This window comes from Anser brachyrhynchus (genome assembly GCF_964034855.1).
Source record: "Anser brachyrhynchus genome assembly, chromosome: 1".
Taxonomy (NCBI): Eukaryota; Metazoa; Chordata; class Aves; order Anseriformes; family Anatidae; genus Anser; species Anser brachyrhynchus.
In genome coordinates this window covers 172,181,345-172,242,292 of record NC_137694.1, presented here as the reverse complement: position 1 = coordinate 172,242,292, position 60,948 = coordinate 172,181,345, and the positions used below count along the sequence as shown (strand labels likewise).

General features: G+C 35.8%; 1 long non-coding RNA gene across 4 annotated transcripts; it reads left to right on the top strand.

Annotated features, from left to right (window-relative positions):
- Positions 1-583: 583 nt before the first annotated feature.
- Positions 584-25,592, top strand: LOC308191644. Of its 4 annotated transcripts, none has more exons than XR_013948180.1 (4): positions 584-11,529; positions 16,347-16,410; positions 17,344-17,446; positions 21,578-25,592. It is a non-coding gene; the product is annotated as an uncharacterized lncRNA (long non-coding RNA). The 4 variants fall into 4 exon arrangements; XR_013948181.1 differs by having other exon boundaries at positions 17,327-17,446; XR_013948182.1 differs by lacking the exon at positions 21,578-25,592 and adding an exon at positions 20,707-21,550 and having other exon boundaries at positions 17,327-17,446.
- Positions 25,593-60,948: the final 35,356 nt, after the last annotated feature.

Genomic DNA, 60,948 nt, shown 5'->3' with positions numbered 1-60,948 from the left:
GTATCCACAAATGAAATCAATGAAATATAAATGAAATATAATCAAATATAAATGAGCCAGACTTTTATAAAAATTGGTCTACTTTTATTTACATCTTAAAATATAGATTTATCAACTTAATCTACACTTGAGAAATGCACATAAATGAATGTGAGAAACTCTATTTATTTATTTATTTATTATTTCTACAGAATATAAACATTTTTAAAGGCCTGTAAACTTTGACATAATGTTGTGGTTTAACCCGGCCGGCAGCTGAACACCACACAGCCGTTCGCTCACCCTCCCCCCTCCCTCTCTGGGATGGGGGAGAGAAACGGGAAAGTGAAGCCTGTGAGTTGAGATAAAGACAGTTTATTAAGACAGGAATATAATAATAGCAATAATAATAATAGTGATAATGATAATAGTATTAATAATAATAATGTGTACGAAACAAGTGATGCACAATGCAATTGCTCACCACCCGCTGACCGATGCCCAGCCTATCCCCGAGCAGCCGGCCCCCCCACCCCGGCTAGCCACCCCTATATATTGTTTAGCATGACGTCAGATGGTATGGAATACCCCTTTGGCCAGTTTGGGTCAGCTGTCCTGGGTCTGTCCCCTCCCAGCTCCTGCTGCACCCCCAGCCTGCTCGCTGGCAGGACAGAGCGAGAAGCCGAAAAGTCCTTGGCCTGGTGTAAACACTGCTCTGCAACAATTAAAACATCAGCATGTTATCAGCGCTCTTCTCATCCTAATCCAAAACATAGCACCCTACCAGCTACTAGGAGGAAAATTAACTCTGTCCTAACTGGAACCAGGACACATAGTTTTACTGGTATATTTTATTTTATTTCAGTGCCATAAACTAATAGAATTTATACAGATCTCTGATGGATGTTTGCCCAAGAGAGGAAATTCAGTGACGCAACAGATCCTTATCTCCCCCATTGCCCTATGGCAGAGTTTATGGGATAGCACTGGTGACCATGTGAATGATACAGGTCATGAGAAAGTGAGCAGGAAAGCGAACAGATAAATCTTGTTGTGGAGGCAACAGCTTTTCATAGTGATAATCCAGGCACAAACTGAGGCTGCCTAATACACTTGCTAGCACCTCACAGGCAGCAGTGATCCTGTGCCACCCAAATTACTGCTGATGAAATGTGTCCACGCTTCTTGAAGAGAAGGTACCCCAGCTCCCCTCACACTACCTCCCCCTTCAGAAAGCTGCTGTCCATCTCTCTTACTGTGTCATCCTTATATTTATGAGCAGTTATCTAGGTGTTGTTACTTACTTCACACATTCTGCAGATGTTAACACTTTCAGACATGAACACTGACCCACATAAAACCACAGTAAGTTATTTTTTCCAACACATAATCACTAGTCTATTTTTAACCAGTTCTTTATCCTTTTTTGTGTCTTAATCTGGATCTCTGAAGCTTGTAGTTTTTAAGCTGAGGCCTGTCATGTAAAACTCGATCAAAGGCTCACTATAAATCCATGTAAAATATATTATATGCACAGTCATTATCGACCTTGCCTGTAAAATGAAGATATAGGTACAAAAATCTCAGGCAATAGCAATGTATTTGCAAGCATTACAATATGATCTGCTGCAGAGGGCTATTCTTTTGATGTTTCATTTGTAGTATATTGTTCCATGAATAAGGTAATCCTTAATAATTTTTACTTTACAAAGTACAGAAAAGAACACCATAGTAAGTAAGCCATATAAAAATCTGAAGTTTCTCTTTAAAGACAATGTTTTTTTTTTTTTTTTTAAACTTGGATATTTAAGATTTTTTTTTTTTCATTTGTTGCTGAGCATTTCAGTTAGAACTCTTATGTAAAATTTTGCATATTTAAAATTCTCTGGTCACTGTTGACAGTAAAAATTTTGGTTGGAATACAGTAGCATACTGTTCTGTGAATCAGGAGACTCATGTTCTTACCAGTGAGAGAGTGTACTGGAGTACCCAGGTCGGCTGGAGTCTTTGCATGAATTCTAAATTATCTATGTAGTTTTTTTTAAAATGTGCCCAACTTGTCAGAGAGACATGAAAGGAGCTGCAGAACAGCACAAGGAGAAACTCAATTCCTCACTGTATTGCTGCTGACCTCCTAGGTCCATTGTTCTGCAAACTGGCTCAAAGCAGAGCTTTTTGTCAGTGACTGAAAAGGGGCATTGATTCTGGCAGTTGCTATTCAGCACAGCAGGGACAAGTGTACTATTGGAGGTGGGACCAGCAAGGAAATTACTATTAGCATATCCAAGTTACTGTACAGATGCAAATTTAGAGTCATTCAGTTCCTTTAAAGTTCGACCTTTTGGGAAAGGTTTTATTCGCCTTCATTTCTTTATTCTCCTTTATACCCCTATTCCCCTTCATTCCCCTCTGGATAGCTCTGTACAATTCCAGAACTTGTAGGCTAGATCTCTGCATTGAGCCCCCTATTTCCTGATGTGATATATGGAGTAATAATTCGTGTCAAGAAAATGGTTGATGTTAATAAAGAAGGGGGAGATGTGGGAGTGTGGCCACGGGGGTCGACAAGCCCCATGGTTGGTGACAACATCAGACTCTCAACCATGAGGCCATCAGGAATGTAAAGAGTTTAGAGGGAACAAAGAAGGGTGATTCAGGAGACGCCATGTTGTCTCGGGTTGCTTGTTCTCCCGCCGTGAAGGCATGGAAGTTGCTGGGGGGTTGCTGGTTGCCGGGCAAAGTTGTTCGACCAGTGAAGAGTTAGTGGAAAAGGACTGCTGTGGGGCGAATGGTATAAAAAGGGAGCCTGTCCTCGATGATGAAAACAGGAACAGGGAGATGAACAGGAACAGGGACAAGCTAACAGAACAGGGACCAGGACAGGAACAGGGACGTTGATCGCCTAACGAAGATGGGTTCGGCCGAACTCAGCAAACAGCTCTAAGAAGCTCGTATAGAAAGTCACTGGAAATAGGCGCACTGGAGCTAGAAGGAAGCTCAAGCTGAGAGAAGCAGACCTGGGCACGCAACTGCCGCTCGCTTGGCGAAGGTAAGCAGTTGCGTGCTATGGGGAATAGAAACGTCCTTAGAAACAAAGACTGTCCTGGTAACCTTACAGCTTATTCCTTTTATTAACAATCAGTTTATGATCCTGAAACATGGGACCAAACCGAGGTCAAGGTGTGGGACCCTGCTACTAAAAACGACAAGGTTGCGGTGGGATTGCTCGGCACCTGGCGAGCAGTCTCTGAGGCCTTGAAGAGCCATGTGCGACCACAATCAGAAACGTGTAGTTTGTCACATAATCAGGGAGCTGCAGCCTCGTCCACCGATCCTTCTGCTACACCATCGCCCCCTAAGCCGCTACCGCCATCGCAGGCCTTTGCTGTTACGCCCCTTGGTGACCTGGACGTTCCTTTTGATCCAGGCCCTAAAGGCCCTGAAAAGGACCCGGATCTGTTTCCCTTCGATCCGGGAGGAACAGGATACATAGACCCGAAGGCCGGGTTGCTTAACAACTGAAAGCGAGACATATTGTTCCCACGACTGGCCCTGGAACTCTCTGGTGTTTGTAATCAAGAAAAAGAGTGGAAAATGGAGACTGTTACATGATCTGAGAAAAAATAATGAAAACATGGAAGATGTGGGAGAACTTCAACCAGGATTACCATCTCCAACTACGCTCCCCCAGTCATGGACATTAATAGTAATAGACTTAAAGGATTGTTTGTTAAACACTTAGAATTCGGAAAACTTTGCCATGTTTATTTTTCAATTGATACCTTTTCTGATTGTACATATGTATAGGCGTACTCGGGTTTCTTATGAACATGTAAAAGCAATGTTCTATATATTTAGTTCGACGGGTGTGTGCGTGTTGGTAGAGCGTAGACTGCCCGCGCACCCAGCGCTGTTTACTTGCCTTTTATAAACATTACTAAATTCAGATTGAGTTGTATCTTCATTTATAACACTGATGATAATATTAATGTGACAGACATAGCAGAGCTTGACATCTGTGAAATCTTTCACACTGATGTTAGTAGTTGATGGTGAATGGCAAAGCTTTCCTTGGCAAAACAAATCTGATTTATTGATTTCACTGGAGGGTCAGAGTATATAAAACCAAAAATAAAATATAAGGTTAATATCCATGATGCTAGCTACAGTTTAACTACCTTTCCTGAAATTTCTAAAATTTCCCCATCAACATTAACCCTTCAACTATCTAGAAACAGGATTGCTTTCTCTGTGTTTTTATGTCTCTTCTCCAATGTGCTATGAATTACAGACTTGCATCAGCAGCTTCAGGCCTCTGGCTGCTTAGTTTATGGTTGAGAACATCTTTATCTACCTCGGGAGTTTTTTCCCATGAAAAGTTATCCATTATTACTGCACTAATAATCTGCTCTCCTTTATCTTGTTACTATTCTGTATGATAGAACCTTATCACATCTTACTTAACATTCTTTTCAGTTTCTGTCTAATAATCAACTTTGATTAATTCAATATATACATGCAGATACAATGAAGTTCTTGTTTTTAGCAATATTAATGGAAACAAATTCCTGAGTTCTCATGTTGTGTGAACTGATCCACCATGCAGAAAGAAACTTAGGATTTTATTGTCTCCAAAGGGTAAGACAGCATATGTTGTAAAAACAGTTGGAAAAAAAATGTAGGAAAAGCTATGATAATTGCAAAGGAAGGGAAGGGGAAATACCAAACTTAGAAACATTACAGAAGCAGCATGGGCAGCTAGTGAAGAATAACACTGCTACCATCTTTCTCTTCTGAAAATTGAGCTAAAGCAAAACAACAACATTGCAAATACTAAAATTCTTTTCTTGTATTAACCGTAAAATATTTCATTATTGCACTGGAGCAGATAATTAGGAAATTATAGCTACTGTGATTTGATGAAGTAACAGAATTCTGAAGCATACCTGCTTGACAACCCTTAACTTCAAAGTTCAGCAAGATTTTTGAAGGATTCCTTCTGCTTTTTACCTTTTTGCAATTCCTTCTCTCTCCACTGCATATTTAGCTCTTGATCAGGGATGCTTTGTCTTACTAAGGAGTTATGAATAAAATTTAGAGTTCATAAAAAAGGCAGCTGGGGAGTAGTGTAGTCAGAAGCCAGAGTGAGAAACGTGAAAAACAATACTAGTAAATATAATGAGACTTATGAATGACAGCATTCTACCACATGGTTTTGCTTCCCCCAAGGACATACATACCTTGAAGAAACATGATTTAAAGAAACTGATAGGATTCTAAAGGAAAGGTTGTTCTCCTTTGTATCATCCATTAACTCCATGAGGAACTTGTGGCAAGCATCCAGTCCTGGTCATCGTCAGCAATGGAGTTATGCTATGGAGTTGCTTTGAAGGCATATGCATGTGCTGACAAACTTTCTGATGGTTAGAACAGGATTCAGTTCCAATAGTGATAAATATCTTTTATTTTGGAACTGGAAAACAGTGTTCTGCCTCTAAATTGTGTTTAGGTACCTATACAGAGAGTGTCTGTGAATCTGGAGTTAGGATTAATTACACAAATGTAATTCTGTATCACCTTGTTCTGTACTGGATTATTTCTTAAGAATGCACTGACACACAATATTATGCTGTCACAGGGGAACTTATGGCAGAATGGCTGCAAGAACAAATCACATCACTCAATAACATAGAATCTAAAATTTATTTTCTAAGTGGGATAGATATAGCAGATGTATAGTAATATCTATTCTAAGATTTTTAGGACATATATACACCCTGTATAACTACTTATGCTAGCCAAAGCTCCTGCTTCTTTGGTCCATTCATGCTTGGCACTAATTTTCAAATGTTAAGGTATATAAAAAAGATATGTTTAATCTTAGCGGTAACTTAACCAAAATGAATTCAGAATTCCTTTGGGAATATAAAACAGTTCATCAGGTCTACAAAGAATTATTTTTTCAGGGAAGAATCTTGATGATTTATTTATAATATTCAAAACCAATTAAAAAGTTCTCTAATAATTAGAACTACTTAATCTTCTCTAAGGCAACATGAAAGTGAAAATAATTAAAATAACAGCAGTGAAATTGATTAGGAAAAATAACTATACTGATTGTAAGACATTCTGAGAAAAAACTTCTGGGAAATTTACCCAAGTATTTGATGTCCTCTGGTTGCTAAAATTATCTGTATTTTCTATTTACAAACATATAGAAAGAAAATTATAAACTTAGAAGCTCTTCTCATGTAGTACAGATGAGAATTTGGGAGGTGAAAACATGCATACTTTCTCCTTTATACTTATATAAACTCCATGAGAAATGCCACCTACACGGTAGCTATACTACAACATAGTTTAAAGCTGTTGTGTAAGAACCTAGTTATTTGAATGAAAAAATAGTGGTTACAAACTGTTTTGTAATCTCCACAATGTAATTATCCTGCATGTTATGAAAGTCTGGCAATGTTTTCCTGTGTTCCTTTGGAATCAATTTATTAATTAAAAAATTAGGTCAGCTCCACTGACCTAATTAACTCTAATAAAACCAGCTAGATCACAATTAAGATTCTCCTTTCACAGAGGTATTTTTTGTCTCTTTAGTGTCATTTGTAATTTAAGTCTGGAGAGCTAGTACAATTCTTTTGTGCTCTTTGTATTTTACTCATTGCTACTTGATCTGCTTATTTAAAACAATACGAGTCCCACAGCTAACAAAAGCCAGGGACAAACTTTGAATGCCAAATTTAGTATATGTATTATTCATGTAATTTGTGGTCTCTATGAAAATATAAGTGAGAACAAAGTCTGTGCTAGAAGGAGGAAAGTTTTATAATCCTAACTGTATTGTCACTGCATCTTCCAAGGAACCAACAAGGTTACTGACTTATGTGGGCTGAGCTTCATGAATTATCAACTTAGGAAGCACTGACTAAACCTGTGTTACTGGGTTGGGTTTGTTCCACTGAGGAACCGTATTGCTAAAAGACAACTTTCTGCACTGCAGAAAATAAATAGTAAGTTACTTTTTGATTAAATTAAAGCAATATCTCTATCCATCTATACCATTTTTTTGAACAATACCAGGGTAATTTCCTGTTTTAGGTTTATAATTACAAGAAGCTTTTTGGAACAGGATGCTGAGATGTATAAACAAAACTCTGTAGAAAGCTCCAAAGTATATAGTCTAAGCTATTTGTCTTAGTTTCCACTGCAGTTGGTTAATGGCGAAACATAGTCCACCTAGATGGTGTATTATCTAGCTTAGGCACCTATAGCAGAGATACACTACTTTCTTTACAATTATTTCTCTCTGCTTCCTAAAAGAATTAAAATATCTTAGATGAGAAGTGTAATCTTTCAGCTAGTTATAGTAAGTTAAAATTAATTATGCTTGTTACAGTATGACTATTAGACAATCCGTAGGCCGGATTGTCTGATCATTCCTTACACAGGAGGAATCCACAATAAACGGAATGAATACCATAACAAAACTCCTAAGTAGCCCCTGAAGAGACAACCGCAGGGGAAAATGAGCAATCCTGAAAGACTACATACACTAGAAAGTTTCTTAGCTGTGGGAAGAAATTTTAAGAGTGAGAAACTCCCACAGCTGCCAGAGTTCATAAATGTGTCAAAAAAAACCGTCAAATAGTTAGATGACTCAATTCATTCAAAATAACAAAATAGTGATCATCCAGAGATAATATCTAGTGTGGAATTAAAAATACCAGCTGAAAGATGACCTAATGTCCCCATAGGCCCATTTTACATAGGCCCTAAATTCTGCTGTTCCCAAAAGTTTTGCTAGAAGAAAGTGGAACATTATGGGAACTGATTCCACTCAAGAGCCATTGTTGGTAACAATCAATTTCAAAAAACGCCTCACTTGGCAAAAGATGACGACTGTAGCATTGCATCCGTCATGCTCATCTTGTTATATAATGCACGTTGCAAATTGCTTTCATCTTCTAAGAATCACAAGGAGGGCTGTGGTGTAAACACTACAACCTTTTTCTTTTGAGGGTACTCAATATAATTAAAACCTCCAGTATATGATTTGAATATAATTCAGTTAGACTCTGCTTCAAATTGTTTCAGTATTCTTATCTACGAATTTACATTATAACAGACTTTACTTCTGGAAGGGATATTATTGGGTTAAAAAATGGCTGGATGGCCAGGCCCAGATTGTAGTGGTGAATGGAGTGAAATCCCACTGGCGACTAGTCACCAGTGGTGTTCCCCAGGGGTCGGTGTTGGGGCCCATTCTCTTTAATATCCTTATGGATGATTTGGATGAGGGAATTGAGTGCACCATCAGTAAGTTTGCAGGCGACACCAAGTTGGCGGGAAGTGTTGATCTGCCAGAGGGTAGGAAGGCCCTGCAGAGGGACCTGGACAGGTTGGATCAATGGGCAGAGGCCAATGGGATGATGTTCAACATGGCCAAGTGCCAGGTCATGCACCTTGGTCACAACAACCCCATGCAGCGCTGCAGACTTGCGTGACTAGAAAGCTGTGCAGAGGAAAAGGATCTGGGGGTGTTGGTTGATGCTCACCTGAACATGAGCTGGCGCTGTGCCCAGGTGGACAAAAAGGCCAATGGCATCCTGGCTTGTATCGGGAATAGTGTAGCCAACAGGACCAGGGAGGTGATCATCCCCTTGTACTTTGTTCTGGTGAGGCCGCACCTTGAGTACTGTGTTCAGTTTTGGTCCCCTCAGTACAAGAAGGACATCGATGCCCTGGAGCATATCCAGAGAAGGGCTACAAAGCTGGTGAAGGGCCTGAAACACAAGTCTTATGAGGAGCATCTGAGGGATCTGGAGTTGTTTACCTGGGAGAAGAGAAGGCTCAGGGGAGACCTTATTGCTCTCTACAACTACCTGAAAGGAAGGTGTGGGGAGCTGTGGTTTGGCCTCTTCTCACAGATAACTAGTGATAGGACAAGAGGGAATGGCCTCAAGTTGCGCCAGGGGAGGTTCAGGTTGGAAATTAGGAGACATTTCTTCTCAGGAAGAGTAGTCAGGCATTAGAATGGGTTGACCAGAGAGGTGGTGGTGTCACCTTCCATGGGGGTGTTTAAGAAAAAGTTGGATGTGGCGCTTAGGGACATAGTTTAGTGTGTGATATTGGTGGTAGGGGGATGATTGGACCAGATGATCTTGGAGGTCTTTTCCAACCTTAATGATTCTATGATTCTATGATTATAATAATATATGACGTAACAGTAGTTATTCACCAAATGGCAAATAACTCAAAAAAAAAAAAAAAAAGAACTATTTCTTGGAATTCCAATAAAACATTGATAATTCATCATTCCACGATGAACTGCAGTTATGTGAAGAGAACCTTAGACAGTTCCTGTACCTTTTGGTTGCCTGTTAAACGATAGGTAAAGAATGGTCACTGTCATTTAGATGGAAATTTATTTTCTGTATATGTAATGCCATCCTGTGACTATTTATCCTTCATCCTATTTACCTGTCAGTACATCAGTGTATTACAGTTCAGGTACAGCAAGTTGCGAGTGATTGTGTATAAATCATAATAAAATATGTCACATAATATCTAGCTTTCCGTGTAGTATCTGAGTTATCTGGTGAGAGTATCTGGACATTTAAATTGTATGTGGTTTTCCATTAAACAAAAAACAGCCTGGCTCTCCAGACAGCAACTTGATATATTTGTAAACACAAAAACACACACAAAAACACCATGGAAGAAACTTTTGTTTTACAAAATTCTTTAATTCCTTATGAGAAATTCAAGAAGAGTATTTTCTAAGCATAAAACTTTCTAAAAGGCCGATCAGTAGAAAAAATGGTGTAATGATCTTAAGTGAAACAACACAAGTTACATCAACTACAGTTATCTATATATATCTCTTTCTAAAAATGTTATTCTTGTTGCTGGGGAAATTAAATGATTTTTTATTTTAGCACTTCTGTGTGTGCCCATAACTCTATAAAATGAGAAGCTGCTGTGTTGAAGTGAGTTTAGCTTGAGTTTACTGGATGTACCTAATATAGCACATTTTCAACCTTCATAAACATAATAAAGCAAAACATTGAGATATTATGGAACTTACTGGAACTCTAGTCAGCAAACAGAACGTTTACTTTTCTTGTCCCTTTGGCTATATTTTTCTTTGTTTTCTTTATCATAGAAGAAACTGTTTCTATTTTATACAATAAAAATAAAAATTGGACTTGGAGAAAGGTAAAGAAAAAAAAATGTATAACCAGCCAGTACAGTTACAATGCTAGTGGATTTGAGATTTTTTTTTTTTTTAACCAAACTGTTAGGAATCAGGTTAGCATTCTTGAACAAACCACTTACAAAAATCTGGAAAGAAATCTACCTATGTTATGCGGGGGCATCTTCTGGAAATAGAGAATGTAATAACCATCTCCTCATTTCAGGGAAAAAGCACAGCTTGGAAATTTGATGGGTTTATAAATACTCTTGAAATTTTCCTTTTAATGAGATGGATGGATTTGTAAGCCTTTATGTGCTAAAACTCAAATATTCTGGGTGGTTAACTCTTATAGAAAAACTGCAGAGATGAGCAATTGCATATCCAGATGACTAAGAACTATCTTAATTAAGACGTAAGGAGCTGATGTTTCCACGATTTGTCATCTATGTTGATGAAAATTGAATTTGAAACATGCGCATTGTTGTGTGTGGGAACACTAGCTGTAGAATAGAAATTATGACATCTTTGGCACCATTTTGACAATATCATAGATGTAAAATGTATGGACATTTTCTGCTCAAAAAGTGTGTTTTACCTAGTATGAACAGGGATACATAAATATATCCTTCACTTCAAGCAACAAAATCTTGAATCCTGCCCCTGCCCCTGTCCCTGCCCCTGCCCTTGCCCTTGCCCCTCCTCCTAGTGTTTCATGAAGGGTGAATAAAGACTTTGAAAGAAAGGATAACGTGATAGTACTCTTGCTTGATTGTATTGATTTGGCACTTTATCATGGTATACTTCCAACAGATGTGTGAAATGTGAGCAGCAACAGTTCTGCATAAACAGGGTCACTAAGCTTAAGCTTTTGTTTTTTGTTTTTTCTTCCCTATTGCTACTGTTGCTACTCTACTCATACAACTGAACCTAGGAGGTGAGTTGACTCATTACTATCTCTTTCGGAAAACAAACAAGAACCTCCCTTATTCTGTTACTAAGAGCCCTAGTTCTCAGGTTAAAATGCATAAGATAGCATGAAGTCAGTGCTGGGGTTTAAATCTGTTTCAGTTTGATTTTCTTTTAGCATGCTTTTGAATTCATATTTAATATTTTCATATTTCATATTTCAACTGCTTAATATTAATTTCATTTTATATTTCCAGTGGGAATCTGGTTCTCAAAGGATTTTCTGCAGCACTGTCCAAAACAACATCACGGGGGAATGGAGATAATTGAGCTTGTATTATGGTTGGGCTCATTTTTCTCTCTCTACAATTTTTTTTTCCTCAGCATGACAGTTGCGATCTCCAAGGAGAGAATTAGAGAATTCTTTTAAAAAACTGGTAAGAAGTATCGGCCCTTTAGAATGATTCTATTGTATCAGGTCAACAGGATAATTAATTATTGAATTTAAAATATTCTGCTGATCTTTCTGCTTCTTCGGATGTGCTGGGCCTTACACTAACAGTTTTTCTTTTCCTATAAGAGTAGTGAACTGAGTAGCTGAATACTACAGTTAGACGACATGTTGTAGTGTGTCTAAAGAATTAAACTTCACTAGAACCTTTTAGCTTATGTTTTCTGTAGCCATAATCTTATCTATGGTAAACATTACTTTTAGTTACTGACCTGAGTCTAAGGAAGAACATTTTGGATTGTTGAGTAACTGGGTTGATATATATATATATATATATATATGTACATATATATTTAAATTATTTTTGGACTCTCTATTTAAGAAAACATAGTGTAGCTTTCTGAAGAGCAGACTACATTGATTTCAGTCCTCCATATGCCAAAGGAAACACTTGTGCTTCTTCATTCTGTATTAAAGAGTTAATATTGTTCAGGTAGAAGTCGTCATCTGACTAGGTATAGACTGCCACAGTGAAGACTGAATAGTATATGCTCACTTTGCAGTCAGTGAAGAGAAATAGGCACTTGTAGGACATGGGTGTATCTAGACATATATCATCAGTAGAGATTAGATAACTGAAGGTTTTATCTCTCTTTATAGATAAGTGTCATTTTCTTGTTTTGAAATAAACTGAGCACAACGTGTAAATTTCCTGTAGAGGTTCAAAGGAGAACGAAGTGCAACAGAAATTAATTGTTCCTGGCAACAGAATGATTTTCCTCTTTAAGGGTTTGGGATCAGTTTTCTTAAAGGGATATGGCTGGTCCCTAAGAAACTAGTAGTATGAAATAGTAATAGTAATCTATAGCATAGCGGTATGTTTCTATGGGTACAGTGGTTCTCAAAGTTTTTAAAAAAGAAATCCACTTTTGCAGGGCCACGTGTCTTTATGTTCCACCTTTTGCATATAATCCAAACTAATTTTTTTTTTTTAACCTTTATTTTTTATTAACCTGTCACTTAAATTTAAAATGAGTAGTTTTATATCTAGGAAAGATCTTTCATTCACTTTTCCTCTCATATTGAAATCTTAGTAACTACCACTGTTTTTATTGGTTCTCAGCAGAGATGGCAGCAGATTGGTTCCTGCAGGTTGGCATACTAATAGGACGCTGCAGTTACGCAAGAATGCAAATTAAGTACCAGACCAAAGGATCGTACAGTTTCATACTTCGTTGACAGCAAACAGCAGATGTTTTAGAGAAGTGTTAGAACACAATACTGCTGAGTAGGAAGCACAAAACAGTACTTCCGCTAACACAGCTAAATTTTCAGAGAAATAGTTTATATGCTTCCCAAACCACAAATTATATCTCTATTCTTGATACATATTACATTTGTATTTTTTGAACTTTTGCGATGATCTTTGTATTCGTAATAGTTTTTTGCCATCTGTTACATTCTGTAGCAATCAGCTCTATACTTTACCAATGTGTGGTTGATAAGAATGCACCTCCCCCCCCTTTTTTTTTCTGTTTTGAAAAACTGTCTGCAAGTGTTAATGTTGGAAGACTGGCTGCTAACTATCTTTAATTGGCAGTAGCATTCATTCCTGGGCAGAGGAGTGAATACTGCACTGCTCCTCTGGAGCTGTTGGATGAAATAAAATGTAATAGTTCCTCTACTAGTATATATTTCTTGTTATACTTTCAGATGTTTCTCTATTATTATAAAATATTACCATGAACATTAGAAAATAGGTGTATTTGAATGAAATTCCCATGAAAATATTTGTGATTTCAGAAAAAAAAAAACTTTAAAAATAGGACAGATAATAGAACGATTTATGGATGGTTGATGAAGGAAACTTGGAGAGAAAGACGGATGAAAGAAAATACAGTATTTTTCTATATATAGTGAGAAATTACATCTAAAGGAATCTGAAAACCCCAGTGTAAATGTGTAGAATTAAATAATACCATTTGGGCTCATGCACAGTTTTTTAAATGTATCCAGTGTGTAAACAATGCAGCTCACTCATGCCATCAGTTTTATATATATATATATATATATATATTTCACACACACAAAAGAAATATTTGTTGAAAGATTAACATAAAAAGATGTATAATTTAATAGTTTTGATCCTCAGTAGTGCAGAAAGAAAACATTTTGGGATGCTGATTTGTCACTTTGGTTGAAGCACTGGCTAAGAGCTTTGCTGTAGCAAATGCTTTTAATAAATTAGTGGCTTTATTATAGTGAAGTGAGAACAATGTTCATGCTTTTACCCCTGTTCATCCACCTTACCATTGAGAAGCAGTAATTTTTTCTTCTTATGTTGGGGTAGCTTTCCCTATAGAGGAACTCTAAATCTTTGCTGTCCCATAAATATATGAACATAAACAGCGATTTATTGCAATTTAGCTCCTGTTTTGGTGGAGGAGGTTTATGGTGCTGAGAGAACTCATTAATCTAATTCACAGCTCATAGTATAAACATAACCTTTACAATATATAACAGCAGAAATTATGCATGGTTATGATTTACTGTTTGTGTTTTGTAAGGAGAAAGAAGTGTGAACTTGTCTTGTGACTTCCAGTTTTAATGCTCACTGATTAAGTTGAAAAATTAATATGAAACTGCTATAAATAACAATCTATGTATATTTACATTTTGATGTTTTTTTTTAATAAAATATTAAAATTAAGATGCTGTGAGAACAGCATATGAGTCAGACAAGCAACCTTAAAAGGCATATACCAGAGCTGCTATTAACCTGAGCAATTATTACAACAGAAAATCTGCTTAAAAGATAAGATTTCTGACATTTTCTCTCTTTTTAACATTATATAACACAGAAAAATAAGACATTACTGTGTTGTGGAAGTGTTAAATTGCTCTTTAGGTCTTACATGCTTAAGTATGCATATTTTATTAGGATTCATATTCTCACTGAAGTGGAGAACTCCAATTTTGAATTGAGTGGATGTTAATATAATAATTGTAATATATTCATAACTTGTAATGCTTTTATGAGTTTACCTATACTCAGACTGAATTTTAAGAGAAACCTAAGATGCTTAAAAAATAGGCTTTTTTTTCTTTTTTCTTTTCTTTTTTTTTTTTTTTTTAAAGTAATCAAAAGAGTGATCATATTTTGGTGTTTCCATTTTTGGTCACTGTGCAGCAAATTTTGAATTTCTATCGAAATAGCTCTTATAATTATGAATTCTCATTATTTTTAATATATTTTAAGAACATTCTAGAATGTGTATATCATACTCTAATATTTTTCAGAGTATTTTGCCAACATCTGCAAGTGATGTCATTGGAATATTGCATGGTTAAATACATTTAGCTGACACTTTTTTGAATATTTTACAATTTATACATGAGAGTTAAAAATATTTTATTGAGATACCTTACTAATCAAATCATAGCTCTTCTTATAGAGCCATATTCTACCTATAATCACTATTTCAGTAGAGAACGTTCAATTCATAAAAGTAAACCTTAAATAATATTTTTGTTTTTAAAATAGTATGGATAGACTATTATCAAAAACAACAACAACAAGAAGCAATCTTAAAAATAATGCGAACTTCTGTTCAGGAATCATGAAAAAGTTAGGAAACGTTAGTGATAAACTGTATTGTAAAATTTGTCTTTTTGCTCTCATATTGAAAGCAAACCTGCAATTTAAATTCACTAAAATTATGATTTAAAGTTCTATGAGAAGATTTTATTATTGAAAGTCTTAGCAAATAAACACTGTAATTCCTTTAAAATGTAATAAAAATAGCTTAGTAGAGAATATTTTACAAAGAATGGTGATTATTTTTAGTTTTTACAAATCATTTTAATTATTTGTTGTTCATTTTCAATTTGAGCCATATATTAATTGGTGATCTCATAAGCACCTGTGACCAACATTTAGTCATAAGATGCATATATTATTTTAATCTATAAGATATACGGAGGAAAAAAGCTATATCCTTGTACATTTCCTCACAGTTTTTCCCAAATCCTTTGTTTTGTAATGTGACAGTTTCTGTACAATACAAGAAACTCATCTGAAAGTTTCTACCAATATAGTAGATATTACAGCAGTGCAACTGTATGAATGCTATATAAATTTTAAATACATATATTTATTCTCAGTTAGATGGTGTTAATTATTCAACTTTTCCTTCCAAGCTTTGAAAGGAAGAAAGAAATAAGATCCATCTCTCTAAGAGTTATTAAGAAGAAAATACAATGATATCTATAGAGACATTGCAAGAACATAGGGACAAAGATCTTCCTTAAAATGAATGTTTTTTTTTTTTTTTTAAAGGGGGGGGGAAGGAAAAAAAAAAAGCAAGAGATAGAAAACTTTTAAAATGTTAGTGACTTAGAAAGTTAAAATACCATAGTACACATTGATGTTTTTACGTGTATAGAGCAATATATTATTCCCAATGTTAAGTAGAAGATGTTTGGATGACTCTGGTTAAAGTTTCTATGCAACGGGAAGACACTGAGGACACATCGCTGTTTGTAAAAAGTTTTAAGTAATAGATTGATTTAACTCTCCAGTAGAATTTAGCAGGTAATTTCCTTAGAATCTATTTTATATTTCAATCTTAAAGGGAAGCAGTAGAGTTCATAAACAGTTTTCCTTATATTTTGACAATGTACTTGTCTTTTAGAGATGATTAAATATTAAAATAAACCTTTTATAATGTAGTGACAGATGTTTTCAGCTATAAAATATTCTCAAATCTATTTATTAAGCTCATAATTATCTATTTCTTCAAGCAAAGGGAGAAGAACCCATTATCAATTCTGAAGAAAAATATATATGCGGTTCTGGTGGACTCAGGTAATACAAAGCAGTTGACCACATTGCAGAGGTCTGAATCATAACAGCGAAATATTTGGCAATGTATTCTGAAGATTTAAAACATAAGAGCCATATACTGACCCTAAATTGTGTGATCAATAATAATGTATGAACAATAATGCATGAACAAAGTATTGAGAGTTCTGCTATGGTACTACAATATGGAATTACAATACTCTAAGTGAATCAGTCTAGCTGATAAGAAAAGATTTGTTTGAATGCTAACTACTGAGTGGACAGTCAAAAACTGACACTGGCATATTTCGGAGAAGGGCTTTATGTAAAGCAAGCCAGCCTAAATCTAAAAAGCTTAATTATTTAAATTATTTATCTAATTATTTAAATATTGTAATAACCATAAATACCTATAGTGTTACACAAATCTGCAGCTACATTTTACTAATACTCGAAAGCCAAATAAGGACAATTGGCTTATAGCTTTGGTAAATCAAGTTTAATCATTCAAACCAGAAGATAAATGATTTTGATCAAATGGAAGACCTTTGTATGACAAGGTTGTTTCCCCTCTAGACTAAAGTTAATCACAGCAAGTAAGATTTCTCATAATCCTACCCCAATCTATTCCCATCATGCACTAATTCCTTCTGAAAATACTCAAGATGAAGAAAATAAAGAACATATATTCCAATAATACATTTCAACGTTATATTCATCAATGTCACATGTACACTTTCCTACTGACTACCAAAATAATCTGGTTGATAGAATTTAAAATGTTATTTTGAATTCTATTGATGAACATTTATAATTATGCTTTGTAATTAATTTAATAATTGCATTTTATTTACAATTTAATAATAACATAGCATTAATTATTATTTTGAAAAGAATATCTAATATCTAATTTTAATAAATTTTATTTTTTTTCTTGTAGTTGTCTTCCTAAATCAGATAAACTACCAAAGTAATGTATGAAAAGCTTCAAAGAAGTGGTGGGAGAGTTTGTGAAGGCAGATATTACATGATATGGAAATATCTGAAACTAGCCATCAAGGTGATTTTTTTTTTCATTAATACAAATGTGTCTAATGGAATAAGAATGTTTAATAAAATGAACATCAAATTGGTAAGAAGTGAACAGTAGTGAACAAAGAAGTGAACAATTATATTCATTCTTTAGTCTAAGAACAATTTGAAAACTCTCTGCAAATAAACCACATTACTTACTTCTCTGTAGGAACTAACTTATTGTCCCCATTCCTTTTTCATCAAGTTGAGATACCTTTTTCTAAAGAACATTTGAAAAAAGAAGCTTCTACCTTTTTAGATTATTTTCCTATAAGAAAAAAAGAGTAAAGTGAACAGTCATACCATATGAAGGATGCTGATTTACTTGTTTTTAGCATTGCACTGATTATCACTTAGAATCTGTCCTTAGAAATATTTTCTATGTGAAACAACATTATGGATGTGTGACACACGCTGTTTCCACCCCCCCCCCCCCCAAAAAAATAAATCATCATCAGCTTGCTTTTTTTGAATCATGATCTTCATGTATCCTAAGAAAGGCATATTGTGGGCTTAATTGAACAGCAGCTAGGAGTAATTCGGAGACATCACTGTGTCTTCACAACTCTAGCTCTAGGTGGGAACATCATGTAGGAGTACAGATTCATCTTTTAAAGGCACTGAAGTTCAAAGTGCCTTCACTAAATAAAGACCCTAGCTATCTCTAGCTCTGAGTATACTGCTAGAAATGGATACACCTGGAGAGTTATTTTAGACCAGCATGAACTGGTAGTTGGTTGACGTCAGGACTTTCAAATTATTTAATTCAGATCTTCTACAAAGAGATAAGAGATAAGAATCAATATTAGAATCATAGAATATCCGGAGCTGAAAGGAACCCACAAGGATCATCAAGTCCAACTCCTAGCTCCACACAGAACCACCACAAAAAAAAACAAAACAGACTGCGTGTCTGAGAGCATTGTTCAAATGCTTCTTGAACTCTAACAGGCTCGGTGCAGTGACCATTTCCCTGGGGAGCCTGTCCCAGTGCCCAACCACTCCTACCAATGAAGAACCTTTTCCTAACACTGAGCCTGACCCTCCCCTGTCACAGCACCATGCTGTTCCCTTGGGTCCTGTCGCTGTCACTAGAGATGAGATCAGTGCCTGCCCCCCTGCATCCCCTCATAAGGAAGCTGCAGGCTGCCATAAGGTCTACCCTCAGTCTCCTCTAGGCTGAACAAACCAAGTGATCTCAGCTGCTCCTCTTACATCTTGTATATTTTGCATACATCCTGCATATTGGGTATGTATGGTTGCACTTCTGTACTTTCAGTATCTGAAGGCCACATTTTGTGCATTTTTCTCCTACCGCAGATTAATTCTTATATTATCTTTTAACAACTTGCCTGGGGTGACATTCATTTCACATACTTCTAGATAGGTAAACATCAGTCTAAGCTAGTTGTAAAAGCCTCTCCAAGGACAGTGATAAATACCTCCAAAAGAGCAGTCATCCTAACTGAAGACAGATGTGTAAACCAAAGCAGATGACTTTCTGTTTCTACATCTCTGGCACACAATCCCAACCTCAGGATATATGTCTGATGCTGTTTCAATGATCCAGCCTCCATATGCTTCAAATTAATTGCTTTACACTTCCTGAGCTCTCCCATTACTTTCTCTCCCAAGCCACAGACAATGGTTATATCCTCTCAAATTCCTGCTAGACAATTTGGCAGGAAAAACACAAAGGAGAAAATAATTTCATATTATTTCTACTTCATTATTATTAAAGCAAACGAAAATTTACAGGCAAGCTGTCAGCTTCTCCTCCTTCCTCTTGTCAGACTCCTTAACTGCAATGGAAGGTGCTGAAAATGGTATGTTCTGAAACAGAGGAATCCTCCTTCCCATGCTATGTACTCACACAGAAGATACAAATCCACCACACCACATTTACTAATACCTTGGAAAATTAATACGGATGGGACAATTTCTTCCATTAGAAATAGACCAGTAGATAATAGATAATGCTCAAGCAACTCTCAGGCATTCTTCCACAAGATCTTGTGGATGCTTCCAATTGGCTGACAGGCAGGTCTCAAAGGGTTGTGGTAAATGTGGCTAAAAGGGCTGCGGTAAATGGGGCGACATCTGGCTGGCGGATGGTCACTAGTGGGGTCCCTCAAGGCTCCATTTTAGGGCCAGTTGTCTTCAATGTTTTTATAAATGATTTGGATGTAGGACTAGAAGGTGTTTTGAGCAAATTTGCCGACGACATTAAACTTGGAGGAGTTGTGGACTCGGATGAGGGTGGAAAGGCCTTGCAGAGAGATCTGGACAGATTGGAGAGCTGGGCGATCACCAACCACATGAAGTTTAACAAAAGCAAGTGCCGGGTCCTGCACCTGGGACGGGGCAACCCTGGCTATACATACAGACTGGGCGACGAGACACTGGAGAGCAGCCCCGCAGAGAGGGATCTGGGGGTTGTGGTTGACAGCAAGTTGAATATGAGCCAGCAGTGTGCCCTGGCAGCCAGGAGGGCCAACCGTATCCTGGGATGCATCAAGCACGGCATTGCTAGTCGGTCGAGGGAAGGGATTGTCCCCCTCTACTCTGCGCTGGTGCGGCCTCACCTCGAGTACTGTGTGCAGTTCTGGGCACCACAGTACAAAAAGGACATTAAACTGTTGGAGAGTGTCCAGGGGAGGGCAATGAAGATGGTGAAGGGCCTAGAGGGGAAGACGTATGAGGAGCGGCTGAGGTCACTGGGCCTGTTCAGCCTGGAGAAGAGGAGGCTGAGGGGGGGACCTCATCGTGGTCTACAACTTCCTCGCGAGGGGGAGTGGAGAGGCAGGTGACCTATTCTCCATTATCACCAGTGACAGGACCTGCGGGAACGGTGTTAAGCTGAGGCAGGGGAAGTTTAGGCTAGACATCAGGAAGAGTTTCTTCACCGAAAGTGTGGTCGCACGCTGGAACAGGCTCCCCAGAGAAGTAGTCACTGCACCAAGCCTGTCTGAATTTAAGAAGAGATTGGACTGTGCACTTAGTCACATGGTCTAAACTTTTGGGCAGACCTGTGTGGTGCCAGGAGTTGGACTTGACTTATGGGTCCCTTCCAACTTGGGGTATTCTATGATTCTATGATCTTCCTTGGATAAGACATGAGAATACATTACAAGAGGGTATGCTTGTACAGTGCTTGTGCACCATTTCCACAGATTTTCTGAAAGAGTTCACAATGTGAATTTTAAACTTTTTTTTTCTTTCTTTTTTTTTTTTTTTAATACTGAGGACAAGAAAATCCCGTGTAAAGATTCTCCTTTTTGAAGCAAGATCCAAGTACTACCTTCTTGATCTTTCTTCCATGAGTCCAAAAGCAGATGCAGCCTTGATCTAGATAGTGGCTGGTACAGCAATAAGAACTGCAAAATCATCTCATGATGCAAAATTGTTCACCAGCTCTGGTGCTGGTAATCTGTTGGGAATAGTAATGATGAGGCACACAAATCTGAGTTGTCTGTTCCTGCAAATTCTGCGATGCAATGCACTCCTTTGCATGCTGGCGAAGAAGTATTGCTGGCTACTACTGTGGGAACGTGAGTTTCCAGATAACACAGACACATCTCTGGAGTGTAAGAATAGTTTTGTAGCTTCTCTCCTGCTCCTGTTTCTTGATTAAGATAAGATCGTATCACTGTCTTTTTGCTTGAGACCAAAGATCTGTAATGGACAATAATAGTCTGTTTCCAAGATCCTGGATGTCACCCTTGAAGAGAAAGTTGAGGTTTAACAATAAACTCCCAGTTTATTCTCAAATTCATTTTCTACTTCAGAAGAAAAGTCGGTAGCACTACTGGGACATACATAACTAGTTGTTTACTCTTGACATTGTAGCCCTATATATTCATTGTTCATGGTAGCAAATTGTGCCTTGCATGTCAGCATATTTCTTCACCTGCCTACCTTGTTCCCTCTCTCGTCCATTATCTTTGTTTCTCCTCTTTTCACCCTTGGATAGCACATCTCCATGAAGAGAGAAGCCCATATATCTCATTATTTCACACTTTCCTCTTCACAGATGGTAACCCCACCTGCAGATCTGCCCTTTTCTTGCCATTACTAACTTCATGCCCTGTTTAAACTCTGTTATGTTTGCAACCAGGTCACCTACTGAGGGAATGGCTACTTCTGACAAGACCCAATCTCCTATTAAGTAAATGAGCTACAGACACAGAGGCCCAATTATTATTAAGTGTTAGCATAATTGTAATTATAAGTAGAGTGTTTCGTTACAATACAGCTGTTGAGGCTTTAATGCAACCCTGCAATGTGCTTTATTAATAAGCTGTATAGAATTGCTGACTTCACAATTTTCTGGATCACATTTATGATAACAAAAGAGGTTATGAAAATGAATTCACTACAGGAGCCCTACTGTGTTAGTTACTATGATTCACAAGTTTATTATGGTAATAAAGCAACATGAGACAATAATGTTGGGAACTGAAATACACTAATGATGCTTCATATTGTTCCAAAAACATTATGCAGAAGTGGTAAAAAGTGTTATGACTTGCAGATAGTCAAATGTAGCAGATGTCACACTACTGAATAAAGCAAGAGAGATGCTACTGTTAGCCCATGCACCATTTGTTGCTTTCTTCCATGGTCTTCCTAAGTGAAGAGAATGTTTAAGTTGGTTAGTTGGCAGAAAAAAATATGATTTTTATTAATTCTTATCAAATTATAAACTAATATTTGAGAGACAAACTGTGATCTTATCTTCACTAGATGTTTTCTACTTAACTTTATTGATACTTGGTAAACAGATTTCTGAAGCAAAAGATTAAGTGTTTGAAGGCAATGCTTCCACTATTCTTAAATGTATGTTGAAGCTGTTTGCTAGTTAAAGCTGTTCAGTGTAAACCTATTTCAAGTGGCTTTGAGGAAATAAGAACATGACAGATCAGAACAACAAGGGAAATTTATGATGCTCCTTCCAATTTCTAAATAATGGCAGAGTCAACTGTCCCAGATAAACATTTTAATATGAAATTATCACATACTGTGTTTAATTTACTGTAAGCAAGGTTACAGCAAGATTCACTCCAGTTAGGATTATTCAAAAATAGGTGGCACTTTTTGAACATAAATTTTGATTAATCTGGGTATAACTGCATTGCAAATGAGAGTTCCAAGAAACCACTGTACCCTGATTGACTATGCTGTTTAATAGCTAACTGTATCTGTGATTTTTGCTTTCAGCCTTTTCAATTAGCTTATGCCAAGACAAATCTTCTCTAAAGGGTGTGATACACATCATGAAGACCAGGTTTTGGTCTGTTTTTCTTTTGTTTAGCATTGTAGAACTATGCACATATATTCACAGGTCTTTTTATAGATATATAGTCTATATCCAAAAACACTGTTTTGCATTAAGAGATTCCATATGTTAGTTTTAGTGCTATATACCTGTATATAGTGTACAGAGGAAAAGTAATAAATTACTCTTGCAGCAAAGCTGTTCTGCGACTCTCATAAAATATGTCACATTAGTGAAGACTGGAGAGTACAGTATCCATTAAATACATTGCAGTATGATAAAAAGAATGATCATGATCATGGAAAAATTCTCATTTAAAGAAAGATTAAAGTAATGAATAGCAAAGTTATAAAAATATGTTGTCTCTGTCAGAGCACATGAACAATGAGGACATTTAATGAAATTAAAGATGATATATAAAAAATGATAACACTTTCTCAAAAACTGTATGGAACTCATTGCTATAGGAAATCTGCAAGGCCAAGAAAATAAAAGAAATTCAAATGGAGCATTTAGATTTTAGATAGAGCTAAACTGTAAGACAGAATCTGGTCTTCCTAAAAGCCACTAATATTAGTTCACGTATCTTAGTGGATTGCTTAATCCACTAAGTACTTTCATTCGTTAGACATCTGTTTGAGTTTTCATTATTCTGAAAATGACTTGTGTGTTTCATTTTGTTTGTCAACACATGCTTCAAATGTGTTTTCTGCTGAGAAGGATAATTTTTGTCCAATAGTAAAATTTAATTTCAAAGTGCAATTACATGGTTTTAAACAAACAAACAAACAAAAATAAATAGCTTCTGAGAGCAAATTTGAAATCACCAATCATTTTTGTATCCCAGCTGTATGTACTATTCATCAGAATCTCTCTTCTCTGGTTTGGTTTTATTATGCTGGCATGCAGGGCTTCCCAGTGACCTGGACAGAAGAAGAGCAATACTTCATGTACTTGTGGTTGCAAGCCACTTCTGTCTTAATGGAAAAAAGTCCTCTCCTAAGTCCTCTCAAAACAATCTCTTTGAATGAATGGTAAAAAGACTACATTATTCACCACCTCCCTCCTACAAAGCTTTTCCACTCTTTTTTACGCACTTTTACTAAGGAGGTGTAGATGTACTATGAAACAAGATTCTCAAGGTGGTAATTTCCTATGGTTTCTCTCTAGTAGGAAGAGACAGACACTTTATCTAAGTAATTACATTTCTTTCTGAAACAACTCATTTGAAGGCTCCTTATACATTTAGTGGAAAATAGCAGGTAGCTTATCTGGAAGAACTATACATCTTTTTGCTTGCATTTAGAATCCCTCCCTTGATTCAAACAGAAAACTTAGACCTTAGATAGACTGAATTGACTTCATGGACCCAAACACGTAAAATTTCGGTAAGGTAGTAGTTAAAGCAGATGTCTAAACTAAGCTTCCATGCAAAAATATTCTGTCTTGAATTCATTGCCACTGAATGTTTTAAAACGCAATAGCCGGTGCTTCATAACACTGATCACTTAGAAATCTGGTATGGCTCAAGGTACCCCACTATTCTTTGACACTTCACTTTTCAGTGATTACTGAGAAATGAGAATTGCAAAAGAAGACTGGTGCCATGAAAAATTTAGCTAGACTTTAAAGTATTTGGAATGTGGAAGATTTAAACTTCACTTGAAATGTGTAAGAAATGGATGACAGCAGAAAAGAAGACATTTAGTGGTATTCTTATTTCTAAAGCAGCTATTTCTGAAGCATTACCTGCTTTCAAAACTGCTCAGTTAATTCAAGCAGAGGAGGCTAACTATATGACTATTACAGAAATGAGAAATACTTCATGTAAAATAGATTGAAAGATGCTTTTAATAGATTTTGTTAAAATAAAAGCAGAGAGAAATTTGCAATTGATCATCTATGGATGAGATTTTATCTTGCAATTTAGGGGAATAATTGGAATCCCCTACTATGAAATAATTATAATAATAAAACGGATTAAAAAATGGATGAAAATAAGTTGTAGTTAGCAAAATAAACAGATTTTTTTCAGCAAAGGAAATTACTCAAACAAGACTGAATGTGAGGGAGAATGGATAGGATTCTTGAATTGTTGGAGAATGTACAGTAAAGAGTGATATTGAAAGAAAAAGATACTGGAAATTCAAAGCTGGAGTCTATCCAAAACTCTGCATTATAGAGGATCAAGACAACATTTAACATTTGTGAAAACACAGAGAAAATGATCATGACTAAGAAACTGCAAGTATCAGAACAGAATGTGCGTTATTAAGAAAGCGGATAAAGTACCATTCGTTCAGAAGAATTATCTATAACACAAAATAGTAATGAAGAAATAGCTAGAAAGCATATGGGAATTGTACTAATTTTAAATTGATACAAAAGGCAATATGGTGCTAGAAACAATGTCATTAGTAATGTTAAATAAATCCGTAGGTAACAAAAATGAGGCAGGATAATCATTTGGGTAGGAATTAGACGGTAGTATTGTCCACAAACATAAGTATATCAGATAAATAGATGCATAAATATATAGAAGTATTTGCAATTTTGAATTTCTACCAGCTGCTATGCCTATAAATAATTAGGTTATACATGGTCAATCACCTAACTTCAACAAGAATGAAAAACAAAAACAAAATCAAAACAAAACAAAACAAAAAAACCACAATCACCAAATAATGCAGAGTATGCAGATATCACAGACTAAGATTCTGGGAAAGTTCTCTGCACGCTGAAGAAGAGATTAAAGGGGACTTTTTTACTTCATACACTTTGCTGTTATTGAACCATAGGAAAAATGCAAAATCAGGGAGAAACCAATAAGAAAGCAAAGTACTTGTGCTTATAGATAGGCTCAAAGAAGCAAGTACTTAGAAAATCAAGTAAGTTCTGCACAGATTATTTTGATATGAGAAGTGATTGTACAAGAGCATGTCTGGAGACTCCAGGTAGTTCTGTAGAAAGCCATAGCTTCTGGACTAAGGATAAACAGAACAAATTTAAGCTCTTTTTATTCAAAATACACATGGGACAAAATTAAGGTGTAGGAGAAGATAGTAAAACTGTTTCAATACCTAGTATGCCTACCACAACAGAGAATAAAGGATACTTCGTGGTAAAAATAAACACTGGAATTCTATGGATATATCAGTAACCCCAGAATACCACTGTGCAAAATTGTCCAATACAGCTGAGATGAAAAAAGACTTGAAATGCTTTGATTTTTTAATGTTTTTAGTATTGCATAGTACTACATAATTGTTCAAAAAGTTTACTGAACCATAGCCCTTTAGAACTGTTGTGATAAGCAAAAAAACCTTAAGGATATATGCCTACTGTAACATAGAAAATATATCTCCATCATGGTAGGCTAGCTACCTGGAATTTAAAACAACAACAACAACAACAAAACCTGACTTTCCTGCTCTGACTGCACTACAGACATACTTTAACTTATTCATAGTAACTTATGAAAGTTAAGAAAACGTTTCATCATAGCTGTGTATGAAGGTCATGGATTATCAAAACAACTATGTTATATGGTGTACAAGTAAAGAAAAGAAATCTGTTCTTAGTGTTTAGGTATGAAAAGCCTACTTTATTTCTAGAGGGGAATTGGTAGTTGAAACCATCCATAAGCTGCTTCTGGGATTCACTCCTGAATTTCAAATTGTCTTGGCAAGTCTCTTCTACGATACATGTACAGATTCCACAGTAAATATACAGATTTGGTAGATTCTAGACTTCCAGATACAATATCAAGACCAGTATTTAACTATTTTTGAAAAATGAGTGATCATATAACCCTTATGAAACATCTCCAAAATATCTTGTATAGTGCTTTCATTATTTTTCATGATTTTTGTTCACAGGTACATAAAAATCCACTTAGGCTTTTAAACATTCATTTTAAAATTTTTATTTAAATTCAGTTTTCAGGTAAATAGTTGCATATTTTTCATTGTTTTAAGATCACCTCTATATATGTTATTGACTTAAAAAATTGAATCCATTAATTAGGAACAAGTCAAGGTACTATCTTAGGCAGAAGTCATCACCTGTACGAATAGAGCCTAAGTAAAATCTAGAAGTTTCTGCAAAAGATTAAGTTATTCATGTTGCACTACAGTCTACAATGTCCTGCTAGCCCAGACCTTGTGTGCAGTTAAGTAAACATAAGAATATTATGTATGTCTTCCAACCTAATCCATTAGTCCTGTAGAACACCAGTAGGGCTTATATCAGGTAGAATTTATCTCACTTAACTTTGGAAAGAGTTCAGATGAAGATAACCCTGAAATTTGCAGAAAGGAAGAATACAGTAAAAATGAGTCTTTTTATTATTATTTTTTTTTCCAGATTCAAAGACATGAAGTAAGTATTCTGCAATGTAAAGTTCTGTAGTACAACAAATGGAAGTATTCTGCCTATGTAAAATCTCAGAAGCAAAAGGGTGTTTCAAGAAAGAGATAGGGCTCAACTGGAGATTGTCCAGAGGAGAATCATTCCATCTCTATAAACCATCAGGAAAATTACAAGAACTGAAGATCTTTCATTCATTCTTCAGTTTTGACAAGAAAATCCCTCTCAAGATCACAAATAGTGGAGCCACTAGTACAAAGTTACTTTATTATTATTATTATTATTATACATTTTAGGAAAGATCCTTAGACACAGTACTGAACCACTGAAAAAATGATTTAACATTCCTAGCTAATTTTATGTTACAGATTGACAAGACATCTTTTAAAGGAAAATATTTCTGAAATTTTAATGATGTGGATTACTAGTTTATATTGTGTGCCTAAAAAGGGTGTTGTGACAGAATATAGCTGGTCTAATATATATCAGGTGGACCATGATCCAGAGGCTCATGTTGAACAGTGACAATCAATTAGAGCTCAGATACTAAGTGAAGAGGTATGCTGACAGACCTACTTTTACTGATTTCCGACCAACATAATTCACTATTTTTAAGTAAGACTAAATAGGAAGTTTACAAAGGTTTATTTTTAAAGTTATTTGGGATTCAAACAGTCTTCAACTTTAACAGCAAAAGACCTAACTCTAAATCTTGTTTTTGTGTGAAAACAGGAGATACAGGATGTATGAGAAAGCTTATCAAAGTCTCCATAGGTAAGTAATTAAACAGCTTTGTGAAAGTTGTACACAGGCTGTGAGAGATAACTTGCCTTCCCTTGACTGGCAAAAAAAGTAGAAATAGAGACTTGTCCGAGATTTTCATTATAGCCAAATGTACAGTGGTAAGCAAAAGCTACATCATTTTGTAAAATCCTGGATACACTAGGTGCAGTCAGGTTTACTAGGCAAACAAAATAATATAATAAAAAGCCTTCTCGTGTGGTGTGTGCTCCTCAAAGAGGGACTAAGATCTCTAAGTCTTGTTTATATATCAGACCTATGACTGACTTCTGTGTCATGCAAGTGTCACTGTCTTATGGTATCCTACCATATGCCAAGCTTCTTATGTTGAACTATAATGATATGAATGATCAGTCCCAGAGTTCAGTTGAGATGACTAGTGAAAGCACGTTATAGTGGCAATATCTGTCAACTTTTATTTCATTACAGTCTGTACAACAAAAATGAAGTAAATCTTTCACATTTTTAGAGGAAATATATTTGAAGCACTGCAAAAAATTACACAGATTGAGAAACTATTCGTGTGTGTGGTTGTTGTTTTTGTAAAAGAATGGAAAATCACTTAAATGCAAAAGGGAAGAATTCAAATATTTGTATTTTTAAATGCTATGATGCTGTGGTTTAAACTGACAGGCAGCTAAATACCACACAGCTGTTCACTCACTTCCCACCCCCATGGGATGGAGGAGAAAATCAAAAAGTGCAAGAATTCATGGGTTGAGATAAGGACAGTTTAGAAAGAAAGAAAAAAAAAAGAGGGAAAAAAATAACAACAAACAGAATAAACAAAGGAAGTGATACACAATGCAGTAACTCACCACCAGCTGACCAATGTCCAGCCAGTCCCCAAGCAACAGCAGTCCGTCCCCTTGTTCAACTCCCCCCCAGTTTTATTGTTCAGCATGACATCAAATGGTTATGGAATATCCCTTTGGCCAGTTTGGGTCAGCTGTCCTGGTTCTGTACCCTTCCAGACTCTTGCACATGCCCAGCCTCCTCGCTGGCTGGGATATGAGAACCAGAAGAGTTCTTGACTTAGTGTAAGAACTGCTCAGCAACAGATAAAAACATTGTCTGTTATCACCACTATTTTCATCAAAAATCCAAAGCACAGCATCATATGAGCCTTTAACAAAGAAAATTAACCTAGCTGAAACCAGGACATATGGCCTGAATTTTTTAGTTCCAGGATCTATCTATATATTTCAGATAACAGTCCTTACAGAAAATGTCTTCCTATTCTATACATAAAAAGTCAAAACAGTTGCTTTCAATATAGATAACTTCTGTGTTTGATCAAGAACAACAAAATCAGTAAGATCCGTCAGCTTTAAATTCTTGTCAGAAAAGCAGTTCAGTGGAAGCATTTAAGGTATACTGCCTTAAAAGAAGTAGCCTAGCTGTATTCCCACAATTGCGTACAAAAGACACGGCTAAAAATTCCCTGATCTAAAGAAACAAACAAACAAACAAACAAACAAAAAATATTAGTATATGAAAATACGTCAACATAATAGAGAATAGCTAAATTAAATACAAATCTACTTTGTGTTGTCACAAAATTGCTTTTTTTTTTTTTCAAATAAAGGTTTACATTATATAGACACTTTTTCTGTAGTAGATGATTGTACATGTAGTAGAAATATACGTGTATTTAATTTCTGATCTCCAAAATCAGCAACTTTTATATTTTGGAGAACAGCTTTCTTATATAAACTTAATGATTCAGAAAGAAAGATGTCTGACTCTCAGTAGCATTTATGTCCAGCTTAAAATCACATACAATCATAGTAGTTAAGATGCAATTGCTGTTTAATTATGAGTATTCTGGGTGTGTTAAATACGAGGGTTAATGTGTCTGAGAAAAACAGCACTGGATGTATAGTAAGGCCCAGCATCCATACCATTTTATTCCTTGCTGTTCAACATGTCACCATCACTATGGTGTAGCAATTGAAGTCCTAAAATTTTGATCTCTCAAGAATTACTGCAAAGATTTTAGTTTTTCTAATTTGCTCAGCTATTTGCACATCACACTAACCTCTGAAAAAGTGCCATATAAAACAAAGAGACTTTATCCTTTTTTCTCTGTTTGGGACACCCTGTACAAACTCCCAGACCTCTTCTGCTTATGCAAACACAACACTAGAGAAGTGCCATGTAGTGACCTTGCAATTCAGTTGATTTGAGGCATCTGTAAAACTTTGATCCACTCGAATTTATGAAAATCACATTCATTGGCTTTGTTATGTTATGCAAACTTCTTTTGGAGCACCAGTTGGATCCCAGAAGTGCTCTTTTAAGCATGTGATTTTATTTATTATCTCAGTTAATGGTATTGAAATGTTATAGTGAGAAGATCCAGGTCAATAATTACTGCAGATCTTTGAGGGTCTCTCTTAATTGTCACAATCAAAAAAATAAACAGATGGATTAAATGTTTGCTTAGTCATTCTCATTCAATGTAGTTTAAAAATGGTAGCAATATGCAGCTGGAAGCTCTGATGCTCAGGAGACAACCTTCTCAAGACTGGACCTTCAAAAAAAATTATGGAGTATATGACAAGCCTATTTACTGCATTTAATGTAAGATTCATTTTCATTTGATTGAGTAGGTGTGAAGAGAGAACAATGTCACCCTCTCTTTGCCTTCATGTATTCTAGAGTAGTTCTTAATTATGTCTAAGTCTGCATGCAAATAAACCTATATTTTAAAATATATTTGCATATAAATGGTAATATGGATATAATTTTTTTTTTCAAGAATCAGAGAATCAGACTTTGATCATTAATCAAAAATTACAATACACACATAATTTTATTTCTGACATTAAACATCCATTGTATTGTAATAGTTTATTGCTATTATTTGGTCAAACTTGTTTAAATGGGTGGTCAAAAGGTCATTGTCTTCAAAACCCGTAATAATCCTCTTAGCACTTAACTGAGCTTTCGTTTATTTTGTGATAAGATAATTTAGAGTTCTAGAGGTGAAAAGGCCTGTAGTAACCTCTTGGCATTGCTAAAGACCATGAGTTAGGAATATACGGCTTTACAATATTAGTGAATGTACTCCCTTGTGCCCCATTTTTGTTTCATTTAGCATAAAATCTGTAAAATTATCTGTCTGCAAATAAAAATAATAATAAAGTAATACTTTGTATCCTGCTTTAACTTCTGTGATTCAATTGTAGTCTTCATTATTAGTATAAGGACAAGTACAATGTAGCTTTTTTTTTTTTTTCAAAGCTTCAAGCTACACAAAAGGAAGGCTGAAAAACTCATTTTCTGTTTCTCCACCAATGCAACAAATGGCCTATGTGTTTTCTAAATGGTTCCTTCCTCTCTGTCGTCTTCTTTCCTTCTCTCTCTTTTTTTTTTTTTTTTGTATAGTGTTTATGCTTATGGAGTTGAGAAAACAGAGCTGCAAAACCTATCCTAACCTTGTGAGAATACAAAATCAGAGCACTGTGAATTTGTGACTTCTCTATGTACCCATAAGATATTCACTAACTTTAATCAGGCCAAGTGTCATACAAAGAAGGATCAAGCTTTTCTGACATCTACCTGCCTTTTTCACTCTTTACTCACCTCTGAGACTTACAGCTCACTTTGGAGGAGAGTGTTTAGCTGTCGGAAGTATGCTCCTCATGAATCAGATACTATTCAAGACTTGGATGTTGAACATTCTGAGATCATCTCAAGCTGCCTCAACTGGTCTCAAGAGGGCTGTTAGTGTTAGAGTTATCAGTGTTATAATGCCAGACTTGATCTAGGGAGGCACAGTGAGGTCAGAACACCAGAGCAATGGCATGAGTCATTACTGAAATGATGCCTGCATGACTGCTATGGCTTTAATATCCTTTTTTTTTTTTTTTTTTTTAAAGCAGTGTGTAGTGATTATCAACAGTGCAAAATCCCACCTATGTAAAAATAACTATTTAATAAATAGTGCAGCTGCTAATTTTAAAGAAAATACATTTAGCAGTAATAAATTAGATTATGAAGACATTCTTAAAACACATGATAAGCTAACAGAGCTAAAACTGTAAGGGTGGGAAATATGGTTGCATACACATTATATTGAGAACTGGAAATGAGATACATGGTCAGCTTGTTCTAGCCTATATAAGTGTGCTTGTCATAGCTGTCTCATCTCTGAATTCTTCACTAATATATATTTTCTCTTTCACTCAGGAATATTTATGGATATTACATTATATAAACACATCTAGAAAAACGTTCATAGCTTTATATATTTCTGTTAGAGAAAACAAGATACATATACCTACATCTTTTACTTCAAGGAGGCATGCAATTGTCAGCTCTTAGAAGAGCTGATTCTTCAGCCTTTAAGCCTTCAGAAGAGTTACTAATCATCCCTTCTTCTCACCAGTTAGCCAAATTAACTGAAGTGACTTGAGACTTAACGAGTTTCTTATTCTAATTCAGTCATTAACTTGGTGTATCAATTACCCGATAATTTTTAGCAGGTATCTAAAATGTTCTCTTAAATACCAAGATGTAGCATGAAAACAAACAATTAAGGAATGAGCGCATCTACATGGTCAGTTTATTTCCCAGTTTTGCTCCAGGGCATTGGTCCATTGACTGTGCAAATTACACTCTTAGTTTGTTCCTGTGCTTTCTTTGTTCTCAAAGAGTCAACTAGCTGTCTCCAGAGTAAAATTTGGACTTGACTGAAATTATGGCTTCCAATAGTCTCAGCTCCTCTTAGTCCTCAGCTATGTCTAGATAGATATCAGATATACTAAGTAGGTACTGAGTTTTTCACCTTGGCTTGGGTAGTCCACAACTATTTCAGGAGGCCACAAAAGTTTTGTAAACATATCTACTATCTTGCTACTTTTCACCTGGTAACAAGGATGATAACAAGATGGCTTACCCCATCTTTTTGCTTTAAGGTATACTAAAAAGAACAAATTAAACATTATTATTATTAATTTCTTATTGCTATGGCTGAGATGAGATATGATGGGCTGGAAAGAACATTGAAGTGAATACTGTTAAAACCAAGAAGACAGCTGCAGTATCAAGAGGAGAAAAAAATCCAGGTATGGACAAGTGTTTTGACTGTGGGAGCAGGCTTTTAAACACACTGTACTGTAGCAGGTGCTTCAAATACTGCATTGAAACACTTTTCTTATTATGGATTTACTTGAATGGTGAAGGCTAATCTACATAAAATAAGAACAGGTATGAATAACACTGGTAATCCAAGACAATTGGAAGATGACAAACATTTGCATCTGCAACCCTTTCTCCTACTTTTGCAACATATTTATTTGCAAGACAAAACAACTGGAGAGAGGAATTTATAATTGAAGATTTTTTTCAAGACCATTTGATCTGTATTAATGTGACCCTATGCTGCTATCATGGCCGGTGAGACCTATGATGACATTCTGGGTAAATGCTACTTGTTAATCTTACAACTACCTGGGAGCAGCATTAATTATAGCAAGCAGTTTAAATCCAGAAAAGACAATAATCAATTGTTGAAGTCTGAATGAAAGCCACATTACTTCTTTTAAATTCATATTAGAAAAAACAGAATTTGTCTTCCTGGACCTGACTGCTAACTGTATGCTCTTAAAAGATGCAACTCCTTTTCTATTCCTAAACTACTACTGGTATGTTCATGGATGTACTGGAAAGAGTCCAGCAGAGGGCCACCAAGATGACCAAGGAACTGGAGCACTTCTATGAGGAAAGGCTGAGAGCGTTGGGACCGTTTAGCCTGAAGAGGAAGCTCAGAGGGATCTTATCAATGTGTATGATTTCCCTGAAGGGAAATAAGGAGACAGGCTCTTTTCAGTGGTGCTCAGTGACAGGAAAAGAGGCAATGGGCACAACCTGGAACACAGGAGATTCCATCTAAACACCAGGAAATACTTTACTGTGCAGGCGACAGCACTGGCAGAGGTTGCCCTGAGAGGCTGTAGAGTGTCCCTCCTTGGATATCTTCAAAAGACACCAGGACGTTGTCCCAGACAATTTGCTCTAGGTGACCCAGCTTGAGCAGGGTGGTTGGACTTGATGACCTCCAGAGGTCCCTTCCAACCTCATCCCTTCTGTGATTCTGTGATCTTGCACTTAATGGTGTAATTGTTAGTTTTGGATGAAACTCTTGCTTCAGTTTTTGGACTCTACTGCAGTCAGGATCAGAGTGTTAGTTTAATTATCATGTACTTCCTTGTACAAAGATCACAACAATATCAAGAGTGGAGACAAATAATAGATTGGTATTATTTTGTTTTACTCTGTGCATTTATTTAGTGCTAGGAACCAGCCATTTCAAGCAGAGACATAGTCCTGCTAAAATGCCTTTATATTTGCTTAGTAAGAATTTCAGGTATATTTCAATACCTGAAAGATAGCATTAATAAATAAATAGCCTCAGTTAACTGTATGGAGAGTGAAGCTGATAAAGGAATCTATCAGCTGATGATGAAAAGATATTAATATGAACCCTGTTTTACCTTGTGATCATAAATATTAATCAAACTACTGGCTCTTGATGGGTTAAAGTCTAATTCCACTCCTTGAGTGAAAATAGACATTGGCACTTCTAAAGAAAGGTTTTGATATAGATGGGAAGAGAATTCTTCAAACTCTTCAAAACATTTTTACTTTAGTTTTGAAACACTTTTTATCATTCTGGTTTAGAAAGAGTTATATGCAATCTCTATGCTAATGGTCTATGAATTTCATAGAATCACAGGATGGTTTGGGTTCACAAAGATCTTAAAGACCATCCAGTTCCAACCTCCCCTGCCCTTTTTGATGTTTACAGATCACATGTAAATTGTATGGTCTAATCTTTTACTAGATATTGATAAAAAAAAAATATGAACCAAAAGCTCTGCAGAACTATTCACCATTCCCAAGAATGTAAAATGGATTTGTTTGATATTTTCCATGACAGTATTTTTCATGGTCCTCCATTTGTTTCTTAGTCCTGCCATTGCATAGCTGTTGGTAAGAACTGACATTACAGATGTAATATCTTTCATTTACTTCCCGTTGTATGAATGCATTAAGCTTCATGAGGATAACTTATATCACACCTAATTGAGTTTTCTAACATATTACTTCCTTTTTGTAGAGGTGTTACTGTGATTATTTCAAGCAAAATACAAAGGATTCTTTGTCTTCCTTGTTGAAATTAAACAGTATTTCACAAATACACATTTGGGCTGTTTCCAACAGCACTGAAGTTTTCTTCAATTAGTCCAGATTGAACAGTCTCTGATAACCGTACTGTGAAATTACAGAAAGAACAGGCCAGATATTCAGCTTTATTTTGAATCTCATCCTTTCTAGTTGCAAAGAAATGCCATTTATCATATCCTAAATTAAACAGCTGGAGAGCTGCTATAATTTTTCAGTGGACTGTGTGTTGTCATTTGCAAGGTTATTTGGAAATCCTTTGGTAAATGAGCCACATGTGTACATGCTGCAACTCTGTTTCCCTACAAAAACACATATTATTCAAACGCTGTTTCCTAGTTGATCTACCATTTATATATTGTACAAGACGTGCAAAACTTATCACCCCCTGAAATAATTGTTCACTATTACTACTGTTGTCCTACTATGCAATCTTCTATGTATATTTTAGGATCAAACCCATCACAGTATGTACTTATTTTTGCTTAATTTTATGGAGTAATTCATGGCCAGTTTACCATTTAACTCAGAGATGAGACTCTAAGACTGAGATGATATTTCTCTATTAATTTTATTAATTCAGCAAAATATTAAGAAATTTTTTAATTTTTCTTCTTCATCTGTTTACAAAACCAGAAGCACACTCCAGTGGCTGTAAAAATGGAAAATCCTGTAGGATTCCAAGTTTACCTGTGAATTTAGTGGAATGTGATGAGTCTATTCAACGGTAATATTATTATTAAACATAGGAAAAACACTTTTATTGGCCTTCTCTTTTGTTCCGTTAATAATATCCTTAGATTAAATTGAATTATTAAATGAATTTATTTTCCACATATTACCTAATATTTTTAAACCATACCTGGCGTAAGTGATTTTATGTTTTCATTTGTTGTTGTTGGTGGTGGTTTGTTTTGTGTGTGTTTGTTTTTCATTTCCAAGTCCCACATCATTTCTCTCTAGGTTTCTTATATTTGTGTCTTTGTTCTTCATTTGTCTTTATTCTTGGATTAGAATTCCAGCCTTGTCATATTCATGTCTTTTCTTCTTTACACACTGACCAGTGAAACCATCAACATTCTAGTGCTCACAGATTTAATCTTTCATATCTATAATAGACTATGGAGTTTTGCAATTTTTAAAATTGGAAAGCATTATTTTATATTCCTTTTTTATTTGTTTGTTTGTTTCCCCCAAAAAAATTCCTCATGGAAATTCTTAGATTTGCTTGTACTTCCTTCCATTACATCCTTAATAACTTTGATTTATATGCCCCCTTTGATCACAGATTCAAGTCCTGTCAGGGCTGACTCATATAGCAGATGAACTGAGGATAACCAGCTTGCTATTCATTTTTTGTAGGCGGTATTGGAAATCCTGTTCACCTTCCCTTGACATTGAGATTCTGTTCCAGTCAGCACGAAAGTTGCACTTTTGCATAACTCTAATACTGGAGCCTAGAAAACGGACTTAAACTTTATGTGATAGTGACACTAATGAACTTTTCTCATTTGTTTTTTAATTTCCTCTTTCTCAAAAGTTTGCTTCCAACTCATCTGTTCTGTATTTCTTTTGAGACAAAAACAAGCAATGCCTCAAATTTATCAATACTATCACATGATGATTTAGTTGCTAGAGGATCACTGTAAGTACATAGATACCTAGTTATTAGGAAGTGTTTGTAAGCTACCACTGTTTCTGAGATCATTCTCTTGTATGGATGCTGTGCAAAGTACTGTACATTAAGGAGGAAACTTTCAACTTCAGCATGGAGTTTCATTTATTAAGTCTACGTGTTCTGAGAAATTCTCTCTTATTGGTTGGGAATTAAGTCTCTTTCTTAGAGACTTTTATCTATAGCAAAAGCATTGAACATAAAAAATCTTGTTATAGATGCATTACAGAAGTGACCTCTCATGGCTGAAACAGCAGAAAATTTGGAAAGCTAAACACCTTGTTTCAGAGGCTTGATTTAGTCTGAAAAACTTGAAAATGAATCTTCGTATAGATGCCTTAGATACAAGCATTTTTCTGATCCTGCAGAAGAAAGTCCTTCAGAATTTATTTCTCAGTTATATTCAGTTGCACTCCATTATTTACAGTACCATTAATTTAATTCTCCTCTCACAAAGAAGTTCAATTACAAATATTTATTCCAGATGCCTCCAGATGCCTACGTCTACTAGGTAAATGCAATTTTGTTGTTGTTGTTGAATAAGTGGTTTGTAGACGCCTATTTGCAAACAGATAGAATAACTAGTTCTAGAATGCAAACTTTTTCTTCAGCCAACTATCTCAATTCCAGATGCACATCAGCCCTTTATAATGCTCATATTCTTGGCAACACTGAACTAAAGAGCTTCTTTCCCCAGCATGACAACTTATATTTTAACAAACATTTGATACAAAGAGTTCTCTTGTCATGACTAAACCTATCAAAATAAATTAATGAAGTTTTATGAGCTTGCAGATAGTCCGTTCCAACTACATAGGATTTATATAAGATTTAATAAAACTTTGCTTGGAATGACAGCTCAACACCCGCTTCAAACTAAGTTCAATATATTAGCATTCCAACACAGGATATTATTTTCATGGTGCATAGAGTAATTATAGGCTGATATTTGCATATATTGAAATCCACAAGGGGAATGAAGCATATAGAAAAAGGAATAAGCAGTAACAAATTAATTTATTAGAAGAACAGTCTAGAAAATATAATGCAAACTAAAATAATTTTTATAAATGTTTCCAGTGAAAAATACATCAACACATTACTGAAAAATCAAAAATTGACTTCCTGTATCATCCTCTATCTTTTACTCTACGTTTCTTAGGCTATTAATTTCCTGGTTTAAAACAAAACAAACAAAACAAACAAAAAAAAAACAGGAGATACAACAAAATAAAGCTTTCAAATAATCAGGATACTTCTTGCAATTACTTCCATTCAGTTTTTAGTGAAGAGGAGTGAAGCTAGAAGGTGTTTAATGTATTGCATAATGTGTTCAAAGTTTTAAAGTGGGATTTGTCTCAATAAGCATATACCGTACATGTTTGTATCTGAGCTTTCTGAAGTCAATAAAATCTGATTACAGTCAGTGAGGTTTAGGGCACAATTCATCTCATTGTAAAGCAGGCATTCAAATTGTTCAGAATCCCTGCTCCAGAAAAACTGTTCCATTCTTTTTATTCACTAATATTAACATATTAATAAATCATGTGACTAAACTATTTGGTGACTTCTGTAAGATTTATTTTCTAGGATGGGACTTGGAGATCTCGGTTTATCTCAGCAACCACTGTTGCTTGTTTCCATTTTTTGTATGCCTACCTATTCTTATTTGTGAAAAGTATTTCTTATAATGACACCTATTAAATTCTCTAAGGATGATTTATGCAAAGCGCTACAGAATAATTAGGTAATATTGAACTCTTTTTATCTATTTTATTTATATATATATATATATTTATTTATTTTACAATTACCATTATATGAAGAATATTGGCTGCACTGTACAAATTAAGCACTAATTATGACTTGTGTCATAATTACTGAGGTAGAAAATCATCATTACTCATCTTTACATCATATAAGTTAAAGAATAAACAAACTTCTTTTAAAATGTGGTCCCTACCATATTTTTAAACATGATTAAAAGAAAATGATCATTTATATAATTAAAATGTTACTACTGCTGATGATTTTTAGCCACCTAATATTGACATTTAGCATTTTTGTAGCTCTTCACATGTCCTTAGTGTTTTTTTTTTTTTTAACCACAAACAATAGAGCAATCAGTAGGTAAAAAATGGCTACGCGTAACTCAAAAACATTATTCTTATATTCGTAATTCTGTCCTTTTACATTTACATTTAATTAGAAGTTGGGTTCATCTCCTTATGCAAAAACCTTTTCATTGTTCAGATAGATAAATCCATAAATTGTCTTTAAACAAAAATCTTACTACATATATCCTGGTCAGTGCATTGCATACTGAAACAAAGAGAGGTGTTGTAGTTCAGAGAGTTTTAAATGTGAACATGCATGCCTCATTACAACAAAATGTTTTTTTCTTTTTTATATGATACTTTTTGATAATAATTGATATGAGTCTAGCCATAAATGGTGGTGTTGGTGGTGAAATCATCTAATCTTTGACAGTTCTAGCTTTGAATTCCAATTCCTTTTGGGGATAAATACGAGGAGGCTTGTGAGAAAGTCATGAAACAAAATGTTAATTTAAACTTTGAATTTCTCCCTTTTTACTGTTGAAACTTTCACCTGGTTTTAAAAGAATACATAAGAGCTAAGACTGTAAGATTTAATATTATACGATTATAGAAAACTGAAGTAATCAACACTTATTTCCCCATAGAGAACAAATAGAATTTTTAATTCCAATTCTTTAGTTTACTTCTCAAAAGTTGATATTCATTCCCCTCCTACCTTTTTTCATCCTGTCTGTGTCCATATAAACCAGGCTCAAACCAAGTCACACAGTTTATATGGCCTAAGCAAAGGCAATTTTATCTCATTGTGAAGAATATGACTTAATACAAGATTCCTTTAAAGTTGTATTTATTGGGTACAGGTGTCCAGGTGCTGGCAGTGGGGTTCCGCAGGGCTCCTCTGTGAGGTGAGGCCGGGGCTGTCCCATGACAGGCACGGCCGGTTCCATCTGGCTCCAATGGCCCCACCGTAAGGCGCAGCAGCCATGGTAGTAGTGTCTCTGAACAACTTGGTTGAGTTTCTGGTGTTTCTGTGAAAACATATTTGATTCCTAAAATGAATGAAGAATATAGATAGCAATTTCTTCAGTGTATGTAATACGTGCATTTTGTTATTGTATGCCATTAGTTGCTTATTTTTGCTCTTACAGCACCTTGTAAGGTAAAATTTCACAACAGGACAAGTGTTCCTATAGACTTTAAGGTAGTATTGGTGAAGTTTTTTGATTGTCAGTATTTGCGATCAATGTAGTTGCACAGTAAAATTATTTGTTGTTTATTTTGGCTAAGCTTTTATTATTTATACCGAGGTAAAATAAGTCTATTTATTATCTTTATAACGTAGTAGCACTTGTTCGTGGATTCTACTGTTAATATTTCCCATTCCTCTGGGAATGAGCTGAAGCACCTCTCCTGTGAAGAAACACTGAGGGAGTTGGGGTTGTTCGGCCTGGAGAAGGGAAAGCTCCTTAGCAGTTTTCTAGTACCTAAAGGGGGCCTACAAGAAATCTGGAGAGGGACTGTTTTTCAGTGTAGCGACAGGATAAAGGGCAATGGCTTTAAACTAAAACCGTAGATTTAGATCAGATGTAAGGAAGAAATTCTTTTCTCTGAGGGTGGTGAGGCACTGGAACAGGTTGCCCAAATAAGTTGTGGATGCCCTATTCCTGGAGGTGTTCAAGGCCAGATTAGATGGGTCTTTGAGCAACCGTGGTGTAGTGGAAGGTGGCCCTGCCCATGCCAAGGTGGTTGGAATCATATGATCATTAAGGTCTTGTCCTACTCAGACTATTCTATGATTCTATGTTTCTGTATTTAAGAAAGGGAAGAAAATGCCAACAGCATTACGTTGATACTCCATGGCAGAGCAAGTTCACCTCAAAAGTGATTGCAGCCCTTGGGTAAGCAATGCCAGAGCAGAGCAAATGAATAGGAAGGAAGGAGCAAGGGAAGGAAAAAGTAAGGAGCATAGAGTAGTAGAAGAAAACCTCCATGCCTTGACCTCAACCTCCTGATCTGCCTGCTGTCTCATAGAATGGACTGAGTGTAACCTGCAGAGGTAACTGGGGGGCAGGCACAAATGTCTGGAGTGAAGCAGAGCTAGTGAAAGGGGAAGGAAGGGTGTTTTCCCTAAGTATTTAAATGTTTGTATTTTTTTCTCAATGTTTGAATTTGTAATTAAATGTCTTAAATTAAATTCCCCAAGTCAAATCCATTTTGCCCGTGACAGTAATCGTGGAAGGATTTCCCTGTCCTTATTCTGACCTAGGATTTTTCTTGGTCTTCCTCTTTGTATTTTCTTCCTTGGCCTGCTGGGCAGTGTGGGGACAAGAAGGGAATGAGAAGCGGCTGTGTGGGTACTCAGCTGCTAGCAATGGCCACTCCACTATGAAATTGCACTTAAATGAATCTGAACCTGAGATCATTTACATCCTTTGGAAATGTATCTGTGAGGAGTAGCTGGCCATGCAATTCAAAAGTGCCTGGGCTGAAATAGTGCTATAGATATTCCTACAGTCAAGAAATCAGATTGAATCAGACTGAAAACTAACTACAAATCAGACTACATTATCAAGAGACAGAATATAAAATTTATTTTTTTACTTGTTTTTTTATTTGTTTACTTCACTTTCCCAGAATAGGCCTCAGAGCTTGCATTTTTGACAGCAAATCATCTTCTTGGTCAATCAGATGCAAGAAATGGATAGTTTCTGTTAACTGACTATTATCAAAACGTATCTTTTAATATTTTGAATAACTATTCTTTTCTGTAAGTAAAGGATTTTATTTTGTACTGTCCTAACCACTCTAGCAACCACCTTGGCTTATTATCTTTTTCCTTCTTTCTTTCCTTCTTTTTCCCTATCTTTGTTACTAAAAGGACAGATTGGTTTATGAATAAAATCACAGTGGAGCTATTGACATCCTGACCAGCAGTGTACTTCATCAATGTATATGCACCATAAGGAAGAAGATCAACTTGGCATCTTAAATTGCAGTGACAGGTAGTAGTTTTGACGATGATCTTTAAGTATTCTATTATGAGACTGCTGAAAGAAATTATCAAATCCCTATTCAACTTCTTACTATTAGAGGTGAAGTTTTGAGTTTATAAAGCTTGTGGATTGATACAGGTTAAAGTTTGTCTTCATCTGGGAACCATTAAAATGAAAGTTTTGAATTAATCTGTGATATTAGTCCTCATTCCCAGAGAGGCTTCACAGTATATTCGAAGATATCATCTCAAAGACAGTTTTGATTTAAAAAAATTTGGAAACGGAATGGTCTACATTATGAACTAGACAAATTTCATATTTCTACAGGAAACTGAAATAGCTGCTGATGAGTACATTTTGGAAATGTGCAACATGACAAGATAACCTAATAAATTCTCAGTATTCTTAGGATACCTCAGATATATGCAATAGTTTTGCCATGGTGTGAAAATGTTGCAGTTCTCATTTATACTTGTTCCTTATGATATTGAAAATCTTGGGGTGCTTTTTATCATCCGTGGATAGTTTAATCCTATTTTTGTACTGAAAAATGGAAGTGAGCAATGATAGAGACACTATTCCTTTCTTTCACATAATTTGTGCTACATTGAACCCAAAGATGATGCCACTGAAGGGAGAAATAGAACCTAAGATTCTAAAAGCTAAAAATAATCCATTGTAAGAGGAACATAAGGTCACAAAACAATTTTATGAACTAACGTACAAATATGACAAAGAGGACAACATAAGTGTATGGACATATCCTGAACAGTATTTACAAGAAATAGTGATCTATTTGCTTGTGTCTAAAAGCATCACTTAAGTGTCTAAGCTCCTGAAGGAATTTTAGATTTTAAATCCCTGTCTGAAAGGCATAAAAAATGCATCTCTTGGTGAGCTGTGAAAGTTGGCATTAGAGGGATCTGCTGAATCTTTTTCTGGGCTCTTCCTGTTTTCTGCTGGGGATCTATTCGGGGTTACCAGTCTGGCTGCTGTGAATTCTGGTTCTCATTCAGTATAAACGGAAAAGCAGTATATAATTCAATACTGGGATTTTCATTACCTGCTGGGCACGTAACATTTTAGGTATTATATTGCTAGTGGTTTAGAGCTTACATCCTCTTCTTAATGAGAATCAAATGCCTGTGCAACAGTCTGAGAGGCTTCCAGAGATTATCATAATCATAGAATTGGCTCACGTTTAAAGATCATCTAGTTCAAACCCCCATGCCACAGGCAGGAATGCCACCCACTAGATCAGGTTGCCTGGGGCCTTGTCCAACCTGGTTTTGAACACCTCTAGGGATAGGGCATCCACAGCTTCTCTGGGAACCTGTTCAAGGGCTTCACCACCCTCTGAATGAGGAATTTCCTCCTAAAATCTAATCTAATTCTCCTCTCTTTTAGTTTAAAACCATTCCCCCTTGTACTGTTATTATCTGACTGAGTGAAAAGTTGCTGAGATGTCATGTTACATTTTTGGCCTTCAGCTGCAGTGAAAAATAACAGTATTTATTTGACTAGTTAGAAACATGAAAAAAAATATTCTACTCTGAAGTAATGTGGCTTAGCCCATTACACTGCTGCAGTCTAACCTTAGTTTTATGATTGGGTTTATAAAAAAATAACTACATGGTTAGTTTTGAAATGTTTCAACTGCCCTCAGTAATAACATCACTTTACTCCAGTAGATGTATTGTTGTATAGCTTATAATTAAATAAAATGTTTTGGATGAACCTTGTGTTGCTAAACCAGAAACTAATACATTTCTGATTAAAATATCAGAAAAGTTATTGGCATAGGTAGCCAACCTGTTTTGATACCAATAAAGAAAATTTACTGGAGAATATCTTTGACACCACATTAGAAGAACTTTCATTCAAAATGCTACCAAAATTAATTTCCACATCTGAGAATATGACAGTGAACTACTGTAATTACACATATAACCATGGAGAAAGTTCAGAAGGTACATCTCTTGGCTGTAATTTCTTGGCTGTAGTTTCGGGTTGCTTTGAAATTTTTTTTTTCTAGTCAGATAAGTAAAAAATTGGAGTTTTTTGCTGTTTGGTGGGTTTTCCTTTTTATTTATTTGTTTGTTTCTTTATTTCATTTTTTATTTTTTTATTTTTTAAATAGAGACTTAAAATACAATCATTGGTTTTAGATATTCCAAATCCGTGCTTCTGGCACTGACAATAAGAGAGGTTTTTTCATTGTTGGGGTTGGATTTTAAATTTTTTTTTCTGTTGTAACTTTACAAATCCTGTAATGATGGAGAAGGAAAATATAGTAGCAGCCACTGGAAAATGGGTAAAATGCATCAGGTTTTACTTTTTATTTTACCAATTGAGTTAAATGGCATAAAATGTGAAAAAAGATAGAAATTTCATTATTTTCATGAAAGCTACTAAACTACTTCTTTAAAGATTTTAATCAGATTTTTCATAAATGACTTTTTATATGCATTTTAAATTTAATCAGAATATTCATTAGTGCTAGTCTTAGCAACTTCTAGTCTACATGTAAACAAATGCTTTTCTAAAGAATATAAAAGTTGAGGCTGGTAGTATTTGTGGACTGATATCAAAGAAATGACTTCTGCTCACTCAGACTCGTTGCAAACAACATTAGATAGCTGTTTCCACTTTGGAATAAAGAAATTAAAAATTGCATTGAGGCCAAAGACATTATAGTCCTCTTCCCCAACTTTCATGACTTGAAGTAGACACAGTCTTGGTGAACTGCAGAGAACAGCTATATTCTCATTTGGAAAGAAAATTGGGAGCTCAGGAAAGGTAAGATGGCTTGAATCAGAATTGCTGCCTGCATTGCTGAGCAAATATACTCTGTTGTGCACCTGCTTTTCAAATCATCCAGACTGGAACACACTGTGGTTCTTCCTCTGTGTGCCCATTTTCTACTAAAGGAAACCTTATTGTAAAGAGACACATACTCAGGTGTCTTTCTGGTATGCATGTGGGATGTTTCCAAATCATACACTTGTGGATCTAAGGCTGCAGAGCACACCTACCCTGTGGTGTTGATGTGATCGCTATTTATTCATTTAAAGCAGTTTGGATCAGGTTAGTTTTTAACCCTCATTTAATTTTCACTCTTGAACGGTTTTGAGAAATTCAGAAGCAGTAGTAAATAAAGGGCATTGCTTGATTATTTCTTCAGTGCTAAACAGCTTAATGATACTTTCCTTCTCTCATTTTCCTTTCAGCTCAGGCACTAAGCAAGATTTTGCATATTTGTGAAGCGCCAAGAAAATAAAAAAAATCTCTAAAAAAGATGTAAAAAAAGAAGGAAGTCAAAATAGGAAGAATATTGAAAGTGCCTCATGGAAGAACAAGCAAACAAACAAAAGCCATCACATCAGAATTATCATACCTGGACATGTAGATGGAGCAACGCTTTCCATGTATTCAAATTGTGTGATTCATTAATAGAGATCTATCGTTAGTCACATATATCTCAGGTATACTTAAGTGACAGTATGATTATGCTTTAATCTTTACTTATTTTGATGACTGACTTCATTAAAAAGAAAAATGAAGGGAATATTGATTTTGGGGTTGTTTATATTTGCTTGTAATGCTGGTTTGCATGTCATAAAATTGCTAGATAAGATTTATGAGAGAAATTTTAGATTTGTCTGTGTGTAACACAGTACACATGCCAGTGAAAATCAAGAAGGGATGAGATCAATCTACTTAATGTGACAGAATCTAGACAAGATCCAAACTGTGGGAAAGCAAAGACCCAGCAAGAAGAAGAAACAAGGAGATCAAAAAGGTAAATTTTGAGTGGATCCCAAATTCTTGCTACTCATACATCTGAGATCTGACATTGTAACTTAAATGTCAGCATTGGTCTGTTTAGACCAACAGACAGATTAAAGGCAGCTGGCAAGGGCATAATGTGCCAGCTTTAATAGTGGCACAGAAATAGTGGCAATGAACTAGGGAAATGACTTTAGATGATCACCAATAATTTTAATTGATGAAGAAAACTCATCCATTGGAAAAACGTAATTGGCAAACTAGTGAGTAAAAGTGATTTAATGTGTTCTATGGATCAGAAAATAAGACCTGGCATGGAGTATTGGCTATTAGTGCAGCTGTTGTGAAGATGATCTGCATTGGAAAATTGAACTGAAAAAAGCCATCAGTGAGCCGAAGCTTTGGGAAAATAACTGGCATTTAGTAGTATTTTCTGCAAGAAGTTGAGGATTTTTGTTCTCTTGAAGTTACTACTAATCCCACAGCAAATCATCATAAAGATAGTGTAAGAGTCAATAACAACATACAGGGATTTGTGAGGTTTCAAAATATTAAATCACACACACACATGCACAAAACCAAACCAAACCAAACCAAACCAAACCAAACCAAAAAAAACACAAGAAGGTAGAAGCCATACTGCATGATACTCAGTAAAGACTCACACATTCTCCAGTTGTTTTAAGGCAATAACCAGACAAAATAATCGAAAAGGAGTATTCATACAGATAAATGAATATAGATGAGTAGAAAATGAATTTAATAATTTATATTATAGAAATCAACATCTAGCTGAAAAATAGAAAGGTACGTGTCACAAAGTGCCTGTGAATGTGATAGACCTATAAGACTAAGAGAATTTAAAGCAGCACTTTTTTGAATGTTTTGAATTGAGATGTTTGTGAAGAGTTGTAAAAGTTTTGAATGAGGTGTGACCTTCCAGTGAGCTGGAGGTAAATGCCTCCTAAATCCATTGAAATAAGTAGCAGATGAAAATGTTTGTCCTTTCAAAGTGGTCAATGAACTCTGAGGGATAGAATCATAGAACATCTGAGTTGGGAGGGACCCACAAGGATCATCGAGTCCAACTGCTGGGTCCCCAAAGGACCCCCCCCCAAGAAAAAATAAAAGTCAGATCATGTATCTGAGAGTGTTGTCCACACGCTTCTTGAACTCCATCAGGCTCAGTGCCATGACCACTTCCCTGGGGAGCCTGTTCCCATGCCCAACTGACCACCCTCTCAGCGAAGAACCTTTTCCTGATATCCAGCCTGAAACTCCCCTGTCACAGCTCCATGCCGTTCCCTCAGGTCCTGCTGCTTGTCATCAGAGAGCAGAGCTCAGCGCCTGTCCCTCTGCTCCCCCTCGTGAAGAGGCTGTAGACTGTGATGAGGTCTCCCCTCAGTCTCCTCTTCTCTAGGCTGAACAATCCAAGTGACTTCAGTGGCTCCTCATACATCTTCCCCTGTAGACCCTTTGCCATCTTTGTTGCCCTCCTTTGCATAGGATTCTTCTTACATGTGTTACAATAAGTGAAAATCAGGTGTTAAAATCTAATTTCCCTTTCTTCATTGTTGTGGAAGAGTACCAAGCATACAGTGGATGACGAGCTCAATCTTACATGCATGATGTTTATGCTATTAAAGATAGCTGAGTTGAATCTCACCTTCTGTGTTAAATTTTTTTTTTTTTTTGACTAAAGGTGTCCAGATATTTTTTGTTGTTTGACAGCATTTAGGAAGGCCAGTAAATTCACTTGGAACATTGTCGTAGCAAGAATATGATACTGAAATGTGATCTTACCTTATCTTTTTCCTCTTTTGAGGTAAACCCTGATCACAATCATTTAAAAAATTAAACTACGCAAGTCAGGTTACAAACTATAAACTATCATTAGAGAGCTGGAACTTAATATCTGGTTACTATGTTACTAGTTATGTGCTAACAGTGTCAGAAGCAGCTTAAAAAGAAATTTATTGTCTTTCAGCTATGCTGATTACTTTATAATTTATCACTGAAATCATAATGTAGATGTGCTAGTTTCCGTGCAAAAGTAGTCAGGCTTATCTGGCAACTAAAACAAAGACTGTGAGTGTATGCAGAATGTCAGCATGCTATCTTATGTGTCAAGCTCTACACTGAGCAGAGCACTTGGATGAAAGGGAAATGGATGGCTAACGACTAGCTTGGCATTTTAGCTGAGATTTAGAGAGCCCAGAACAAGAATCAATTTATAAGTGCCAGAATCACTTACAACATAGGAACAAATGTACAAGTTCAAGTCAAATATTTTTCCTCCTACTGCTGACTCTGTGCTATAAACCTTTCCCCCCACTAGGACTGATGAACAGATATAGTGTTTAATGAGTCATACTATTTTATAGAATTATCTAGCACAAATTTTGTGCAAAAGGAAGTAGTTAAGGGCTGCATATTTTGAAACGGCTTACTGAATTTCAGTTTAGACATTCTAATATTTCATTGGGATGTTAAGTATATTTATTGACTTTCTATGCTTGGCAGTTAATCAAGGGAATATATCTGACTGATGAGATCAGTCTTCCATCTTATATAAAATAGCATCTTATTTTAAATCTAGTCTCACTGAAATCAGAAGGGCATCCTGTAGAATAAGTAGCTGCTAATCTTGAATAACAGGTGGCATAAGGTAATTCAATGTCTTTTTATTTGTTTATAACATCTGGCTGGAGAGGGTACAACCCTTTATTACTGGCTCTATATTCATCTGATTTGTACCTATGGATGACTATCAAGTAAGCCAAGTCACTGTTTGGCTTTAAAATCCTCTGTTAAAGCTGGCTTGATTTGATTTAATCTTGATTTATTTGAAAGATCATTGATTTTTCTTTACTGTGGAACTTTTGTTTTGTTTCCAAACTCTGCAGTGCTTTGAAATGGGTTTGCTGCTAAAAAGCCCTTTTGTGAAATAAAGTTGTGGTAAAAAAAACATTGTGTGGAGGTTACCTGGAGACATCACAACGTGACATTTTCTCTTTAAAAGTACTGTGTGAGAAGTAAACAGCAATACCAAGAAGAAAAATGTCCTTTTAAAAAGCACAAGCCTGCTGCATAAGATAAGCAGAGGGGATAATGAATGTTATAAACCCTGAAAATTACTGCTTATTTTAGAAAAGTTTATATGTCAGAGGGAAAAAAAAAAGTTGATTAAAAGAACAGAGTAATTTGTGTACATGAAACTGTAGTTCTTCCCAGAATTAAGGAAAACTAACTCAAATTTTGTCACGACTTTTGTTCCTTTACAAAGAGGACCATTCTGGTATTGTTATTCAGGCTACCAATTGTCATGTATTGTCAGCTTTTGTGGCATGTAACTTTGTTACTTTGGTACAATCTAGATTTACTGGAATTGTCAACTGATCTGTAAGTAACACTGAGTTAACTGGTTTTATTTAGATTACCAGAATACATTTAAAAACAACAACGACAACACGGGAATTACAGTAGAACTGGAATAAAAATATGGCTGTGAATACCAAAAGGACCAAAAGGAGGTGGTTTAGAGAATAAGAACATTAGTCCAGCTGCCATATGCATTCAGTCCGTAACATCTCTCTTACCAGTGCCATTTTTATTTTTTTTTTAAGTGGTGTGGGCACTTGTCTGCTAAGGATTGGAGAACATTCCCTGACCCATTTCCAAGAGTTGTCAGACCCCAGTGAACCACATTTTCCAGTCCTTCATCAAACAAACTTCCTTAGGCTTCTTCCAAAATCTTTTTAGTCAAGAGCTAAGGAATTTGGCCTAATTGCCATAAGTACTGGTCAACTCAATCAGTATATTATTCTTTAATTATTCATTAAAAAACCTCTATATTCATGGGGCACTATTAACACTGAACTGTGATCCTACCAGATTTATTCAGTCTGTACACATGTATATATAATTTCAAAGACACAGAAACTACACATACACTGAAAAGCTCTGATTTTGTGGGCATGGAGAATTGAATTGTACAGCTGCTCTTTCATCTCCACAAGCAGTCTGTTTGTATGTGCAAATAGAAAAGGCATTGTAAAAAACAAAGTCTTTTAAACCTTGAATCCTTTTTCTGAAAGTGACCTATTTTAAAAGCTTGTCCTGGAGTTCCAGTTCTCCCTGCCACCAGAGAGAAACACTGCTGCTCTCTATCACCAGTATCTCTATCAGAGAGACACTCCTCTCAATATGGATGGTCATTCACCATATCTGGTTAGGTACAAAGATAGCTGGAAGTGCCAGTTCTTTTCAGTTGACTGTTCAAATGATAAATGGTTAGATTACATATTTAACCTTAAGGAAATTAAAATTAGGCCAGATGAATCTTATATGGGTCAAAGAATAAACATTGTGAAACTCTCCTTGTGTTTTATATTTCAGCTAAAAGACAACTTTTTTTTTTTTCTTTTTTTTTTTTTCCCTCCATTGCCTGGACATTTTCCTCAGACAGATGAACCTAGATTAAGATAAAATAAAATACACAGACCCATGATGGCTTCACCTATGGCAGAAGTGTCATACCTGACTGAAAACTAAACTTCTTCCACAGAAAATAAGGATAAAATAAGCAGATGAACTCAACAATAGAGTTGATCAACAAGACATATGATAGGCAGCTGTGGGACTTAAAGGTCATCCCTAGATATGAAGCACATTTACCCTTTTAGTTACAGTGGTACGGTGTTGTTCAAGCAACAAACCCCTGAGATTTAACTGTTACCCATCTATGTTGAGTTACGTTGATAATATGAATGCCTAGGGATTATGCTGTGTTATGATATCAATTGAAAGGTCCATGAATTCAGGAAATTACTTTCTTATAGCTTATATGACAGTCTTTTTGTGATCTTCAACAAAAATTGGATAGTTGATTACTTTTCATATTACATAAGACAACAATCAGGGAATAGAATGATAACACACAGATATGATGTACTTGCTGTGGGTTTTAAAAACTAAAATTAATGAATGAATAAAAAGCAAGCAAAGCTCCCTAGTAGAAAACATTAGCTCTATTTCATATACTGAATAAGCCAAATATGAAAACTATAATTTAAAATTTGGTTTAAAAACTGCATGTTTTATTTTCTATGCATTTAAAAAAGTATAAGAGGGAAAAATATGCAAATAGATATAGAGAAATATATTAAAACAATGTTTACAGATGTTTCTTTAAATTCTGGATGTATGCTTGCTTTAACAGCATTCAAACTGCCTTTACTTTCAAACTGCAAATATTTTCAGGAACAAGTTCTTGCTTGTAGGCATGCTTGGGGGAATGCCATTTTTTATGTAGATACTTCCTCCTTTGAAGAAAGGTATTTATATATACATATATATATATATTTATTATTTGCTGTTTTCTATTATCTGCTGTTCTCTTTTCAGTCAACTGTATCAGGACCAGAAAGAGTAACATAAGATGTCGATGGCTAATTATGTATAAGAAATATTGAGTAGCTAAGGGAAGGAATCCACAGGCTGCTATTGTTCACATTTATTGTTCATTGAACAGTTAAAAATAACAAATTTATAGAAAACTAAATTATGAAAAATCCATTAGTAATCAATAGCAAAAATGGGCTGTATTTTTTCAAGTGATTTATTACTTATAAGGAACTTGTTGCAACTTGTTTCTTTCATACAGAGCTCTTCTGATTCAATCTTCTTAGACCACTGGCTTTGGCAACACTGTGAAAAAATGTGAAATTGTGAGTTCAAATCATGTATTGGATGAAAGTCTGGTGTAAAATTATTTTTATATAGAAGGTGAACAATCTGTAATTTACTCTTCTAGTTCATTTTGGGACATTAAAATATACTTGCATGTGAACAGCTCCACTCTTAAGTTACAGTTCTTTGCTCAGAATTCCCATATGAACACATGAAATAATTTGTACCATGCAAGAACTTGAACTTAAAAGAAGCTAAACTTTCAAGATCAGATCTAACTAAGGTTTTGAAGTATGTCCTTCATTTAAATGTGAAGTCACTTATCATCATGGTGCTAGACTGAACTGTGAAACCTTTGTCTTGCCTTTCTTTTTTTTTTTTTTTTTCCCTAGGAACACAATTTTAAACTTGTGAGTTTTTGTATGTGATATTATTTAAGGCTGTGGTTCTGCTTTTTGACCACTGTTGTCAGTATAGACATGCATAATGTTTTCTGTTGCTATTTTTCTTTGTAAAACAAATATTATTGCACTGAACTTAATAAAACTGTGTGTGTGTGTGTCTTTGTGTGTGTGTGTGTGTGTGCTGGTTTTGTTTTCCATACAGTATCCATTTATCAGAAAGTGAAAAGAAGCATAAAAAATGAATGCACCTTCCACAAGGGCCAAACAAACATACTCAGAAAATAAGGAATCATAAAAATAAATTACATGAATTTCTGACCTAACTTAAGTCACTTTTTATATTGTTTTGGTTTGTCTCAGATGTGAGCCTCTTATTTTCTCTCTTTTGATGCATCCACTTATCTACTTATATATTGGTATATATTACTGTATTATATTACTACATTATATTAACATTATTATATATCACTTTATTATTTGAGTTGAAATCTATTGAAATCTACAATGTTACATACCCCTTTTAAAACTGAAGGGATTTGATGAGGCTGATTGCATCATCCAATGAATTTCACCTTCTAGTTGTTAAAATTGGACAGCAAAGACATCAAGAAGCGGAGGGAGGTCCCTCCCTCAAGAAAGTATTATTTTTTTTAATATTTTAATTAATTTAATTAAATTTAATTTAAATTTAAATTTAATTAAATTTAATATTTAATATTTAATTTTTTTAATATTTTGTCAACAAACAGGTCTTTAAAGCTGCAATGTAAAACATACCTTCCAATAGCACGAATGAGATGTGAATGAGGTATATATGTCGTAGAAGAAATGAACACTTGTGACCAGTACCCCTGCCCCCTGGAAATATGTTTAGCATAAATAACTCTATCTTATAAGGCAAATGGCCATTCTCTGTGACCATGGTGGTCACATATCCGTCCCTCCTCATCAGGCCTTGAAGGTTCTGCATACTAAGTAGACTTCTCCCCCTTCCTACCAGTCTCAAGGTTCCTGGGCACCAGGCCAACTTTCCTGGTCTTGAAGGTCCTAGGCACACAGCCATCAAGGTTCTTGTGATGACTCCATCACAGAACAGGGAAGCATAACAGCACATGGCACTGTCTATAAAATCAAGCAGCTGCAAGTCCTAACTGGGACTTATATCGGAAATGCTGATGGATGGCAAAACCTGTTACCCTGGTGGCCAGAGCTGCCCCAGCTGTTATCTGCTTCCTCCACAGACTGACTGAGTGACTTGTATTCCTTTACATGTCTTGAGTATAGATTATGATTGTTATATTGATACTGCAATCCAGGTATTAAGATTTGACCTGATCTGCAGAGGCCCCAGATTATTAGGAACCATAAACTAAACCGTGCTATAAAATTCTGTGCTACGCTACTTATAAGTTGTGCTACACTGATTGTGATAAAAATTCCATGCTACTCTGATCATAAAATTCTATGCTACACCGATCATAAAATGTTGTTAAAAAAATGAAAGCTTTGTACTACAGCTTAGTGCCATCATCATTCTGCCCCAGATCCCCAACAGACCCTCTTTGTAGCATCGAATTACAACACTCCAACATAAAGATCTATTTCTAAGTCTTTCTGTCTGTCTTTCTCCAAGCTTTCAGTTTGGACTTTAATTTCTCAGTAGGCTGATAAAATGCTTTAAGGAGAAAAGAGGATTTTGCAAAGGAGGTGTAAACCTTCATGCCACCAGCATATGTATTAAAAGGCTAGTATAAACCATACACTTCTAGATAAAAATATAACACTAGAAGACTGAGCAATTCTGACTGACATGTATGAAACATTTCAATTTTTTTTTCTGGTTTATGCTAGCAATAATCAATATTAATTAATAATCGACTGAAATGACCCATCACTTGAAAGTGTGAAATATTTGTGGTGTATGTTTACAGCATCAAAATCAATTTGCTTTACAATACTGATTCATTTCAGTTGAAATATATATCGGGTAAACTATCTGTTGAAGACTGACATTTGAATTGCAAACAAATGCTGCGCCAGCACAACTTTTATAAATATTTTTCTGTAAGAAGAGACATTGCTAGTACTTATGTACTTTCCTCCCGTCATTTAATGTTATAGTATCTCAGCATTTTCAATGCCAAACATAACAGTCAATATAAAAATGAGTAAATGTCATAGTTATGTCAAAGCATATCTATCATTTTTGAAGGTCCAGTCTGGAATTTTTCAAAACTTTTGGAAGAAGTGGGGGAAGTTTCAAATACAGTTACTAGTGTACCTGACAATTTTCATATATAGCTACTAGTGTACCTCGCAATTAAGCTGAGCATTCATTTTTGATTCTTTTTCAAGGTGAAACAGAATGTCAGTGTTACAGAAGAAATACTTACTGTGTACTTCTCAAAAATGTGATTAATGAAGCAACACTGAATTCTGTGGTTATACAAGGTAGAGAATACAGAAGCAAAGTGGTTTCCCTGAACTTCCCTAGGTTTGTCTAGATGGTTTGCAACTAAAATCATCCTATTCGTTTGCAATACATGATGATCAAAAACACAGAACCTTTTTAATTTTTTTTTTTTTTTAAATCTGGGCAATACAAATTGTCCATCAGCTTTCCTCAGGAATATAATAAAAAAAAAAAAAAAAAGAGAGAGATGCCTGTCTGCATCAGAGAAATTATGATCGCAAAATACACACAAATGTATTTGACCTGCACTGAGCCTCATCAAACAAATTAGTCATCCGTCAGCCTTCTCTGACCCTTGCTTTGAGCATCACTTTCATGGAGTAACTATGTTTTCTGAGGGCAGAATTTTTCACCCTCACAGAAATCATTTATATAATGATCTGTGTTTTTCGAGGTCTAGGCATCCAGAATATTTGGGGTGCTAGAATGTGATGAAATAAAAATACTATGAATTTCTTATGAGAGAAAATGGTAATGACTTCTGTCTAGAATATGGAACAGTCGAGCTTTAGTGACATTTAGGTTCTTAATGCCTTCTTTGCATCTGCCTCTACTAGCCAGACCACTTATCCTTGGAGTACTCAGCCTCCTGAACTGGAAGTCTGGGCTGGGGAGCAGAAGAAACCCCTCAAAGTTCACGTGGAAGCAATTAGAGACCTGCTGCTCCACCTGGACTGTCACAAGTCCATGGGGCCACAGGGGATCCACACGAAACTGCTGAGGGAGTTGCTGGCTGTTATTGATGGGCCGCTTTCCATCACCTATCAGTGGTCATGGTCATCAGAGGTCCTGAATGACTGGAGACTTGCTAATGTGACACCCATCTATAAGAAGGGTTGTAAGGAGGACTCAGGGAGCTACAGGCGTGTCAGCTTGATCTTGGTGCCAGGAAAGGTGATAGAACAGGTCATCTTGAATGCAATCACGCATCATATGTGGGACAACCGAGGGATCAGGCCCAGTCAGAATGGGTTTGTGAAAGGCAAGTCCTGCCTGACCAACCTCATTGCCTTCTATGACTGGGTGACCCACCTGGTGGATGAGGGAAACGCTGTTGATGTAGTTTACCTAGACATCAGCAAGGCCTTTGACATGGTCTCCCATAGTATTCTCCTGGGGAAGCTGGCACCCCATGGCTTGGACAGGCACACTCTTTGCCAGGTTAAAAGCTGTCTGGATGGCTGGGCCCAGAGGGTACTGGTGAACGGAGTTAAGTCCAGCTGGCCACCAGTCACCAGTGGTGTTCCCCAGGATTCGGTGTTGGGGCCCATCCTCTTTAACATCTTTATTGATTACTAGGATGAGGGAATTGAGTGCACCATCAGTAAGTTTGCAGGCGACACCAAGCTGGGGGGAAGCGTCAGTCTGCTGGAGGGTAGGAAGGCCCTGCAGAGGGACCTGGACAGGATGGGTCGGTGGGCAGAGGCCAATGGAATGATGTTCAACATGGTTAAGTGCCAGGTCATGCACATTGGTCACAACAACCCCATGCAGAGCTACAGGCTTGGGGCAGAGTGGCTGGAAAGCTGTTCAGAGGAAAAGGATCTGGGGGTGTTGGTTGATGCTCACGTAAACATGAGCCGGCAGTGTGCCCAGGTGGTCAAGAAGGCCAAAGGCATCCTGGCTTGTATCGGGAATAGTGTAGCCAACAGGACCAGGGAGGTGATCATCCCCTTGTACTCAGCTCTGGTGAGGCTGCACCTTGAGTATTGTGTTCAGTGTTGGGCCCCTCAGTACAAGAAGGACAATGATGCCCTGGAGCATGTCCAGAGAAGGGCTATGAAGGTGGTAAAGGGCCTGGGACTCAAGTCTTATGAGAAGCGTCTGAGGGATCTGGGGTTGTATACTCTGGAGAAGAGGAGGCTCAGGGCAGACCTTATTGCTCTCTACAAATACCTGAAAGGAAGGTGTGGGGAGCTGGGTGTCAGCCTCTTCTAGCAGATAACTAGTGACAGGACAAGAGAGAACAGCCTCTAGTTGTGCCAGGGGAGGTTTAGGTTGGAAATTAGGAGAAAATCCTTCTCAGAAGGAGTAGTCAGGCATTGGAACACTCTGCCCAGGGTGTTCCCAATGGGTGTTTCAGGAAAGGTTGGGCGTGGTGCTTAGGGACATAATTTAGTGGGTGAAAAAAAAACAAAAAACAAAAAACATTAAAATGTGAATGCTAACATGGCTGATAATTGAGGGTGTGTCATAACTTTAATAAAACTTGGACTGAACAAAAGTGACATGCTCCGAATCCTTCAGTTTACAAATAACTAAGACAGAACTACCAGTTAGGAGGCTGATTATGTATTGTGCTTCTGCATGTTGACTCTCTAGATTTTGGAAGACGCTGTCTCTGAAAGAAGAAGGTGAAGATCCTGGATGAACATCCAGGAGTGGGGGGTCTGAGGTGTGAGAGAAGATCCCAGAAATCAGAGAGCTGTGTGGAGGCAAATGATGGGGAATGTCTCAGAACTTTGTCTAGTAATACCTGAGACTGCTGATTGTGGGCAGCAGCATGTCAAGAACCAATATGACTTTCTATCCAACCCTCCTGGACCAGCAGTGACGTCTCTGCAGGGAAGTAATAATGAGACCTAGAAAACACTGCTGGAGAGGAGTGAGTGGGTGTGTCAACGAGTAAAAGTGGAGTTCAAGCTCTAATCTGTTTGGTTCTTAAATAAACACCCTGGGATCTATATCCGCTGTGGCTTGCCACTTACTCTGTCTTCACCCATGACATAGCCTTGGAGTGTAACTCATCTCACCTAGCTGCATATCTACATCATAGTTATCACCAGCAGGTGAGACTGCTGTGCCCAAATTTCCTTCTATTTAGAATAAGAGGTTCAGATATATCTGACTGAAGACAGGTTAGTTACACCCTTGGTGATACCTGCTCATTCAAATATATGGAATTGCTGAGCTTTCTAACATTGAAAATTAAAACAGGTTTGAAAGCTTGGTCTTCTGCCCTCTTGGGTGAAATTTTCAGTTGTAGAGAAAATGAAGAACTTTTTAGATACTTAGCGTAGAGAAGAGTTTTCTGAAAAATCAGTGCCTGCCAGAAATGTGAAATAAGATGTTCACTGTAATTTCAAAAATGATGAGATATATAATACCTGGACCTTGGGGTTTTGGTGGACAACAAATTGTCCATGATCCAGCAATATGCCCTTGTGTCAAAGAAGCCCATAAATGTCCTGTGCTGTAATTCATAAAAGTGTAATCTGCAGGCCCGGGGAGTGATCCTTCCCTTCTGTTCAGCACTGGTAAGACCAGTTCAGGGTATTGTGTCCAGTTTAGGCTCCCTGGTACAAGAAATATATTGACACCTTCTCAGAGAATTCAGAAAACTGAGGGCCACCAAGCTTGTCAGTAGAGCGGAGCAAAACGTGTTCAAAAAGAGTGTGAGAACTGAGCCTGTTCAGCTTTTAATTCCACTCTTTGATAGTGGAATAAGATGAAATTGTCTTGTATCATAAGACTTGTTTGTACTCAGTCTGCTGGATGTTTAAGGGGTGGTACTTATACGAACTATTTCCAGTAATTCTACTCTTTTCTTGTAGAGGAGACATCAGTGTTGAACACAGTATATTAAGAATACTCCTACAATACCAAAAGCAGAGATTTCTAACTTCTAAATATTTTCCTTTTTATACCTTCAAGTACTTAATTAGCTCTTTCTGCTACAGCATTGCTCCGAGATCAAGTGCAGAGAAGTATTAATGTGAACATTATGGGAATTCTTGTTCATCCATTATTTCCCCCCTCCCCCCCAAAAATAAAGGAATTGTTAGAACTGCACAGAAAAAGAAGTTATTTCAAGTGATTTTTTTTTTTGTTTAATGACATAACTGTTACAATGTGCATAAAGTCATTTTTAGACATTCAAAAACATGTTTTTGAACTTCTAACCTAAAAAAAAATAGTGAAAAGAGATGGTAATCGGACTTGCAGTGATATATAGAAGTGATTTTTCTGAGAAATGATGCATATGAGTATCTAGCTGAGATTACATTCTGTCTTTGCTGTTTGTGTACTGGAAATGTCAATGAAATAATTGTTAGAAAATTATTGAGCACAGTGATGAGTCAAAATAATTCATTTTATGAAATCAAAATGATAAAAGTCAATCATCATAATAATGACAACAGTAAAATAGCTTTTCTTCGGGAGCAAGGGTCTGATTCTGGGGCTTTTATTTATATAAAATAGTATTTTACTGGTTCAGAGTTTTCACTGAAGCTTAGGAACTAACTGCTGCATGAAGAACCACTTGTTTGTAAAAGGGGAGAAAACTACGTTTTTTGGATGTGATCCAAAAATACTCCTGAAATTAACAGTATTTTTTTCTGTTCATTTCAGTGGTTTAACATTAGACTCTCAAGCAGTGTGCATTTTAATTCAGTGTCCTTTTTGGTTCAGGAAATGTTTTTATATTGAAACAAGGATTCAGATTTGGTTTAGGGTCTCAAAGGAGTCATGAGCATGTCAAGGGTTTTGCCTAACTGAACTTTTTTGACATTGAAAGAATCCTTTTTTTTTTTTTTCCTAAACTTTTGTTTTCTAAGCAGTTGCTGCCCTTTCTGTAAACGTACAATATGATCCTCTAGGTATAGTGGAGCAATTTGTAAGGAAGCAGGGTGTTTGTTTCACTGGTCCTGTCACATGTACAGGAATGAAATAATTTAAATATAATATTATTCAAAAAATGAAGAATATGCTTACTTATTAAATAAAGTTAAAAAGAGAGAAAAAAGCAGAAATTTGTTGTTAATTATGCTGATGTAGCTCCATAGTTTATTCTTCTCAATTGAGCTAAGATTCATCTCTACTACCTTTAGATTACAGTTTTATTACTGTGCTACTATATCTGTTGATGAGTCTGTATCTCTACCCAGAAGAGAGAAAGAACACAGAGAAAATGTTATGTATTTTCATATTCCTTAATTTTTCTACTGTATGATTATCAAAGATTCTTTCCTGTTTCTTATAGCTGACTTCTGGGAGACCACACAGTACGGTGTGAAAATTTTTTCCTACTTTTCCTACTTTTATATTTTCATGAACTTTATATACTGAATATTATAGTATAATACATATTATATATCGACATATTATATATATTACATATTATAATCATATAATTATATAATAATATATCAATATAATGTATATATAATATAATGAATATTACAGTATATATAATGCATATATACTATGCTTGATTCTTTTCTTCTTTGAGACAGTTCTCCATTGTTACTTTGAAAAATACTACATACTGTATAATGGGAAGTATTAAATTTATAGTACTGTTGCTAGCGTCATTGCTAATCCTCTCTTGTAAGTATTTTCATAAATAGCAGTGAGATTCCACTGATTACGAAACTAAGAATGGAATCCCCAATACCTCTTTCACAACTGGCAAGTTGTGAGATTTATGGAGGATCTATGGGGGGAATATATGACAATGGTACATCACATTTAAATGATTTTTTATTGATAATCATCCTATAGCCCTAGGTATGCAATCTGATCAGACACAGTAATAGAATTTTAGTGTGTAAGTGGGCTGAAATTTTAAAAGGTCAATGGAGTATATATACTCCACTGGAATATAAATACAGTAATAGTGACAGTTGTTAATATCAGCAGTAAGATAAAGCTATTCAAACATACTAATTTACTTAATGTCAAATTTGATTTAAATCATCTTCCACACTAAGCAGTAATAAGTTGCATGGAGATATACAAGGTTAGTACTTTCTTATGAAAGGAACTGTAATTTATAATTTGCCTTAATTTCCTAAATAAAAACAATGCTAGCATTCTCCAATTGTAATTAATATGCATGACAAAAATTTAACTGCTTTGGTTTTGAAAAAAAATATTTAATATACCTTGCTTTGCCCAGGAACAATTTTAACAGCCTCTGTTATGTATTGCTGTCAGAGATTAATCAATCTCTATATCGTTCCACTTTTAGGCCAGCGTATGTCTAATGACATATGTTCTAGAATATGTTCTAGAAAAGAACTCTATTAAGTCATGTAAATTCATGCAGGTGCAAGCAGGTCTAACAAAAGTGTTTTTGTCAAAATGGCAGGCAAACAGGGTCATATGATAAGATTTTTACAGCCTTCAGCTATGTTTTATTGCAAAGTGTTTTCTTCTGGGGTAGGTTTCTCCCCAGACCTTCCAGACTGTAAGAACTCTATTAAAGAGGCTGATTACAGGATGATGACTTCTTCTCAGAGCATAGAAGATAATGTAGAAAGGTACTGACAACTGAGTAGGAAACTACTTAGATAAAGTGATATGTAGATAAAGAGATATGTAGTCTTTCAGGATGGAACCCAGAGCCAATCTGCTAACTTCTTCATACAGGGCCATCCTTTATATCCTTTCCTGTCCTCTAACTGATGAAAAATCATTCTGTTGTGGAATTGGATTATTTGAAATAGTCAACTCTCTTTCCTATAATTCAAATGTGTGTTGAATCAACAGCTCAATCAAGTCTATTTAAGTTACGTGAATTACATAATTTCCATTAAGCTTGTAGATCCCAAAATAATAAATACATTGGTGTAATACAAGACAAAAGTTTAGAAATTAATAAAATACTTCTTTATAAGAGTCAAAAAACTACTGATCAAATCAGAATGAACATCACGTTCAAAGATCATGATCAGACTGATCAAAGGGACAGAAACAATATAAACTCTTTCAAAGATTGGACTCTTTTGTGCAAAGATAATTTAATGAGAAAGTGTA